The sequence below is a fragment of the Tasmannia lanceolata genome, unplaced genomic scaffold, assembly GCF_043159265.1.
Source record: "Tasmannia lanceolata isolate RefF3 unplaced genomic scaffold, GAP_Taslan_0.1 ptg000008l, whole genome shotgun sequence".
Classification (NCBI taxonomy): domain Eukaryota; kingdom Viridiplantae; phylum Streptophyta; class Magnoliopsida; order Canellales; family Winteraceae; genus Tasmannia; species Tasmannia lanceolata.
This window is the reverse complement of record NW_027518685.1, coordinates 9,606,410-9,674,940: the sequence shown is the minus strand read 5'-3', so window position 1 is coordinate 9,674,940 and position 68,531 is coordinate 9,606,410. Positions and strand designations below refer to the sequence as shown.

Here is a 68,531-nt window from a genome sequence, read left to right as displayed (position 1 = left end):
GATGTAGTGGAGCCCACCATTTTATGCCCATGCATTGCATGGGTGGGACCCACCAATTTATGACCAACCATAGCGTGGGTCGGGCCCACCATAATTATTTATCATAAATTGTATGTTGTAGAACACATGTTTTGATGTGGTGGGTCCTCCATTTTCTACCCATGCATGAGATGAGTGGGACCTACCATTTCACACATCATATTTTTATGGTTGGCCCACTCAGGGTTTGAAGAGTAGGACCCACAACCTCTAGCCAAACCCATGCAAAAAAGCAGGGGCACTATTTTACATCCCATGCATGGTGATGTGCTCACTGTTTACCCATCATGTTTTCATGGGGTTGGCTTCACCATCTAACACGGCATGCAGGCCCACCATTTTGCCCCACATATTTTGGACGGGCCATTTTGCACCTCATGAACTCATACACAGCATGGGTCCACCATTTTATGCCTATGTTTTGATGGAGTGAGGCCACCATTTTACACCCATGCATAGCATGGGCCATGAATGCTAGTAGAATTTACGGCCCAGGCTACATGCATGGGTATAAATGGTGGCCCCACCACATCAAAACATGGGTTGCAAAACAGCAGGCTCCAACTTAGAACAGGAAAAAGCATATTGCGTAGAAATACCTTCACATAAGTTTAATATATGTTTCCGTGTTTCGAAATAGAAAATAACATTAGTTACAACAGTGGACAGAAAATGTAGAGCTGTTACTACTACAAAAAAGTAACTTAATACAATGCAGATGCCAAATCGATCGGCGTCTGCATTATGGTAGAAGACGGCTCCTCCAAAGTTTCATTGCATCCATTGCATTGCTCAAATAGAACAGAGCCCTGTGGCCACTTATTTGTAATTATTGAGGAATTTTTCCAATAAAAAGATAAAATACTCACCCATAATGAGGATAAATGACATGAAGAAGAGGATGAGGTCTGTACAGGGTTCCAATCCATGCATGCCCTCCTTGAAGAATCAAGAGCACAGCAAGTTACGCTTGAAAAATTCAGTACCGAAATCGGCAAAATTGAAAAAGGTATATAGAGAAAGAGAGAGATAGGGCTCACGACTCCATATTCTTCAAATCTTTGGTTGTTCTTAGATGATCAAGGCCTAAAAAATGTCTCCAAACTCTTCAAAATATCTTCTCATTTTTTCGTGGGCTTTTTCCACATCAAATCCCCCAACGAAGACTTTGGTGGTGCTAGTGCTGGTCGGTGATGAGACTTTAAATAGTCAAACCAAGAATGGGTTCTTCTCATCCAGACCCAAACCCCTTCCCTCTCTCTTCATCATACTCTTATACCTACCGTAGAAAGATAATGGAAATACAGAGAGATGAAATGGATTTTTTTTCTTACTTTTTTGCGTTTAACCCTAAATATGGTTATGAAGGAGAAGAAAGGGGTCATCAATAGCGTTCCCATCCTTCTCATTAAAATTAAAGGACCATTAAAACCCAAAATATGAAGCTTTAATGCATTGGAAAGGAAAAAAAATCTAAAACGTGAGATTTAGTTAGGTTCTGTTCACTTGCGTTCCGTGGAAAACAAATCCCTGAAAAATAGCCTCTTTTTTCCTTGACAAGATAGAATTCTGGTGTTCACTTGCTTTCTAGGGAAAATAGAATTACACATGTGGAATTTCTGCAATAAGTCAAAAAATGACATGGAAAAGCCCATTTTTCTCCCCTTTAGGGATTTCATTTCCAACCAAAAACACATGGATTTCGTTTCCCTGGAAAACTAGAGTAAAAAGAAGGGCAAGCAGTTTCCCTGGAAACCAGTCCAGAAACAGTCCAGGAAAACCTTTTCCCGCATAGATTCCCTGGATTTCTTTTCCTAATGCCACGTCAGATTCCCTGGAAATATTTTCTTTTCCTTTCCCAGGAAAACAAGTGAACAGAGCCTAGCGGAAAACGGAAAGTCGTGTGGAGAATTAGTAGGAGTTATTTAATGCTAGTAAATCACTTCCTTAAATCTTTTTTTCTCTCTCTCTCTCTTAATGTCACACGAACAAAGAAGGGCATGAAATCTGGGAGTAATAGGAAACAATTTCGTCCATATGTTTCATGATTAATAAGCTCCTTAAATCACTCCTAAAACGTCTCCCACGCACACAATCTCTCCTTTCGTGGGAAAGGGGGACGAATAAGGATTTGAGAAGGAGACACATTTGTTTCCTCAAACCCAAATTCAGGTTGCTAGAGGGCGGCAAACATTAATAGCCAAATTCAACTTTGATTCTGTAGAGGCTAGTTTACGGCAAAACAGATTTTGAAGGAGAAAATTGTTGGCAAGTGCCATGTTGTTGGGCGGCAAAATCAAATTTTAGGGTAGAAAATAATTTCTAAAAAAAAGTTTTCTTGTTTTTTTGGAAAAGGCGAATGACATTTTGAAATCCTATAGGCTTAGTATAGATTGTGAGCTTGAAGCTTATATAGCTTATATGAGCTTGAGGGCCCAAACACATGGGTCCCACATTTTTTGTGGTGATCCAAATCATTCATTTGCAAGGCCCCATCATAGATAGGATGTGTACCAAAAATCAGCTCCTTTGGATCATCCTAACCCCTCCAAAAGCGGAGGGAAAAAATGAGCAGATTTGTGGCAAACGGTGTCTGTCCATTTTGCCCTCCACTTTTGGATGGGCTAGGATGACCCTATGGAGCTGATTTTTTGTACACACCCTATCTATGTAAGGGCCTTTCAAATGAATGCTTCGGATCATCCTAACAATGTGGGCCCATGTGTGTTTGGGCCCTTAAGCTCATATAAGCTATATGAGCTTCAAGCTCACAATCATTTTCCTCATAGTTAATAGCAATAAACAAGATCTCAAAAGAATGCTTAATTGAATTTCTGAAATAACATATCAAGAAGCTTGCATAAGAAAAAATCACTATTAGCAATTAATAGCCATTATTAAAGCAAGAGACTACAGATACTTAGTAATCATCTTACCCTTAACCCTTAAGAGGTATAACTTGAGAGATAAAAAAATTATAAGCAAAACATCAATCCTAAGAATAGTCTCTCATCAATTCTGACTTTCTGAGGTGGCTGCCTAGCATATTCTAATCAGGTTTACAAGAATAAACAAACGTTACCAAAGAAGTGTTAAAAGTAAAGGGGAAAAAAAACTCTCACCACATATCCTTCGTAAAGATTTAAAACTAAAACAAATATAATAAGTAAAGAAATTATTAAAGAAACCATGTACGATTCTCTGTGAGCTCAATAAGCCGAGGCTCCACCAACACATCTTTCCACCGAGGCTTTTTCCTATCTGGCCAAGGAACATAATCCAGTTCTTCATGAGGATAAAAAATGTCACCATTCAGCCCATGTTTGCTCGTCCCACAAAGCTTTGTCCTGTAATTTACCTCCTCTCCCCATTCATCCACCCCTCTCTCTTTCCTTAGATGTTCTAAATAATCCCTTTTCACATGGATTTGTAAATTTGCTCTGTCCCCTTCGGAAAGCTTGTAATTACTGCTACTCTTGTTACGAGGATTGAAAGTCTCCACCCTCTGCCGCTGGAAATCGAATAAATATAAAAGCTCATCTTTATCTCTATATTTAAGAGATGCAATGCCTTTGAATTCGGGATGAGGGCTAAGAGTGTGTGTCTCCCAATCTCTATGTCCATGACGACGACACACGTTGATCTCTAGAGTATTACTAGTAGGAGTAATATGAAGACTAACGACAAAATTAAAACAATGCGATCTTTAGAAGTAGGAGGGGAGGAGAAGGTGGCGACATGATTGGAAAGTTTGAAACCATGGATCTCTGGTAAGAGAATTTTCGAGGGAGAAAAAATATTGAAGAAGAAGAGACGGGCGTCTAGGTGGATGAGCAACCATCCTTCTTCAGAGCCAATGCAATCTGCGCCTTTTAACTCTGGGATTTGTATGACGTAACTCTCGCGTGACTCTACGTCCTCTAGAAAACAATAATCGGTCTTGCCCTAGCACAAGATCCATGGGTAGAAGGATGATTGGGGAAGTGAATAAAGAATTGAAGGAAGAAGCTAAGAGACATAGTTTCGACACGAATTGGATTAGATTCAATCAAGCAGCAACGATCAACGCTCTGATTACATTTGGAATTGGAAGATCTGTACGTTTCTCAGCTGATACGAGGACCATGAATAGAACCTCTAAAAGATGTTTATATCTTCTAAGAAACCAATGCAATAGAACCTTTAGACGATCTGAATATCTTCTAAGAAACCAATGCAATAGAACCATTAGAACATCTGTACATATTCTAAGAAACAAATGCAATAGAAACCAATGGAATTCATCTCTATATCTTCTATCTGTCGCCTCTCCATTGTTATACTCTGCAGCCATTGATTTTAATTAGTAAAACTCAGACTGATGCGATATTATACATCTATTTATAAGTAAAAGAAAACCTAAAATGTAACTTAATGCCAATCTCAACCATCCATCTAATTAAAGTTTAGCATCATGTGAGTTTACTAAAATAACTTAAGAACAATCGGTCATAACTTAGTCAAAATTCCAATTAGGCTCCCTTCATACGTAATAGAAAAAACCTTTGCAATGATAGGGACGAATATAGAATTTTAATAATAAGAAACTTGTTTCCACTATATCTTACGCCCTGAATTAATTCGATAGGTTTCTCTTCTTGATATGTGTTTCTGCCTTAATTTTTGGGATTTTCTCCTTAATCGATAGGTTTAGTTAGATGTATTTCCGTAAAGTGCCCCTTAAATTTAGAGATTTTTGCTCTCTAAATTTCTAAATTAATGATCTCTCTCTTTTGTGAATTTCGAAATTAATGCTCTCTCCTACATTTTTAGGATTTTTTTCAAGTCAGTTTGTAACGGATCTCTCTCCCCTTAATTCGCTACCGTTAAGTCCCATAATTTTCAAAAGCTATTGTGGGCCCACTTCATAGGATGATCCAAACTCTTCATTTGTTGGGCCACAATGTAAATAGGCACCCAATAAATCATCATCCTGTGCCCACTTCATAGGATGATCCAAACCGTTCATTTGTTGGCCCAGAACGTAAATAGGATGCACCCTATAAATAATTTCCATAGGATGATCTTAACCTCCAATCTACAATGAGATTGCCCTTTATAGAAACCTCTATAGATCCGAGAGTTAGGATCAGCCTATGGAGATGATTTTCGGGGTACAGCCTATTTACATCATAGGCTGTACTATTTACATCATAGGCTGTACCCAAGCATCATTTCCAAGGGCTCTACCCAACTTACATCATAGTAGATACCAATGCATGCATTATTCCTTTTAAAGCTACTGTTGTAGCCATATACGACAGATATAAAGAATTGTGTATTTGTGGGCTTGAAGGTGACCATAGGATATAGTGAAGAAGACATATTTTTCCATTAGATTAACATGAAAATTAATAAATCCACCTTTCCCACTTTTACATGTAATGCCCCTTTTGGATTTCAATATTCATATTATTTTCTCCATTTGAGAAGTATTGAGGGATTTTAGTCTTAAAAAATAAAAACACATGGGCACATGAAGGCCATGCCCCTCGCATTATATAATCTTAACTAAGAAGATAATAGTCTAATTGCATTACTCTTCAATGTCAGACAAATTAGTTCATGTTGGCTATATTTGACACTTCCTAGATTTCTATCACTTTGATCTGCTTGTAAGAATCATATGTATGTTTCGAACATCCGTCCTATCACATTGCTTACGATCTTGCTATTGTTGGACTTCAAGATATTGTTTATGATGATTCGCTCACAGATTCCCTGTCATTAACATGAGGGTCTTGTCCGATGTGAGTGGATTTTGATACATGACCCATCTATAGCAAAGGACTAATTGAAATGGGTTGGATTGTTGAACAAGTAGGCCCATTTGTTCTTCTATCAAATCATTATTTTCCCTCAAAATATTATGTGCATTCATCATATAAGAACCCCTCACTTAAAGTAGCTTTCTTCTCACGATGGAGAGCTTGGAGTAAATACGAGTCTTCACAGTTCACACTACCTACAAAACATCTTTAATGCACAAAACAAAACAAAAAACGGGCATCAGGAATCATGAAGAGGACCCCTTTGAATGCACCTTTCCTCTAGAAATTTAATATGGTTTACAGGCTTCCGTCCATACTTGAGTGCATAGTTACAAAGTTGAGATTTGGAATAAACAGGTCAGAAAAAACAGTACACAACTTAAGCTTTCCTCATCCATCTGATTTTTTACCTCTTTGCTGTATTTTTTGGGATTTGTTCGGGACCTTCGCAGGTCTGAAATGCCTTCTGCAAAGATGTTTTGCGAAGGTCTGAGGTCTAGAAAAGGAGGGCTGCTGTTGGATCAAATATCGAGGGTGGTACTGTTTTGACGGCCGCGCACCATATAAAAACTCTTGTTTGCATACACCAAACAGGGGATGGCTAGGATCGGATGAGGTCCAGAAAAGGATTAAGGCTTGGGGTATAAAGAGAGATGTAAAGGCTTGATAGATCTTGCATTCGGCAAACAACATAAACTCAAGAATAGAAGAAGAAACTAGGAGTTCTAAATTCTACTTGAAAGGAATAAGAGGAATTCCGAGAAAACTCACTTTTATTAATATTCAAAACTCAGCGATCGATGTTCAATTACATGATGGATATTCATAGAGTTGAATGGGTATCTCCTAATCCTACTCAAACTCAACAAGAATAAAAACCAAAACACCTTAACTTTCCTAGCCCACATAGATAGTTTCCTAAAACTTTTCAAATTACAAAAACTTCTCTAAAAGTTCTTAAATATTAGCTAATAAAATTCGGAGAATTTACATGGTGGCGACTGTTAAAATCACAAGGGCAGAGTGGCAAAACCCTGCCTTTGATTTTTCATCTAAGTGGGAAGTCAAAAAAGGTAGTTTAACTTAGATGAAAAATCATATAAAAACTCATAAAATTCTTCCGAGCCACTCGATCAATTAAAGTTTCCAACCAATAAGAAAGTCTAATTAAAATTAAAGCTAAATTGACTAAATATTGGATCCTTGCGAAACAAAGGTCCTTGATTTCAACATCGCCCGTTATCTTGATGATCTTGAATTGATTGGCCTTGGCAAAATGGCGCGATCATTGATTTGATGTTTTGGCCTATGAACGGTGTAGATGCACCTGCATCAGTTAAAAACCCTACTAAGCAACAAGTTAATTCGACTAGAATTGACTCAAAACAATGGAACCAAGTTAACTCGGAGAATGAAGACCTGTGATGGAATGGTGCATCTACCAACCTTTGGGTCTGGCTTTATATGATACATGTCAAAGTCATTGAGAAAGATCCCAGAAAAAAACAAATTGATTACATGGCTCTAACTTTTCCTTTGCTCTCATCACGGACATGTTAGTAGAAAGCAACCCCACTTGGCTCTAGTGGGGGTGTATTGGGTTCCACATATTTCGTTTCTTTCTTTCTTCACTTGGAACAAATGTCGTAAAACCCTCCATTTATTTTTAGGAAATGATATATTCGCCCCTTTTTCTTCACAGTAACACCCCTTCTGGTGTAAATAAGTAGTCATAAATACATTGGATGGGGGTGGCCCAGGAAAGAAGGTGGTGAAAATATCACTTCCCTTTACCTTTTTTAAGTTTTTTTACAATAGGGGTGGGTGGCCCGGAGAAGAGAAGGGGGCAAAAATATCACTTCCCTTTACCTTTTTTTAAAGTTTTTTTTTCCTTTCGTGAGAATATGTTGGAAGATCTATCAAAGGAACATTGAGGTGGCATCCATGATAAAAAAAAAAATACGGAAAAAAGAGAAGGAAAAAGAAAGAAAGAAAAAGTGGGTGATTGACAATGTGGATTAGCTTATCTTTTTAATTAAGTAATGGGATATTAGCAGCGCACCAATTTTTTTCCGCTGAAGCATGAATTTACATTTTGACTCGATATTCTAGTGTGGAGCCTTAATATTTACTCTTTTACTATTTAACCATTGCAAATAGAGTGATATTCCACCCTTTTGAGATGGACCCTAGCAAATCCCAAAATAAGAAAGGAAAAAAGGGCCGTTTGGATAGCTCATGCATTTGTATTTTGATTTGGAATTGAGTTTTGGATACAAACTACATCAATCATCTTCATGATCATGTTTCAAGAGAGAGAGAAAGAGAGGGAGGGAGGGAGTGCGACAGCAGCAACGGTGAAGGATGTTGCCACAAATATTGATTTTCAAATAATGTCTGTCTCGCAGAACATATTTGAAAATCAAAATTTTTTGCATTGTTGTAGCTGATTTGGAAATTTAAGGATCTGATCCAGTTGAAAATATCAACTAAATCAAAATCAAAATCTTGTGGGTATCTAAACGTGGCCTAGGGATTTGTTAGGGAATTTCCCGGAAAGGCATTTCGCAGAGAAATGAATAAGACAAAATCTGCTAGGGAATCTAGCAGAGATGTAATATCTCCCAATCTCCATAAGCAAGTGCATTTGTGAGGAAGCCCAATTACAGAGTAATAAAAAACGAGTCTGTACCTGTTTGTTTTGATAATGGCACCTCATGGAGTGACATTGGTAAAACGAGTGGTGTGCTCCTTTCCTGCTCAACACCTTTTACTTTCTTTTCTCCCCAACGACTTCTCATTTCTCCTTCCTTAAAACCCTAAAAACCGACAGAAAACATTTTCAGTTCGATAGCTCTTTTTACTGACCAAAAGGAAAATTGGCGGGAAAAAGCTTCCGTTCTACACCACCTTCTGGAATTCCTGATTCTTCTCTCTCTGTAAGTTCTCTTATTTTCTTTGAAGTTCTTTCGTCTTGATGTGTAAATTGAGGCTAAATTTCACTAGTTTTTATGCTTGTGTGTACTGTTCTTGGTAGAAAATTGACTATTTATGTGTTCACTTTCGTCTTTTCATTTTGGGTTTTTTTTTGGGGTGGAAATTCTTCAGAAATTTTGTTCGCAGATGAAATAGAGGAATGCAGGATTTGTTTTACTTCTTGTAAATTTTGGTCAATTTTTGCGATTTCAATATTGATTAAATTTTTGTTTTGGTAATTGCGCTATCGATTTTGTGGCGAACTGAAATAGAGTTAGCTCGATTTGCTGGGTCAAACAAAGTAAATCATCAGTAGTTTTATTCGTTTTTATTGTGTTACAATTGATTATTTCTGTTCGAGTTTGTTTTTCTATTGATTTGTATTCTGGGTTGAAATTCTTGAATTTTTATATGTTTTGATTGTTATTTCTCTTTTCCTTTTTATTTTGGTATTGCGTTATCGGTTTTGTGGCGAACTGAAATAAAATCCACTCGATTTGGTAAGATATTAGTAGTTTTATTCATTTTATGTTGGTACAATTGATGATTTATTTTCGCGTTTATTTTTTTTATTGATTTGTTTTTAGGTTGGAATTCTTGAATTTTTCCATGTTTTGATTGACCTTCCTCCTTTTCGTTGTTATTTTGCATCTGTTGGATTTTCATTTAGCTTTTAACTTTTATTGTTGTTATTGGGTTATAGATTTTACGTCGAATCAGTGGAAGCTTGATCCGATCCGTTTATAGTATTTGAGATCCGATTGGTGTGTTTTCAGTTGGTGGGATGATTCTAGTTTTTTGATTGTTTTTGGAGCTATTGGAAATAACAATGGAGATTTCTGAGGTTTCTGATGCCAAGGCTAGTTCAGTTGGCGATGGATCGATGCAATCAAGCAGTAGTTTTAAAGGGAGTGAGAATCTTGGCAATGACTCATCTCACTATGAGACTTTCCTCGTTGAAGAGATGGATTCGTACCTTGCTGATATCGACACCCGTCTGATTGTTTCGAGGATGGTAAACGACTCTGTCGTCAAGGGTATAGTGAATGCTGTCTCTGAAGAGGCTGCTGAGAAAATTTCTTCAAAAGAAACGGAGGTGGCATTGTTGAACGGAAAATTACGGTGTTATGAGTCTGATGAATTTAGAGACAAAGATTGTGGGTCATCATCGGCAACATCAATTGAACTTGAAAAAATGAATCTTGACGTGATACTAGATTCAGGCGGCCAATGGAATCATATTGAGGAGCATTTGACTAATCTAAAAATAGCGGCAGAAGGGCAATCTCGGAGGCTTAAGGAAGAAATTGAGGAAATAAGGGGCTTTAGTTCAGTTAGCAAAATGAATATGGGTGCTATTCAACAAGGAAAGATAGCAGAGAAATGTGTGGAGACTGAAGAAAGCATTGATACTTTGAAAGACATAATAAGATCGGTCAACAAAGAGATTGATAGTATCGTTTTATTTTCAAAGGCATCACTTTATGAATGGAAATGGGAGCAGGAGTTTCAAGAAGAAGTCAAGAATATTGTGTTTCAGAGTTACACTAGAAGCATCCAAAAGGAATTTGAAGCAAAGTTGCTGAAACAAGGAGTCCGTGCTCTTGGTAGCCAAAATAAGAAGGTTAGTGAACTTTCAAGTTTACGCCAAGAACTAGATGTGATTTCCAGGTCTTTATTCAGTCCTGAAATGGGAAAGTTGCAGTCCCATGGATCTCATGAACTTACCGATGAATGGACTAATGGTGAAAGGAAAGACCGAATTCACCGGAAGGTTCCAAGCACGGCCCTTCGGGACGAAAATAGTATTGCTGCGACTGCGAAATCTGATTTATCTGAAAACAAAACGGATCGGGTCACGGAGTCTCAACTGAAGCGCATGGCAAAGGATGAGTTAATTAGTTATTTTAAGAGTGAAATGACTAATTTGAAGAGAAACCACGAGTTGACCGTGCAAGAATTAACTGAAGATTATTTCAGCCTCAAGCGAGAATTCCTCAAAGAAAAGGGTTCTTCCCACTTGAGAAAAGATAGGGACCTTGATGCATTGAGGAAAAAAATCCCAGAGGTCATTATAAAATTGGATGATATCCTTGTAGAGAATGAGAAATTGCCTGCTATATGTGATGATTACGAGAATATCTGCAGTTTGAATGATAGAGTCGAAAATCTGCTTTCAGAAAATCAATGTCTAAGAGGCTTGCTCGCAGATAAAACAAAGGCTGTCAAGCATCTCTCTTCTCAGGTTTCAGATGCAGCCGATAAAATGTCGAACCATTCTTCTGTAGAGGTGAATCTATTAAAGCAGATAAAAAAGCTTAAGTGTGATATGGAAGATGCGAACATAAAAGTTTTCATTAGGGAAAAGATATATATATAAGTATACTGAAGGAGTCAATTGGCAAATTTGAATGCGACCTAGAAGATTTGGACATTGAAAAAATCATCATGAATGAGATGCGTGCAACTATTTTCAAAGAAGCTATTAAGGATTCCCAGGCTGCCATCAATCACATGGTAATGAAGTATCATGAGGAAAAGGAAAGGAGAATTTACCTTGAAACAACACTTTCTGAAAATGAGAAGACCTTGCTTTTAGAAATCGAGGAAAAAGAGCAGTTGAAAGAAGAAATAGTGTCACTATCAGAGACAATGAAGGAGAAGGTGACGTCGGCATCAGGAGCAGAGTCTAGATTGATAAAACAGAGGGAACATTTTGAACTTGGCTGGCAAGAACTTAATAGGCTTAAAGACAAGGCAAGCCAGCAAGAGAGATTGATTTCTGAAAATAACAAGGAGTCAGAATCGTTAAAGAGTAGATTGGACGAGGCTTTGGAACAAATTGGTCTATACACGGTAGAAATAAGCAAACTAGATCAGAAACTAAAAATATCATTGGATGTTTCAAAGGAAGCAGAGAGAGAAATAAGCACACTTCATGGCATTATCAAAGAGAAACAGGATACAATATCAACAGCTATAGCGAGTGATAAAAAGCAAAGGAAGAAGATGGCATCAATTATGGTTTCTCTTCAAGAATTATACAAAGCAATGGCAGATTTTGAATGCAGAGTAGCAGAAAATATTGTACAAAATAATTCCAGGTACCTGTGTCCGTAATTTTTACATGGTTCTTTTTTTCTTTATTCGGCTATAGTTTTGTGTTATGAATTCCAGACACAAATTATGGTCTCATACTTTATTTGTCATCAAGAAATGTCAAGCACACATGGGTCACCTAAACAGACCAAATTCTGTCAACAGGGAATTTTTTTACATGGTTTTCCTTGGAGACTCCTTGACAATTACCTTAGCATATTTATATCATTGGGCACTCAGTGTCTGTCCTTTTTTCAGGGCGGCATGTGTAACAAGATACTTGGCCATGAGTTAATGTTATAATTGTATCTAAAACAGCCTTTTCCAACTCATCCTACAGGCAGTATTAACTATTAAGTGTATTTTTATGTGTTTTGAGGGGTCAGTAAACTGTGATTAAGCCCATGGCATCAGCATTGTGGATCCCAGCGGTTTACTTAACACTGACGGACCATAACTACCAAATTTTATCAAATAAATGAAGGGTTCCATTGCAAAGCCAATGATGACTTGGAGAGATATAGAGTTCAATTCAGGGTGTGAAAAATCTGTGAATGGTTAATAAGATATTTGGCAAGGAAAGCTGTGGACTTGAACTACATATCTTTGGTAGCTTATAGTCTTATACAGACTATTCATTTTTTATTTTTTTTTCATTATTTCTTGAACCATGCCATTTGTTCTCGATTTTCAAGATCTAAAATTGGAGGGCTTTACTTACTGAACCTGCACCCTATGTTACCATACACTTGAAAACTCTTTCCATACCCATGCAAGGCTCCTTGGTATTGTAGAAGAGTCTAACTAAATATGCTACCAATGGTTTGAAGCTTTCGGAGTAACCGGTTGTTTCACATTTTACACTAAAGGGGTGTCCCGGGGAAGAGAAGGGGGCTACTCTTCCCAAAGACGAACGGAAGTTTACAACATTTGTTACAAGTGGAGAAAGAAAGAAACGAATTATGCGGGCCCACCACACACCCACTAGAGCCGAGTGAGGTTGCTTTCTAATGATATGTTGGGGGGATCCTAGGCATTTTCCACGATGGGAGCAATGGTATAGAATAAAGTGAGTTTGTCCCATTATCAGAACATGGTCGTGCCAACATGAGTAGCCTTAATAAAACTTGCCTTATTAATAAGAAAAAAAAAAAAGTGTTGCTAAAAGTCATCGAGAACACATTGATATAATGATCCTCAGGCCTTAATCCCTCAAGTCTCGTTTTAGGGTTCCATTAAGAAAAGCTAAACCGTTGATTTTTGTAGCCATCATTTATCTTAGACATGGATGTCCATTTGTGATGGGATTACGATCATGTGAGTCACCTCATGATGTTATACAATATCAACGGTCTTAATTTCAAATGCACTTCCAATTTGAGGGCCGGATGCCCGGGGATTTGAACTCGCGTTAATGGGAGCATATGAAGACCTGGCAAACGGGTGGGTCGAGCCGGGTCAACCCGAGGGTGATGCGGGTGCGGATCCACGGGTCGGGTGAGGAAATGACCCGCATTTTTGCGGGTCAAAATTTAGGTGACCCGCGCGGCCCGCGGGTGGGCCGGGTCAACCCGTGGGTCACCCGCAAATATGGGGATTGTAATAATTCTCCTGATTTGACCGCATCTGTTTTTTTCGTAATTGTCATAACTTTCTATATTCTATTGGTATTTTTTTTGTAATTTTACAACTCTATAACCATTTCTAGGTAATTTTTCATTTAAAACTTTATAACTTTAGCTATTTTACTTTTTTTGTGTAATAATTACTTTTTTTTGTTTGCTAGCAACATTTGCCATGTGCGCATCTTTGCACACGATGGCCACATGCCGAGAAGTTGCCATAGGAGAAGTTTGGTAGCAAATTCTTATAAAATAAAAGATAGAAGGAAATGTTATCAACACTACTGTTTTCTTATGAGTGCACTCTCACTTTATTAGAAGTATGGTATGGCCCACACCATAGGATGATCCAAACCATCCATTAGATGGGCCATAGCCTAAATAGGTTATGCTCCATAAATCATTTCCATAGGATGATCCTAACCCTCCAATCTGAATGTTAGAGGGTTGATCCTAACCCTCTATATAGATCGGAGGGTTAGAATCAACCAATGGAAATAATTTTGGGGCATAACCTATTTAGGCTATGACCCATCTAATGGACGGTTTGGATAATCCTATGGTGCGGGCCATACCGTACTTTTTATAAAGTCAGGAGTTCCCTCATAAAAAATAGTAGTGCTGATAACATTATCAAAAAAAAATTAAAAAATACCGTAAAAATGCGGGTGAACGCGGGTTTACCTGACCCGACCCATGTTTTTGCGGGTTGGGTCACCCGCGGGTTAGTTTTGACGGGTCACTAAAACTTAGACCTGTGTCCGCAAATTTGCGGGTGGTGGACCCGCGGGCACGGGTCGCTTTTGCCAGGTCTAAGCATATCCATGCAAGCTATATCAATATATCATCCATGAAGAAACTTCATCTTTAGGAAAAGACAAACAAAAGGGGTGGAAATGCTTAGAAAGGGGTGGAGATATCATCTATTGTTCCCAAAAAAAGTTTAGAGGCTGCTACGCATGAGCTGCACGTGTGACATTTAGAAAGGAGTGGAGATATCATCTATAGTTCCCAAAAAAAAGTTTAGAGGCTGCTACGCATGAGCTGCACGTGTGACATGGCCTCCCGCCTCACTTCATCTCTTCGCGGTTTCCCCGTTGAAGTTAATGGAAACGGCTTCGTCCATAAAATAAATATTTTTGGTATTTTGAACCTGAAAAACGAAAAAAAATAAAATAAAATATTCGTGTAAAAATAATCAAATACTTAAAAACCTTAAGCATGGTGCCTGTTGCACCTAACTAGGGAGGAGTGCAAATATCAATACAAGGGTTACAAATATTAAGCATTAATTTATTTTTCAAGTGGAATTATTCAATGCTCACAACAATAAAAAAAGGAAGTATCTTTGGAGCATGGTCCATTCACAGTGGGGTCCACTATAAAATCATTTAAAATTAAGGAAGATAATTACCCAGTTAAATTTCTTTCTTTGCAATAGCTGTGAAGGATCTTCTCGGATAAAATCTGGTCTTTTCCTTCATGTGATTGATCCAGATCGAACCATTGCCAATTTTCTCTTAATTGAACACAAGCCACGACCATCTCCGATAATCGAGCATTTGGAATTCCGGCGACAACAACGCCGGAAACACCAGGGTGTTGTGAAATTACAGCCTCCACCTGACCCATCAAATCCCAACTTGTAAGAATCCTACTAATAAATGTCATGTGCCACATTTGACTTGTGCGTGTAATCCGGACTGTTAATTCAGTGGACTAATATTATTTCTTTTTCTGAAGATGAATGTATTTTTCCAAAAATGAAGTCATTTTCTCAAGAAAATACAAACTGTGGGGTGTTATGTAGCAACCAATTACTCTAAAAGTATGGGTGCAACTAAATCACGGGTTGGGTTGTGTTTGAGTCGGGTTCTGGTTGACCTGACCCGCATCAAAACCCAACATTCTTTCTATTTTTTTACAAATTTTCTCTTCTGTTTTTTTTTAGAACAAAAAAACCTTAAGGGGAAAGATAACACCATAATAAGGTCAACCCGGCCTAAATTGGGAAATCGAGTCGGGTTCGAGTTGAGGTATTAATTTTATGGGTTGGGTCAGTTTAGCCTTCATAGGGTTGAGAGTCGGGCCGGATCGAGTTAGCCTTCATTGGGTTGAGAGATGGTCGGGTTCGGGTTGACAGTTTAGAGTTTTGGGTTGGGTTTGGGTTGGCTTCAACCGACCTGAGTTGCACCCCAAATAGAGTTGGTCTTATTTAAATTTATACTTCCCTCAGGTGTGGCCATACACGTAGCAGATGTCGCCCCTCTTTTGGGTTGGCCATATGCATGAATTTTTAATATAATGGAATTGTTGGGTATCGAAAACAGGACATGCTGTGAAGCAATGGCTCTGATGCCATGTGAAAACAATCTACTACTCCAAAAGCTTAAAGCTATCAGTGTTGGTGTTATTTAATCATGTATACTTCCAACAGGTGAAAAATGTTGGAAAGAGGTGTGGAAATATCATTTCTCATTTTGAAAATTTCAAACTTTTACCTCTTGAGGGTAGATGTTCTCTCCTCCGCTCTTTATTCGATCCTTTTTGCGTCCAATTAGCCATAAATCCCCATACTCATCAATCCACCCTATGTCACCTGTGTCAAGCCATCCAATCTCGCCGGAATCTGACAGCATTGCCGGAATCCGATCCCAATATCTGACCATTACATGGGGGCCCCTAGTTAAAATCCTCCCGGCGGTCGGAGTATCATTGGGGTTCCCACCAGTTATCTGTATTTCAACGTGTGGGGCCGGTTTTCCCACGCGGACACCCCCTAGCTGATTAATTGATTTAGAATCGACGGTGGTGTTTTTCCAGTAGAAGTTGCCGGAGTTCTGACGAGATGGGTCGGTAAGGGTCACGAATGTTAATGAAGAGCATGCCTCTGTCATTCCTTTTGATACCATTGGAAAAAATGGAAGAAAAATAGAGGTAAGCACAAAGTGACATGATTGAAATATTTTCACTTTTTTTGGGGGCTGTTGGCAAAAAAAAAAAAGTCTTCATTTCCAAGAAAAGACAAACAACAAGGACATGTTTGGCTATCATGAATTATTTTTCATTATAAATCGGTGTCTCCAAGCGGAGATGAGGGTTAAGTGGGACAAATATAGGAGACAAAATACTGAAAACTAGTGTCTCCAAGTAGTTGAAGTGGCTAAAAATCTGGAAACAAAAAATTCTACTCGAAATCCGATCGACTGTTTCCTGATTTTTTGCCACTCCTCATCACCGGGGGGACACTAGTTTTCGTTATTGTGTTTCTGGATTTGTAGCCACTTCACCATCATCTCTGCCTCATGAAAAACAATTCATGGTAGCCAAACGTGCCCTAAGGGGTTTGAAATGACAAACAAAAGAGGATGGAAATGCTGGAAATGGGGCTGTAAGTATAAGTTTCTAGTTAAAATTTTATTAAGGCCATAGTTGGCAACCATAAAAACAGGGAGATTTATAGTCCGGGCATTTTAAAGAGCTCATGAGATACTTTAAGGTGCTGTTTGGATTGCAAGGAAAATATATCTCATGGAAAAAAATTTCAAGAGGAAAATTAATTATAATATGATTATAATTAATTAATTTAGAGCAATATAAAGAAGACATGAAGAGAAGAAAATGATAGAAAACAAACCATAAGCTGAAAGAAGCCTAGCATTAGGGAAAATACGGGTTGCACCCTTAAGAAGGTCATTTGAGAGCCCACCACCTCCATTTAGAACCTTCGTCACGCTCTCTCCCCCTCTCCATGTCCCTTGTTTCCTGCTTAACAATTTTCCAACATCAATGATAAAAGGAAAAAATGCAGAAAACCATGTAAGCATGAATTGTAGCTCGATTTTTTTTTTTTTTAATATCGACCATATGTAAGCTGGCCAGATTGATTTTTGTACATGTGGGGCCTGATCTTTCTTATGTCATGTGGGTGCATGGGCCCATTTTGTTGTATCTCAGTGTTTAAGACACGAAATTAAATGACTGGTTACCTGAGAAAGGAAATCATGTCTGCCATCATGGTAGGGACGGTGATTAGAGAAGTTACCCGGTGTTGCTTTATAGCTTCGAAAACGGATTTTGGCTCAAACTTAGGAATTAGAACATGGCAAGCTCCTACCATTAGCATAGCTATGCCAGAAGAAATTCCACCAATGTGGCACAAAGGAGCTGTGTGGAGATATACCTGAAAAAACCGACAATTTTTTTTATAGTTACATAGTTGGAAAAAAAAAATTTGTAGATTTTTCCACAAATTAACATTGTAACTAGTTCTTAATTGTTCACACTTTAAAAAAAAGATTATTACAACACTGTGTGAAGGAATATGATGTAAGCATAATTTCGTAAGGGAAAATGTCATAAAAATTTGGGAAATATTTTGTACGTAAGAGCTCAGAAAAATATGCATGAACGATTGAGTAAGAAAACAACAAAAAGATTGGAATTGTTCATGTGATTTCAATTTTCACTATGTTGCATTGGGGTGAAAATAAGCATCTAATCAGAAGCCGACACGTGCTGCACGGACTCAAACGCACCAATGTTAAATGGGTAATTTCGCAGCTCATACAAGAGCCCTACAAACACTAAACCTTAAGGCTACGGCAACAGAAAGCCGCCACCAGAGATTAACTTGGAAATCCTGCTTTCCAGGAAAGTCAATCAATTAGGAAAGAGCCCCAAGGAGGAAACTTTCATCATATTCGAGAACTCTGAGGAGCTAAAGCTCTAAGTTACGAATGCTGAAACTATTCATAATGTTCACCACGTATTTGTTGCCGGTGCTAACTTAAGTATCAGAGAGCCTCCCCGGAGTCCAAACTCTGAGTGGTTTTCTAAAGGTTTTTTCGTGCGCGCAGGTTGCTGATCTTCCCCTCTATAGCTGTCTCAGCCTCAATCCAGATTTCAGCGGCAACACACTACAATGCCCTTTTCAACAAATTTTAATTTCTCACGATATTTACAAATAATATATTGGAAATTGTTGAATTATTCGTAAAATTTGCATTTAATTTGATAAAATGTGAGAAGTTAGAATTGATGGGGATTTAAGGTTTAAAATGTGGGATAAAAAATTCAAAAATTTTTGAATGATTTTTCAGTTATTCGGAGAATTTTGTAACTAAGCTTATGATTATGTGATTTATTTGCCCTGATTCGAATTGTGCTTGTGCTCTTCAAAAGTGATAGGATCCGACGTCCTGGATCTTTGCGTGGTAGATTAAAATTCCATGCTCGGCAAAAATAAAATAAATAACTTTTTTTAGATAAAAGGATATTTTCATTTCACTTTATTAGTTTATAGGAAAGCGTACATCATCCTCACCATAACCGACTACGGCAATTTTTGCAAGGGACTGAACAATTAGAGCTGTGTGGCTAATGGCTACTCCCTTTGGCCTTCCAGTGGTTCCTAGATGCAGGAAACATTTCAAGTCATATTAGCTAAGCACAAGTTATGTGTTACATTGTAGTGATTAGTGAATATGAAAAACTTTTTGAAAAATGTAACACTTTTGTTTGGTTTTTTTGAATTTTTCATCCCCATGAAAAATTCATCTAAAGTCATACTAACATCCATGTTATATAGCATGTTTAGTCTCAAATTCTGATAATTTTTGGGCACAACTATGATTCCTTACTAAGAAATGATATTTCTGTAGGGGAAAGCAACTATCAGTGGGGTGCAATTACCAAAACAAGGGGGATTTAAATGGTCTAAAAAGGATTGAATATTACCAGATGTGAAGCATATGAGTGCAATTTCTTCCGGTGCTTGAAGGAAATCGAATGTTAGAGGCCCCTCTGATGGCTTTCTAATGCTCTCTGAAGTAGTCACCACTGGTAAAAAGAACGTCCAAATAGAAAAAAAAGTTATAAAATCAACAACAAAATAAATAAAAGGCCAGCCATCAGAATTTAGAAAAAGAGAAATGATTGAATGGGTCCCACCATTATCAATCCTGGACCATCGACTGAGTTGGGCCCACCTTAGATTTAGATTAAACACCGCCTTTCATCAGGTGATACAAGATTTCAATCAAGCCCTTCCCTAGAGACAGAAAAAGAAAGAAAGGTGGGTCCCACCTTTGATATATCTTAACTGTCCACTTGATAGATTTTTCTATGGATCCCCCAGCTATGATCCAGAGAAGCACGCCAAAGAACAGAATTTTGGATGTTAGGATTGCATGATTTGCAAAATTTTGGGCCAGATGAGATCCAAAGCAAGGACAATCAAGTGGACGGTTCAGATTGATCAAATGTGGGACCCCCTTTGCCATAATGAATGTGCCTCATTGTATCACAACCAGACCTTGCCTCACTGTAACATTCCTCAAGGGGCAACAGTTCAAATTCAACCACAAAAAAAAAAGAAAAAAATAGATAAGTTGATGATTATGGTCAATCCAAGGTGGGACCCACGGGAGTGAATGGTCCAGATCGATGATGGCCCATATCCAGTGAATAGTGGGATGGGCGTCGCACTATATTATAATGTGTACATTTTGCATGAACTCTTACAAAATTTGGTGGTGCCGAGGCCTAAAGAAGGATCTCCGAGGAAAACGCAAGTCTTGAGTGTGGCGGAAAGCTTGTGATGTTGCAACTTCAAAGACCACAGCTTAAAACTCTCATCATCCACCACCAGCATTACTGGCCCCACAAGCTCCATTGCAGATCTCGCTTCTTCAAAGCTCTACACGTCGGAAAACAAGCTATTTGTAACACTTATAGTGGGTCCCATCTTGCTTCCAGCAATAGCAGCATGCTTGTTTTGTTACACCATCATATTGGCAAATGGGACCACTATAATGGTGAACTAAATCCAATAATTGAATGGATTGGGCAATCCTAGCCATCAAAACAATGGGTCCCACCGTCCATCGTTTTATTTTCATTGAGGGTCATGTCCATGGTGGAGCCCACTGAATTTTTTTCATAGGGAAATTGGTGGCAAGGATTGGGAAATCCCAAAAAAAGCTGGCTTTCCCCTAGTACTTACGTTAACAGGTGATCATCTAAAACATTCAAAGGAATGACCCTGAAGTACATATGCCATGACTTAAAAATCCTTTTTCATAGGATGATCCTAACCCTCCGATCTATGGAGTTTCAAAATGGACGGCATCGGTATTAGAAATCTCGAAATTGGCGGGCTAGGATCATCCTATGGAGATGATTTTTAAGGCGTGAGCTGGGGCCCAACTTTTGATGGTTTAGATCACCCATTATTTTGGGTCCACTAATTGTTTTGCATTCTTATATAATGGATGCTCAGCTGCCAAAAGTACAAGTGGGGACCATGCATCAATGTACAGATACAAGTGGTCCCCACTTGTTCATTTATCCAAACTATTTATTTCTACACTTTGGATGGACCATGCATGTAGGGCTGCAACTCGGGTCGGGCGGGTTGGGTTTTGGAGAACCCAACCCTACCTGAGAAATATCTCGGGTCGGGTTGGGTTTTTTTATGTTGACGCAATTTTTTAAGGAAAATTCTTGTTTGGCAAGGCAACTCAACTCATAGAAGCAAAAATTACACTCACATTACACTGGAATCAAACAATATTGTAATTACAATCAAACAATGCTGAATCAAACACTTGAATCAACTCAACTCATAGAAGTAGAAATTACACTCACATATAATAACAGTGGATGCGTGGGTTTTCACTTTTAACTTTTAACTAACAATAGAAAAAAATGTACATACTATAACTTATGTAACTCGGGTCGGGTCGGGCCCCTTCAAACCCGGCTCGACCCGAAACCCATGAAACCTGAACCCAACCCAGGCTATCTTCGGGTCGGGTCGATGCGGGTCGGGTAAAACCCGGTCGAGTTGCAGCCCTACATGCATGAAAATTCACTAACATTGGACGGTGAAAAAAATAAAGAACAGGGGAAAAAAATCAATTTACCCAGCGATAATTGAGGGGAGCTGCGATTGCTCCAACATATGTGATTGCCAATAGCCATTCCAAATACCACTCGCTGAAAGAAATAAAAATTTACAAAAAGGTTAATTAGGACTATATAACGTTAAGGCTCTGTTTGTTTAAGGATATGACAACCGATCGTGAGTGCCAAGCCGATTATTGGACTCAAAATTAGTAAATTACATTTAAATTTGAGTCCAATAATGGGTTTGGCAGTCATAATCGGGTGTCATAATCCTAAATGAACAGCGGCCTTAATATCCACGTAAGAATGAAGGGAAACACCTTTGCATTGTGATTTTCACAAACATCCAACTAAGGCCCTGTTCGTTTTAGATTACTACAACCGATTGATTGTCCAAAACCGATTATTGGACTCAAAATTGCATTTGATTTTGAATCCAATAATAGGTTTTGGCCAGACAATCGGTTGTCATAATCTAAAACAAAAAGGGCCACATGGTATGAGTGGCGGTAGTCAACCAATTCCCGTGTGTTATATAAATCACATTCTCATTAAAATAGTTTTCTGATGTCTTACGACGTCACCAAATGCACCTCAATGCCAGCATATAAAGACGATTTTACCCCTAAAACTGAAGAAAAATTTCAGGAAATACTAAACGATGACTGATGATTTTAACGTCTGCCTAGTGGCGCAGGATAGAAAACAGACCTGTTCAAGGCAGCGATGGCCACCACGTGTCCCCTCTCAACGCCGAGATCCAACAGCCCTCGAGCGAGGCTCAGTACTCCGTTGACAAATTGGTCGCCGGACTTCCGCCGGTTCCCACATATTGTGAACGGAAAACGTCGCCGGAGTTTCAAAATCCGGCTCAGGCACTGGCATATGTGGCCTTGGGCCAAGGCCATGAAAAGGGCACTAAAACAATAGCTTTTTCTTAAGAAGGAGCCATGAAAAGAGCACTAAAACAATAGCTTTTTGGCAAAAAGGACGACCACTGATTTTTCTCACTTTCATGGATTTTGTTGGGAAATGATAGGGTAAGAGATCAGACGTTATCTGTTCAGACTGGTTTTCAGCCTCGCATTTTACAATCGGATTATATAAAAGCTTCCATGTGGAATTTTCAAGAGAGGATTATTTTGACTGTTAATTAAGAAATGAAAGTCAACTCGAGAAGTTGAACTATCAGGTGGCTAGGATTGTTGGATAGCTGGGGCCCTCTAGCTAGGATCACTGAAAAACAGGGCCCACTTCCAATTGCTTAAACTTGAAGAATTACATCGTGTCCGGCCGTATTTTTCTTACACTCAAAATCCATATTGTAAACTGTTAAATGAACGGCTCAGGAGATCCAAAAATAAGATGACCGAAAATTCTATTAATAGTAAGGTCAGAGGACAACGTCGTCCCCTTGCCTTCCCCCTCACCTCATCTGAGAATTTTATTTGTGTAACATGTAAGTACTACCTTGTGGGAAACTCTGATGGGCAGCCCAATTTGAAATAGATCAATCCGATTCTGATCGACCGATAAGAGATTTGAATAGATCATGAATTAGACATAGGAGGAACCATGGTTTTAAATTTTGGTTTCCATATGCATTTTGGCTCTCACAGAAACCCAAATTTGGAAAATTTCAGCTAAAATCCCGTATAACATTAAAAAACAATATTTTATTTAATACCGAAGTTCGGTAAAAAAATTGGGGAAATACTATATAATTAAAATTTTTGAGATTTTTGGGTTGAATTTTGTTAAATTTCAAATGAAATATTAAGAAAATGAAATTACGTCGGCCGAAATCTGGTACCATTTCGGGTATTGGCAATTTTCGGTTTGCTGACTGAAATCGGTTGAAATTTAAAAGCATGGGTGGAACCGATACGCAAATTGAGAGAGAGAGAGAGAGCTGTTCACTGAAACCCAAGAATTTTGTGTTATATATTATAAAATATAGTATATTACTAATAAATAATAATGTATTTGGCATTGTAAATTATATTATATTATAATAACATATTTTGAAGGGAGAAATCAAATTTTTGAGACTTGTGCAAGTTCCCTCCATTAATTTGAAGGGAAAAATCAAAGTCTTGAAAGTTGTGCAAAGTTCCCTCCATCTTTTTCATTTAGAATCTTTTCAAATGCTTTGGTGGGAATTATTTGAAATTTGGTGTATCCCACATGGAGATTTAGGATTCAAACTCTTTCACTCCTTCATCTATAAATAGGAGATAGTTTCACTCATCTCATTCAAGTTCTTTGGAGCTCTTTCTCTTTGAGAGAGCACCATGAAAGAACTTCAAGTAATAATAATTATATATATATATAGAGGAAAGTGTTGGTAAGCTTAAGCTCACCAAACTTATGGTGAGCTTAAGCGCCCAATCACATGGTTCCCACATTTTCTGTGGTGATCCAAACCATTCATTTGCAAGGCCCTATCATAGATAAGGTGTGTACCAAAAATCAGCTCCATAGGATCATCCTAACACATCCATTTGTGGAGGTCAAAATGGACAGACATTATTTGTTTACAAATCTGTCCATTTTTGTCCTCCACAAATGGAGTGGTTAGGATGATCCTATGGAGCTGATTTTTGGTACACACCCTATCTATGATAGGGCCTTGCAAATGAATGGTTTGGATCACCACAGAAAATGTGGGACCCATGTGATTGGGGCACTTAAGCTCACCAACACTTTCCTCATATGTATATATAATACTAGTAAAAAACCCCGTGCGCTGCACGGGCCGACAAAGAACTGTACGGACCACGTCATAGGTTGATCCAAACCGTCCATGTGATAGAACACAACATAAATAGGTTATGCCCCAAAAATCATTTCCATAGGCTGATCCTAGCCCTCCAATCTATAGATGTTTCCATAATTCCTCTTAAATCGGATAGTTAAGATCACCCTATAGATTTTTATTAAAAAACCATAAAGGAGGGGGGTAAGATTGAAATTATATGGCTTTAATGGGTGCCTTTGTTAAAAGCATAAAAGGAGGGGGTAGGATTGAAATTATATGATTTAATGGGTGCCTTTGTTAAAAGCATAAAGGAGGGGATAGGATTGAAATTATATGAGTTGAATGGATGTATTTGTTAAAAAAAGTCAAAAAATGTGATGTGTAATTCTCATGTAATTTTCAAAAAAAACAAAAAACTCTTGTGATGTGTAATTCTCATGTAATTTTCAAAAAAATAAAAAAACTCTCTTCTTTTCATCTCAGCTTATTGTAGTAGATGTAGTAGATAGATATACACAGAAGAAGAAGAATTGTCAAATATTTCTGAATCAAGCACGATGTTTCTGAAAATTTCTTTTGAATCACGTGCAGATTGTGCTTGGAGTTTCGAATCACGTCCAGAATCAGCAGGAATAAATGTCGAATCATCGACTAGCGGGACACCGAGTAAAACTGCAGTAGGATCTGCAAGCCTATTTCATTTATTATCTCTTTTTATCTAAATTTCATAAAAAGGACACTAAGAAAAGAAATTCTTACCAACTACTCCATCCTTCATGTCCTAACAAGTCTAAAAAAAATAATTAAAACATTAGAAATAAATTAAAATTAAATTATTAAATTAAAATTAAAATAATAAATTTAAAAAAAAAACAGTAATTGTCACTTTCATTCTCATCGCAAATTTAAATAATCTTTGTGATTTTCGATCATCTTTTGGTTTTGTTGGGGGTTTTATACTTCTTGTCCCAATTTTTTCTAGATTTGGTGATGGGATTTTCAGCATAGATCTCGTGTTTCTTTGTTCTTTTGTAGAACTCAATTTTTATGATGAATACTTTTTTATTCTTACTATTATTTCTATGTTGTTTTCTGAAATTATTTGTATTTATCTCTTTTTGGGGTAATATAGATTGATTTGATTTAGTTAAATTGCTTTTTTTAGTGTGTTTTATGGTTTTTACTTTCACTTCTTAGAAATAGGTGGAACAATGGTTTTAAATTTCGGTTTCGGTATGCGTTTTGGCCATCACCGAAACCGAAATTTCAAAATTTCGGTCAAAATTTTGGGAAAATATCATATAATTAAAATTTTGAGATTTTTCAATTTCGTTAAATTTTGGACGGAATATTAAAAAGGGAAATGATAAATGCGCCCCTTTTCATCAACAAGGACACCCAGCAGCAGAGTATCAATGACTGTAGAGGGGCTGATGCACTTCACGTCAGAAGTATTCAACGGATTTGACTGCCACGTACAACTGCATTTCATCACCAGGGACACCGAGTAACAGAGTATCACTGACTGCAGAGGGGCTGATGTATTTCACATCAGAAGTATAAGTAATCAACCGATTTGATTGCCACGTACACTGCAATTGGGTGTCCCGAGTGATGAGAAGGGGCGCATTTATCATTTCCCTATTAAAAAACAAAATCCCGTGGGCTGTAATCTGGTACCATTTCGGGTATTGGCAATTTCAGTTTCGGTGCTGACTGAAATCCGAAATTATGGTCGAAATTTAAAACCATGGGCGGAACCCATAAGCAAATTGAGAGAGAGAGAGATGTTGCTGTAGAGAGAGAAATGTTGATGTTTACAGGTTTGCTATTTGCTAGGCAATTTTGCTAAAAGCCATTTTGAGGTTCAGTTTTGCAGTAGAGACCAGCTTATATGAAATAAATTAATAAGACAAAATCTGCGACAAGGTGGCTGTTCTCTGCTGCAAAAACCGAGCTTGGAAATGGCTTTCGGCTTTCCATAAAATTACCTAGCAAATCCATTGGAGTGTGACATCACGCCTCACTAAGCATGATTACATCCCACAAGCCTCCTTTTACTATTCAGGGGCACCTTATTCCAGTGTACTTATGAGTTATGAGTCTTATGACTACTCTTTTCACACAGGAAGGGACGAATGTCAGGGCTGCATGATCGACATGATTCTTAGGGCATAAGAGATCCAAAATAAGGCCTATAAGATGGAGCATTTAGATCAGTCAGAGGATTTTGGCAGATGGTATTACAATGAAGTCGCGCCCTATGGGCCCTACTAAAGCATTACAAATAATGAGAGAGAGAGTGGTGGATACCAAAACAAAGGGGTTGAAGTATTGGTTCCCATCATTTTCTCTCCTCACCTCACATGCAAAAAAGGGAAGATTCCAGAACACTTTCTTTCCGAGATCGATTTCACGGAAACTGTTCTATAGAACAGAAGAGGAAAAAAAAAAAAAAAAAAAGGAAATTAAAGGCGAATTATACAGCGGTCGACTAAAGAGTACGATTTCGAGCTCTCTCTTATATAACTGCAAATGTAGAAAATTTCTTCTCTGATAAGCTGATTTTTTTTTTTACATATCTTCAGAAAAGGTTCTTCTCCCTAGGAAAAAAAATCGAGGTCTTTGATTGATTTGGAAAGAGATTTGAGAGCTGCGGCTTCACTTCTACTGTGTGGAAGACGAATTTTGAGAAGCTACAGATCTAGAAAAGAAGCAGAGACGATAATAATCTTGTCGGTCGCACTTCTAATTGATTTCTTTAAGGAGAATTCCAGATCTGATGAATTCAATGCCGCTTAAGCTCTAGAGATTACAGTAAGGCTAAGAATTTTTTCGAGATTAAATTTATTTTGGAAGCATATATAGTTGCAGAAAAATTGTAGTTTAGAAGAAGAATTTCCAAGCAAAGGCGAAAAAAAATCTCCTTCGCTGTAGATCCTTCAGGAGAAATCACAGTTGGCAAGACATCTTTTAGAAAGCAGGTCCTGAAATAAAGGGAAAGGAATCAAATCGCGTTTTTACTGTACCAGCGAAAAGAGTTACGAGAGATCAGAGTGTAGAAAAGCACTTCTCTGTTTCTTTTTTTTAACACAAAAACGCAACATATCACCGTATTTTATTAGATTTGGGATATAGTTAGGTCATTCATCTTCTTTTCTTTACCGAAAACAAAACAGAGATTAAGAGAAGCGCTGATCTCATCGATCGAGCAAAATCCAATAGCAGAAACTGATTTTCTTCACCAGATCTGCAAAAGGAGTGGCAGAACAGAAAATCTGATAGAGAATTCAAATCTTTATAGCCGATCTCTTATTCTCGCTAAAGATGTTCTCCCTCTGGATAAATCACGACCGTACGTTTGTGTTCATCACGCCGATCTTCTATCTTGCTATCGTTCTGTTTTCATTCTTGATCCTCGGATCTGAATCTCGAGACATCCGACCGTCCGATCACGGGTTAGCAAACCAGAAGGCTCCGAGATCGGCTTCACCGGAGATGAGGTCGTTCTTCGAGGGATCGTCTGACGTGGCATTGCCGGTGGCGAGGAATTCGAGCGATCCATTCTGGGGGATCGCCGGTGGTGTAACTCCGGCGAGTTTTAGTCACGTGCGAGATGGTCAGGGACACGAGCGAGAGGTTCTTCTCATTGTTAGCTTGGCTTGTGGGGCCCTTGGACTTGCTTTGCTTGTCGCTGTTGCTGCCGTTTATCTGTTTCGGGCCTACAGGGCTAAATAAGTAAATAATAAAGAGAGAGAGAATTTTATGTAGAGAAAAAAATTATGGATTCTTGTTGAGTGATCTCTATATCATTTTTTATGTTTTTTCTTCATCTCCACCGTGCATTAAATCAACCCACGTTAATTGAAACCGTTCATTTTGGTGGACCCGCCCCTGAATGGACCTTATTGGTGGGTCCTCATACGAGTGGTTTCCATGTGTTAGGGTTGAGAATTGAGATTATGGTTGATCTGTGCACGCCATGGAACTTTTCATTTGAGGCCTTAGAAAAGGGAAATGATAGATTCGCCCCCTATTTTTTTTTACTCGGACAGCCCCCTTAGTGTAAAAGAGTAGTCTTATAGACTAAAGTTGACTGTTCCAAGTGAAAAATGGGCAAATGTGAAATGTATCACTTCATTTTTATGAATTTTAAAAGACTAGGCTATACATTCCCACATCGTCACACCAATGATTTATCTGTATTACAATCTCTTTAATAATAAATCGGAATTGATATCCTCACTCCCTCGTTTTCAATAAAGGCACTCCAGTCCTTTAGTACTTTTTCTGGTCCTTTAAATACGAATTAGGATTTGCTAGGGACCATAGCAGAAGGGATTTGGCAAGCCGGCTGTTGCATGAGGGAGCAGTCACATGGGCTCACTTTTCAAAAGATTTTGTCTTATTCATTTTATTCATCCGATGTGGCTGCTCTCTCATGCAACCGCCAGCCCGCAAAATGCCTTCTGCGATGGTCCCTAGAAGGATGCCCTTATTCAGTTTTCCAGATGCTTGTTGAAAAGGTGGTACCGAAGGTCTCTGAAGTTCCATTATTGAAACAAGAGAATAATTTCCACCAATAAAACAATGACATATTGTCTGATATGTCTAAGTTCATTCCAAAAAATCACTGAATAAATGAAAAGTCGGAGAAAATAATAGCGATTAATGGTTAAAGTCAAGACCTTTTACCAACCAGGCGGCAACCAAGAGATAGATGGTGCCAGAAAATAAAGAGAGGGGTGTCATAATTAAAAGAAGAGACTAGCGTAGGGAGTCACCTCCGACCTAATTTTTTTTTTGGTAAATGATATATTCGCCCCTTTTTCTTCCTCGGGCCAGCCCTTTGTAGGGCAAAAAAGTATACATACGCTCGAAGAAGGGGTAGTCCCGAGGAAGAAAAGGGGGAGAATATATCATTTACCAAATAAAAGGTAGATAAGGTTCTTGGGCTCACATGTCATCATTAGCAAACAAAATCACTTCAACTCGCCATGTGCCGCTCATCAACGAACGACTCACCCACTCCCAAACTATTATACATTTTCAACTTCCTGACTCTCTAATAATTGTAACAAGTAAGAACTAAGTGGGCAACTCATGGATTATCGAGATTTTTCTGAATTGAAGACAAAGATGTGAAGCTGTTACGAGCTTAGATCAGAGAAGAAGAAGAAAAACAGAGTTCTAAGAAGAAGAAGAAGAAGAAGAAGAGATTTCTTGAATTACAGAAAATTGAAGAAAGATAGCTGGTTTCGAGGCACCAGAACCTCCATTACAGAATTTAAGAAGTTTCTACACAATATTCACTACTTGATCCTTTCCCTGCTTTCCTATTTATAGGTATAGTTGTTATGCTCTGTTTTTTTAACTACTTGCCTAACTGCCTAACAGCATTTGTTATTCTCAACTAATCTCTAAGCCTTGCTGGCAATTCTCTCCTTCGATGGCTGACTCTCCTTGCAGGTTCAGTAGCTACTTGGCTCGTGACAGAAGCTTACTAGAATTACCAATTTTTTGAGTGATTACTAAAGGGCGAATGGGCAATCAAAACATCTTAAGTGGCCATTTAATTTTATAATACAGGATCGTAAGATCATGGATTTTACAAGCTAAAACTTGGATTGTGCAAGCTAAAACATGGGGTTAAATAATGGACCCCACTCTACGCATGTACTTTGGGGAGATGGTGGGTCCATTCATGGGTGTAAAATGGCGGGCCACATTATATGCATGGGTTTGGGCATAAATAGGCCGCCCAACCGTATCAAAACATAAGGTGTAAAATGGTAGGCTCCATCCATTGAATGGGGTGGTGTCAAAAAATCCACTGTAGAAAATATTCTAGTAAAAATTTTCTGTAAAAAAGTTTTCCAAAAAAATAAAAAAAAAATCCTGGAAAGAAAATGGATGACAATGGAAAGAAACATGTTTAGTATATATTGTAGATGGGATTTGTTAGCGTCCATCACAAAAGGCATTTTGCAGATGGTATGTCGCATGTCAGACCTAATGATGACAAAATCTGCTGAAAAGTGAGCCTCTGTGGCTGCTCCGACATGCGACACAGATCATCTCGAAATGCTTTTTGCCATGGAAGCGAGCAAATCCCATTATAGATTACAGATAGATAGATAGATTATAGATATGTTTAAGCATACCCAAAGAGGCCCTTTACCATCCAATCAGACCTCTTTGGATAACACTAAATAATATTTGTATGTAAGATCTAAAAATTATTTGCATATAATCTCAGATACAAAGAGTGTTGTAGTTAAATATGATCATTTCCAAATAATAGTAATAATATTTTTTTTGAAGAAATAATTGTTAATAGTAGTTTTTGTTTTTGAAGAAATAATGTTGGTACAACCAAATGCTCTTTTTCAATTCCTATTTCTCTCTTCACCAGAGCCAATTTCCAAAAATGACCAAAAAGTCCCTGTGCACTGCAACACGAGGACAAGATACTAGAGATGAACTCATAAAGAATAGAAATTGCACTCGGAGAGATGTGTGTTGTCACTGACCCCTTATGATTTTTTTTTTTTTACACTAGATGATAAGGCTAAACAGAGACCATGATCTATTTACAGTGAAGGCTTTAATCCATTTCCATTTTTTCTTCCAAAAGAAGAACAGAAAAGATCCCTTCGAATTCCTCATCTACCATCAGGTTGATTTTCGCCACTGTTTCTTGCCTTTCTTGGGATGTAACTTGAAAGGGCTCCAACACTTTCGGCGTTTTGAGGAGGTTTCAGTGAAGAGACCAGAGGCCAAGGCCTGTTGAAGCCACACATCAAACTCTTCTTCATCATCCTCCGTCATCTCGGCATCAAAATCCCATGGAAATCTAGTTGGATTGGATTTCTGGGCAGACTTCTCCAAGCTGACCATGTTTACGTGGAAGCTTGGGCGGTGGGTATTCGGCCTACAACTCATTCCCTGCATAATTATCCCAAGTGGAATGAGCAAGAAAGAGCGGGAATGGCAGAAAAGCATGAAGTAAAAAGGTAATTATGGGTGGGAGTCTAGGAAAGATGAAAATCCAAAATGGACACAAGGCCCAAAGTAGAAGATTCATGCAACTAGAGTTACAATCCCAGACACAAATGTCAGAATCTGAAATCAATTGGCAATAGGTTGCCAGTGTAATTATAGAGCCATGTATCCAAGACAATCCTTTTTTTTTTTTCAGAAAGCATGCGATGCAAGGCACATTCGTTGCCATGATCATTCATATAAATTCTTCATTTGTCTTTACCATTTATTACAGGATTTAATTTGTATACTACTTATATAGGTTTGAAGTAAGGGTGTCAATTTTGGCTCCGGCTCGGAAGCTCGGCTCGAGCTCAGCTCGAATCCTTAACGAGCCGAGCCAAACCGGCTGGCCAGGCTCATTAAGCTTAACGAGCCGAGCCCGAGCTAGGCCAGGCTCGACTCGGCTCGGCTCGTTAAGGCTCGTGAAGGATTTAATATACTTAAATATATATTGTATATTAATTTGTATACTAAAAGGGTTGTCCAGGGAGTGAAAGGGGAAGGCAAAATATGTCACTTCTTTTTTGGTACCCCATTTGTTACTTGGACCACCCCCCGTGGTGTAAAAAGAGTAGTCAAATTACACTAGATAGGGCTGTCCAGGGAAGATGAGGGGTGTGAATATATCATTCACCTTAATATAACCCAAGCTCATTAAGGCTCGCGAGCTTGGCCGAGCCGAGCTGAATTTTTGAGCTTAACGAGCCGAGCCGAGCTGGGCCAAGCTCGGCTCGGCTCGGCTCGTTTACACCCCTAGTTTGAAGTATTTCTGTTGGTGATTGATCTGCTATTCCAGAAATAAAAGACGACTACACCGGAGATTTTGACTCAGACTTTATGCAACTTTCATAAGTAGAAAAAATTCCTGTTACAACTGGAAATAGAATAGATGTTATAGATAAGGTAGATGCTATTTATTTTCCGTTTTTTTGTATACCAGCAAAATACTAGCTTTCAGTATAACGGGAAAAGAACAAAGAATATTTCTGTTGAACTTTGCAACTATGGATGAGAGGATGTGGGAATGCTGATACACTAACCTGACAAATGGCCCATTCCGACACATCAAAGATCTTGCTCTCTGCACAAACAAAAGCCTGTGGTATTTCCACCTGAAAGGCATGAAAAAGCTGCTAAATTACTAACAGGGAAACAATTTGATCATTTCTAAGTGCAGCAGCAGACCCAAAGATAAAATTGTATTCAATGTATTTGTAAGAATGAATTGAGAAAATGACTAGCCGACGAGAACCTCACATATTAAGTAAAAAAGATGCCCTCATGTAAATCCTGTAAAAGGAATGCCGTTCTATCTTCTAATGCTACTTGTCGTTAAATCAAGCAATGTAACATCCTATTCAAAGTGGCCCACTCGTAAATTTATGATCTGGACATGCAGGACTGTCTTCTTAGCGTCATTATTCACTAGTGTGAAATTCTTAATACATGCAAGAGAAAAATCAGTGTCACTATGTTGGTTTGGCTTTTGAGATGATCCCATATGATTATTTGAGCAGGCATGGGACTAAGATTGAGAGTGGAAATATGCCGATGCAAAAGAGTAACTTACGAGAACTGGGAGCCACTAGGAAGATTGTGAAAATAAAGCAATATATAGGTACTTACCTAGTTAACTACTCTTCCCAAACCAAATACCTAGTTAATTCTTAAAAAAAGGGGCGGCCGGTGCACGACGCTCCCTCCGCAAAGAGGCTGTTTCCGTGACTCGAACCTGTGACCACCAGGTCACAATGAAGCAACCTTACCTAGTTAACTCTTACCAAACCAAATTTTTAGATTATTAAAATTATGGAAACAAAAGTATGAGATTTGGAATGAAGAACCAAGGGCCGCAATGTGTACAAGATTTGGAAATATGACGATTGCAAAACCATTCCATGCAAGATCCAAACTGCAGTTTTGAAAAGTGAAGAATGGAAAAAATGTGAACCTTAAAACTATGTAACTGGGACAAATTGCTTTCTTAAACAATGCTGTACTATTCAAGCCTTAACTTGTTTCTTTTTTACCTTTTTGGGACAATAGTTCTAAAATTTCTATGCATTTTAATAAATAACACTCTCTACTTCATATTACTGTATGTTTGTGTTGGCATGTCAATGACCTCACGTCTAACCCGATACACGCGCACATCTAAGTAATATGGTTCGGCAAATATGCCATCATTTCACCATGGGAGTGAACACACTTTTCAATCCATTCCCAACTTTAATGAAGCTGTATTGCAGAACTTGCACAACAGGATAAACCATCCCAGAAGAACATGTTAGTCTGCTTCGAATTCAATCCTTGGTACTAATAAAATGCAACTGATATATCTCACTCCAACCCCATACTATGTGCTTCGGAAACTTTCCATATCAAGTGAACTTTGCCTCATTGAGTACAGTAACTTTATAAAACAAAGCTTTGTGCCACTAGAGCATAAATTAAACCTTAAGATAGTGTAAAATGAGTATATCAGATTACAATTTACAAGCCAAAATTTGAAAAAAATAATCATGCACACCCTTTGGGCAAACAAAATACGCTCTTAGCTGCATGCAGTGGGACAAGTAGAAAGAGCAGAGCAGCGGTGGTTCTTCAAATTCAAAAGGTGGGAGAGCGATGGAAATCTTTCTTACAGTCACAGGATAATGTTAAGAATTTTAAACATTGTATACATAATTAAATATGGAAATTAACTTATTTAAGGCTTGCGTTTAGAGAACCTTAACGAGTATCTAGAGATTCAAGACTTACAAGGGATTTGTTTGAGTAAAGGTAGTTTTTACATGGAATAATGGATTCATCATTATGATTTGAAGTATTGGAAATCTGGTATGTATGGGACACCACAATATCCAATAGTATCAGACCACATCATCTGATATGTCTCATTCTCACATCATCCCATAAACTCATAAAGGTAGTTTTTATATGGAATAATGGATTCATCGTTATGTTTTGAAGTATAGGGAATCTGGTATGTATGAGACACCACAATATCCAATAGTATCAGACCACGTCATCTGATATGCCTCATTCTCAGATGAGACGGTCAGCTTTGGGATGAACAGTGTCTCATTCTCAGATGAGACGGTCAGCTTTTGGATGAAGACAATACACAAATTTTTCCATACATTTCAATCAGGAGTTACTTACGTAAGAGGAAGTTTAAGGCAACTGATGGTAGAAACAAGAGGAAGTTTGGAAGCAAGGGTTTAAAAGCAGAAGCAGAAAATTAGGTAAAAAACTCTTGCTTTGAAAGAGTGGGTTGTACTACAGTCAATAAGAAACGAAACGAGTGAAAGAAAGCAATGCACTTGAAATAGAAACATGGTAAAGACAGTGTTCTTTCACCCTGAGGTCGGGGGTTCGATCCCAGCTTACCTATCCAAAAAAAATAAGTGTTCAATTTTCCTGAGGCCTGAAACTCTCTCTAACATTTGGCAATCTTTCAAGTACAGAGCACATCAATTTTACTGATGAGAACTTATTGACCAATTGGCTCAATCTTAAAACCATTACCCTCATGCAACTTAATATTTCAATGGGCTCTTTTACAAGTTCTCTACTAAAGTGTGACGCTGTGATGGTTGCACATTATACTTATAATCTAGATCCTAATGGCAGATAGAAGAACAGTAAAGGTCCCATTTTTGTAGATGAATCCATGGAATGAACTTATCAGAGTGATCATCCTAGTTCCAACATACTATCATACATTGTACTATTAAAACTTAAGAGATCCAAATGATATACATAAAAGGTGAGATCCTCTTAGGCTTAGTAATGGAATACCTTTTGAGGCGTCGCAAAGACCAATGAGCATTTATATTCAACCCATCCATCTCCATCTTTGGCTGGATGGTATTGGCAGCAATCCTGATGGCCAAAAAGACAACGCTATCTTATATCTATATTGATATAGCTCAAATTTTACCTATACGAGAAAACAAGTAGCCTCATCCTAGAATATTTATCATAAAAAAACTTCTTTTAGGTCTCATTCTATAATGTGATAGAACTGCAGATTAGCTTACCTGACACCACCTTGCCTTGGCCTTCGTTCTATGCGTGCATATCCATATATGTGAATTGCCACACTTTGTACACTGGATACGCCTGGACTCTTCAGAACGATAGTCTACCCCATCCTAATCATTAGAAAGGTATAATCAAGCACCCAACCAAAAGGTTTGGTAGAGAAACATCCAATAGGAATACGTGCCAAGGTGTATCATTTTGAAAGATAATAAAATTTGCATGCCTCATATGCATGGTTTTAAATTTCGGTTTCAGCTAAAATTTCAGACTAATCCGAAACCGAAATTTTAGCCGAAATTCCATACAGCTAACGAAATTCCGTTTTTTTTTTTGGGACAAAATTTCGACTGAAATTTTGAAATTCCTTAACGGAATAAAAAATATTATTTTATTACGAATTTTGACGAAATTCCCGAAATTTGGTAAATTTTGGGAATTTCAGCTTCGGTGCGTTTCGGTTTCGGTCGATTTCGGTCGAAATTTAAAACCATGCTCATATGCACACTGAAGTTTAACTAAAACTGGAACAAAATCAGTTCTTTAACAAAAAAAAATAAAAATTGAAGTTAACAAATAGGACTGTAGCAATAAAATACAAGAACAATGTTAACAGAAAAAGTGGAGAACTAACATTATCGATAAGCAATAGAACTTGAAATTTCCATGCAGATCTTCTAGAGAAGATAAGAAATGGAAAAAGCGGGCAGATGCTTGTTGCACAATGAAAATTGTGATTTCTTTGAGTGTATCAATGTAAAATAAGATAGAAGTCTAATGAGGAGTGGGTGGCCTAGTAAGAGCATTTCTTCATTGTAGGACTCACTGAAATAATCCCGGCACTTTTGGGCTAGACATTGCTCTACATGACACTTATTATGCAGTAGGACATTTCCATTATGCAAAGTAAAAGCCATGGGATTGGTTCATTCTTCAGGCCCACTCACTGAATGACAGCCACGAATTTCTTATGTTTCAAATATAAAAAAAAAAGAACATGAGAAAGAAAACATGTCAGGATTCCTCCTCGATAGCCATGTAATATGAATCTCATATTAAAAGGCCAGGCAATCATGCAGTGACTACCAATTTTCCATTTCAAATGACGACTACTGTACATAAAACAAACACACACTAGTTCATTACTTTAGAATGTCAGTTGAGTACACAAAGAACTGCTGAGTCAACATGACAAAGAACCAGGTACAAAAAGAACTCCCAAGTCGTTTTGATCAAGACCCAGGTCCCCGGTTGAGTTATAGGAGGAACTCAGCTTTAGTAAAAACCAAAAGAACTTGGTTGAACACTCAAAAACGTTGATCCAGTGCTAAAAAATCGCAATTGACTATGCAAGATACTTGACCAAGTACCATTAAAAAAAAAAGATACTTGACCAAGTGCTTGAAAAACTCAAGTATGGGTCAAGTTTTTCAAAGTTAAAAAAAAAAAATCATCAAGTAAATTATTGAGTATTGAACAACTCGGGTTCGGTCCAGCAAGTCAATCTAATTTGAGTTTTGAACGACTCGGATCCAATCCAGCCAGTCAATCTACTTTCATGTTTTTTCGCATCAGCAGAAGTAAATCATTACCTGTTGGGAAGTGCCAGGAGACCTCTGACGAACAATCCTAGATTCTTCCTTCCTCAATTGTTCATCATAGCTTCTCTTCTTAGCTGCATCTGAAAGAACCTGAAAATCCATCACTGTTATGACTTGTTGAAAGGTCAATATCATCAACTTACTAAAAGTTATAAAATTATCAATTTCAAGATGGCAATGAAACAACATACAAAAAGTAAGACCATTTAATGGGCAGAGGACTACAAATGTCAATGAACACAAACTTGCCTCATATGCACACTGAAGTTTCTTAAATGATTCACTTGCCATTGGGCTTCCCATATTTTTATCAGGATGCACGAGCACAGCCTACATAGATTTAAAAAAAAAGGACGATGAATACAAGAATACTTACACAGATACTACAAAGTACAAACTCAGTTTGGAAATGAAGAGCATAGCTTTATGTACCATTCAAAAAAAAGATAAAAAAAGAGTATAGCTTTATGCAGATGCACAACAAAAATAAACAAACCTTTTTCCTGTATTCTTTTCTCAATAGTGTAACATCAATGTTCTTGTTTCTGGGATAACCTAGTGCTTCGTAATAATCCAAGCTACTCAATATCCTCTTCATCTCATCCAGTGAACTTGAATCTGCTTTGACTACCTTGCTAGCAGAAGAATCTTTTTGAATGTTCACAACATTTGATGTATCAGGTGTGTTGATGGATGGCTTGCTTGAGGATAACTTTTCAGATTCGCCGGTTGAAGAAGCATATTCACAATTTCTAGATAAGTCCTCAGGTATAGGTTCCGATTCCTTGTGTTCTTCAAAGTGCGTGCCTTCATCCACACCATCGTATCTTTGAAGCAAGTAATTCAAGACATCATTTGAAAGGAAGGCTAGGTTTATTGAGAGAAACACCCCAAGCCATCCGACTCGAACTTTGACACAATAGACAGCATAGGCAGTTGACATGAAGACAACCAGACGTACATGATTTAGGGAGAACAAATAGCCTGCATTTACCATAGTATAGTCTTAAATGATTTCCGGGTTCAGAAAATTCAGAAGTTAAAATGAGCAAAACCAATAGAAGAAGGATGCAGTTCCAGGTATTAAAGATATGCATAGAGAAGGAGGTGATTCCATACCTCCAACTATGAACAATGTGCCTGTTATCCAGAAGTTACCATACATCCACAAAATTAAAATCCCAAACAGTCCAACAAGAAAAAGGCCAGGGGTGTAACCCAAGTAATGAACAACACCTCCAGCAGCTCCCTGAAACAATGACTCCAAGTGTCAGTTACATTTGTTCTCGAATCTCGAGACACTTAATAGAAAGCCAAATTAATAAATATTCCTTCCCTTCTCAATCCAAAAGACACAAATAAATACGTGCAAGTGTTTATAGATCAAATACGCATTCACAATAAAAAATAATTTCAAATAAATAGCTTTTTTTATACAAGTTAGGCACGTAAGGGTCATGAATCAAGTAAAGAGCAAGCATAAAGCACAAAGAGAAAAAAAAATCAGTTCTCAGCACCCCATTCATCTTCCCAATACAATTTCCCCAATCCTTCCTAGAGCTCAACATGTTGCATTTGTTCTGCCTTCCCAAGTACATTCAGTGACTTACCTTCTAGACCTCCAACGTATGATACCCAGACACAAATGCCGATACGTATACGTATACGTGAACACTGGTACAACATGGAATTTTTGTAAAATCAAGGACACGGCACTGGCTAATATAATATTAATAAAAATAAGTTTCTTTGATGCAAAGATATATTACAAAATATAAAACGCTTAAAGGGCTTACCATGCTATGGTTTTTAATGGTCCTGGAATTGTAGATAAGTGATAGTATCACACATTGTCAAGTTTGATGAAGTGATTAGTTAAATAAAAGCTTCTTTCTCACATAGCCATATCCTGATGTATCACATACCTGAATCATGCCATATCCTGGTGACATGGGTACTCTGGGTTTATATAAGTATCCCATTATCAGTTTTTTTATGGTGAAGTCGTACACAGCAACCCAACTCGCTTTTTTTGCCGTTGAAGGATATCTCTTGAAACGTATTGTAGTGTTTCCCAACTCAAGTAGGATACTACAAGTCTCACTGGATGTGAATTTTAATAAGATTCCTATGAGACTCAAAACACCTTATATCACACGGTGTTAAAGAAGACATTATCCATGCCTAAATTCAAGGCAATACTTAACAAATGTACATCAGCAAACAAGCACGAGACAAAGGACCGACATCCCAGGGTGTCTTCTCAGCTTTTAATCTTCGTTTGCTAGCCAAACAAAGCATTTATATGACGTGGCACCCAAAACTCCTACAAAACCTAGAGGAATCACAAGGTAAACCCTGGCAAATGGCTGTCATAAGATGAAATTCAGTTTCCAAACTTGTTTTCTGAAAAATGTGCTTCCTTTCCACCACATTCCCACTTGTCTCCTTGTATTTTCCTACCATGTATCTTGCATTCATGCTGATTCTGTTTTTGGAAGGAATCAACTGAAAGTCAGAAACTCATTCCCTTTCTATGAATGTTTGCCATTTTAAGAAGTGTTTCCTTAAAAATATAGGCATGTCTTCTTCGTCCTAATTCAGTTTGGTTGATTTTCACTCTATTTTTTTACACTCCATTAATGATTCTATGCATAAATTTCCTGCACTTGTTAGATAATCCCCTGTTAAATATCTTCCTATTAAATTTTTATTTTATTTTTCCGAGAGAGAACAAAGTAATACATTACTTAACAAATATACAAAATAGAGAAAATAGGATGAGCTGTTCCAGAAAGCAACGATACAACTTAATCAGTACACACTCTATAAAGACACCACTACTCCAATTACAAGCTCACTTAGGTCAACTCACGCTCTTCTCATTAGTACTTCTTGGGAAATGCTTGACACTCAGTGATACTTTCGTAATAATGTCAAGCATTTCTAGGATATTATGCGCTAACTTCCATGGCTTCAAAAAGCTTGTCTGACCTATGCTACCATTTCTTTCACGTCATCGTCCACCTACAAGTTCCAGTTAGCTCCTCCTAAAACATATGTAGGCCAGTATTGAGTGCTCTTATTTCAGCTTCATTTGAATTTGCTGCCTCAAATTGTACCAGTGTAAGCTTTTCCAACTCCATCCAAGTCATCCTAGTGCTGAATATCATATTGAAAATCTATTCTGCAATAATGTATTTTCTTAAATTATTGTTATGAAGGTATCGTGTCTATGTTCATTTGTGTAAGGCCTAAAATCCGATTTGAAAGCAAAAATCATCCTTATTGGCAATTAACCAAAAGAGTGTGGATCTTTTGACCAAGTTTTTAAATTTCGGTTTCAACCTCCACAGAAATGCAACCATTTCATTTTCAGCTGGAAATTTTAGTGGAAATGCTGTAAGATCATGAAAAGTTATGGAAACATATGCAAACGATAGAATTTTACGATGAAATTTCAGGACTGCTAGAATAAACAGAAATACATACTTAGAAAACATCATATAAGAAAGACAACCATCCATAATGATTTAACAACATCAAACACCTAGTGACATGCGATGTTGCACATGCTGAAAAATTCAATATATACCACATTTCACATGTACTTCATATGAATACATATACATAAAACATATCTTACATTTTACATGCAATTTATAAAATATAAATATGTAACACTTATTGAGATAGTATACCACTAATATTCATACAATTTTGGTTTCGGTATACATATCAGTTTCGATATCGGTTTCGGTGGGGAGGGAAATAGAAACATTTCGGTCGTTTCGTGCCGGTTTCAGTGGAAATTTAAAACTATGCTTTTGACAATAATTTTACCTCATTTGTGGCTGCCAGCAAGACCAAAAGACCATGAGAGGGTTTAATCCTAATGCATACTATAGGGTAAAGTTTCTAAGATATGGTTAAATTGAGAAGTTAAATGAGTGAGTTGTGAAAACCTTCACTAGATAGTATAAAGTGTATTTCAAAGAAACATTGAATCCAAGGTCACGATGATGAATCAATGACTATATACCATTCAAAAAAAAAAACAATAAAATGATGACTATAAGGTTACGAAATGGATGCAAAACATAAATTCTTCCATCGTGCCATGGAAGAAGTATAGATGGAACTTTTCTTTATACCATTATAAATTACTCAAAAGGCATCAGGGTTCTGGACTGCGACTGGCCACCACAACATCCAGATACATTCAGAAGAAGAAAAAATTTCAATAACCACCATTAAAAAAAAATAAAATTCAATAACCATCATTTTGCGCACAGGAATACAGCTTAGAAGATCAACAAACAGCAACCCTAGTGGCATAGCTACCATCATGGAAGACTACTAAAGTTGCAGATGAAGTTGTGATTTGACAATGGAATTCGTGTGTGTATAAGATTGTAAATGATACCAATAAGGACAAAAGAAAACAAGAAGAAACCATGAGTAGAAAAGGAAAACCAAATAGTGTGGACTTACAAAACTTAGGAGGACGTAAATCACGCACGTTATTGATGTCAAACTAAGAAAGCAACTCCACATAATAACAAGCAATGCCGTTGAACCCAGTCTGAACAATGAATTGAAACCCCTTATAACACAATCCCTCCATTGTAACAGTAACAGCAAAAGAAACTTCCCCAATTGTACACTCCATGTGTAAATCATAGGCCAGTGGCGATCGATTAAAAAGACAGTTTTGTCCCTGAAACAGCTCACTGCAGCTCGCGCACCCAACAAAACATGCTTCTGAGACTGGGTCCATTCCCATCCTTGCTTGAACAACCGTATGTTCTCCATGATAAAACCTAAAGCCTCATCGAAAAGCCCTAACTATCTCCAAAAATTAAAATTCACCACTATTCCGAAGGAAGCAAGAACTAAGTGAAAGATCAAGTCACACATCTCTTTACAGTAACCTGCTACTGATTAGCTGCCTCCACGACAAAATTGGAAACCCTAAATTCTCACCTGATTCGAAGCCCTAACTATTTCCACAACGAATTTAGTAATCCGCTGAATCAGGCGACTTCCAAAATCCTAGAAATCTGACTGCAATCTAATAGAAACCATCATCCAGCTAATTACTAAAAATTTCACTGAAAATCACGAAGAAAACAATTGAATTCCCCTCAAATGCCTTAAAACACTAAAATCCTAGCCGAATCCGAATACTATTCCAATCCTGTCAAATTCCAGCGGATTACTTCAGGATGAATTTTTTGAAAAAAGTAACACAATTCCTTCGTAAAAGCACCGACATCCAAAACCCTAGAAATCTCACTGAAATTTAACAAAAACCATACCAATTCAGCTCATTTGATCCTCTTTTTTAACGTGTACTTGCTCTGTTAAAAGCAATCAATGGAAAGCGAAAAAAAAAAGGTACCGACTTGGAAAACCCTAGAAATCTCAGTGAAATCTAACAAAAAAACATACCAATTCAGCTCATTTTTTACCGTACTTGTCTATTGGAAAGTGGAAACCAATCAACCGAAAGCGAAAAAACAGTAACACAATCCCCTCATAAAAGTACCGACTTCAAGAACACTAGAAATCTCACTGGAATCTAACAAAAAACATACCAATTCCGCTTATTCGATCCCGTTTCTTAACGTACTTGCTCTGTTAGAAGCAATAAATCGAAAGCTGTAGTGAAATTTACTTGATTTGTTGCAGCTCATTTCGAAACCCTAGAAATCCAGCTATTCCCAGCACTTTTCCACATCAGAGAAGAAAAAAGAAAAGCAAAAACGATTGTTTGGAGAAACGTCTTTAACGGATTACGACAAGGAAAATCCGAATCCGAATCCGAATCCGAATCCGAGCTCCCTTCAAAACCCTAGAAATCTCGCCAAAGCAGAAAAAAGACGTGAAAAGGTATGCGAGATTTATTGCTTGATTTATTGCTTGTTGCAGACAGAGAGAGAGAGAGATGAGAATTTATTTTTAGGGTTTTTCTGCGTGGAATTTTTTGTTCAGTCGAATGCCTTTTGAGTTTTGACTGACTGTGGAGTAGATTTTTATTACAAAGATAAGTTAGTTAAATAATAAAACAACGATTTTTGTCGTAAATGAAAAACGCAACGTTTTCGGGATAATGATACTGCCACGCCTGTTCCCAGCATTTCCACCTCATCTTCTTCGACAATGACCATTTGCCCTTTATTTAGTTTGTCTTTTTCTCGAAAACGAATAAGACAAACCAAATAGGTGAAAATGTTGAGGAAGGGGCTGGAAATTTCATTTCCGATATTTCATCTGGGAATTGATAAGTTCGCACCCCCTGTAGAATAATTCGCACCCCTCTAACGCGAATTGACGTTAAAAAGCGTTCCTTCAAATATCCTACAGGGGGTGCGAATTTATCATGGCCCAATGATCCTCTTTTATTATAATAAGGAAAGGATTGGCAACCCATCCAACCACCCAATAAATTGTGGGTGTGAGTTGATGAAAATTGTTGGCCCAAAATCATACTAATGGGTCCAATATGATTGGAAGATCCTAACCATTATTCACAAAACTTGATTAGGGAAAAGAAAAGGGGCCGCGAAAAAATCGAGTTTAATACTTTATTAGTTCAAAAAACATGGTAGACGCGAAAAAAATGGATGTAACACGTTTAAGATTTTGTTATTTACATTCAAGGGTGCAACTTGGGTCGGGTCGAGCTTTTGCTAAAAAATGAATAGAAATCAACCCGAACCTGACCTGATTTTAAGGTAAAAGCTCAACCCGAATTCTCAAAAATCGACTCGAGTTGCACCCCTAATTTACAAAATATATATAGTAGGGTAAGTTGCTGAGCTGGTAAAAAAATGCATTTAATACATCTAAAATGTGTTTAGAAATTTTTTTTTTTAAAAAAACGGAGTTTAAATGAAGGATTAAACCGTGAACCTACAAAATGCATTTTTCAAAAAAAAAAAATGTCGTTTGCTGACTATGATCCTAACCATTAGATTTGAAGTTTCGTATGCTAGCATGTGAAAAGTAGGATTTTTATTTTAATGGAATTCTATCTAATCCCCAATTTGTAAATATATTTCAATTAGTTGATAATTTTGATTTTTTCAAGCAACTTTAAGCTTTTCACAAATATTTTTAGTAAATCCCCGAATATTTGGTACTGTTGTGAACAAAGAGGACAATAATATTTTTTGACGAAAATATCCTTTAAGTAGCTCCAAAAGATAGTTTTTGTATTAAAAAACTTTAAACTTTCAAATTAGGGATTTATAAGCAAAAGTACGCTATTTTAAGCCAGATAGAAAAAACCAATTTACCAACCATTCCAGCTTTTTATGGGGATAAACTATACTACAATTGGGGCTCTAATAATTAATGCTCCATAAATTTATAGAGAAAAGTGTTTCTGCGCTGCAGCGCAGGGAGCTTTCCTGGACTTTAGTGGCTTATAGAGCCTCCCATTGGTTCTTATAGCTGGTCCGGTCCACCTTTGCGGGTCCACAAAAAGTGACGAATGGGAGGCTTTATAAGCCACTAAAGCGCAATAACCCTTTCCTTAATTTTATATAGGAGAATGATACATTTGCCCCTTCTGGGACAATCATCTATAGTGTAAAAGAGAAGTCATAGATACACTAGAAGGGGTTGTCCTATGTAAAAACAAGGCGTATATATCACTTCCCAATTAATAATATCTTATATCTTATTTCTCATACTAGGAATCAATATTGTTCCTATGTTGGCAATTTATACTCTTATGTTTAATACTTAATACAAAGATCCACTGAAATAAGCTAGGAAGAGAGTACCTTTTTAGGAAACTTTGTTTAAAGTACATACATGGGAGCAATAATACTACTCAAAGTTCATGTATGTGAACTAAAATAAAGGCTGGCATGACAAGGGGTAGCTAAATCTGTCCAAAGATAAAATAAAGCACGGCTTGCTATCACCATAGTGGGCTGTTCTATGTGGGAATAGCAATGGGATGTTCTCCATGGGGATAGCAAAATGGGATTTATTATATTCTTTGACAAGCTTGTGTTGAGAAAATCCGCCGAGCACATCCGATCCTATTGTGCACAAATTAACGGAAAAGTAAAATAAACATAAACCACAAGATGAACACCGAGATTTATGTGGTTCGGCCAAGATGCCTACATCCACAGGCACGAACACGATCTTCCACTATGACACGATCTTCCACTACAAGGATTAAAATGGATTAAACCAGAACCACAAACTCGCAATCCTTTTCTTGGTTCTCTCAGCTAATACCATATACTGAGAGTAACCCGAGAGAAAACCCTGAGAAGAAAACCCAAGAAAAATCCGAAAAAAAATCCCTCTTCTCTCTCCCTTTCTATTTCCTCTTTCTTCTCTTTTTCTCTCTCCCTTGCCTCTTGCTTTTTCTAGCCCTTGAGGTAGCCGGGCCACCTTATGCACACCACGCTCAATTCGTGTGATAATTTTTGTACTATATGTTTCCCAAAAAGAAACCCAAAAACCCTGGTCTTTCTAATCGCCCTTCCCACTATTCCTATAATTAGGTATTACATTCGGTAACTATAGTTTTGGGAAACAAGGCAACTTTCCCAAGAGCTTGCTATCATTTGTTCACGCCGAGAACAACACCAATGGGTAGGGTATACAGTATATGAGCATGGTAGCCAATCTGAGAGGTTTACTTCAGATAAAAATATTCGAGCAGGTGGTCAATCGCTATAATAACTTATCCTAAGGATTTCTATCCCCGTGAAGAACAACTCCAGTGGGACAACACTATCTTATCCCATCATATTGTATCGTGATCGGATCCATTCATTTGGTAGGCCACTTGTACAATGATCGAGTCCATTCATCCTCACCCTTTGAACATTTGTCCCAACAGATCAAAGTCTCTGATTACACCGGGAATCATAGTCCTCCATGATAAGTACCGGTGGGTCCCAGTTTAAGGAAAAAATGGGCAATCAAAAACTTTTTACAGTAACGAAGAAGTGCTGGCTAGATTAGAATCAAGGTTTTAAACAGCAGAAAAATCTATCCGGTCCGAAATTTTGGATTTCGGTGGGGACCGAAACTGAAATTTCGATTTTATGTCATTTTATTTTATTTTAAAAATTGTTACAAAATTTCATCCGAAATTTCGGAAATTTGGTCCGAAACTTCGGATTTCGGTAGGGTCCGAAATTGGTACCGAAACCAAAATTTAAAACTTTGGTTATAGGTACTAGCATATTTCCAACATTGATAAATTGGCCTATGTCTCACGATAAATTGACATTATCTTTAATTTTTTTGATATATCGGGCAATATATTGGGATATTTAAAGGCCTGGAACATCGAGATTTTTTAGAGAGCAATCTTTTTAAACTGTGGTTAAAATTTTGTTACAAGGGAGTTTAGTAAGCTAGATGATGTAATTAAAATAACAAGGAACGAATAACCAGACAGGTGTCGAATCAAGCATCATGTGATATACCGCCATGCGGATAGAATGACGGAATTATCCCCAAGTCATTGTCGGTTGTGGGCCTTGTGGCCACAGCTTGGGTGTGAATATGTAAAAAGTTCTCGGGTACTTCCGTCTTTAAGATGATTCGTACGGTTCAACACGTGTCAGCTGTTTTGACTCCATGTGCGTGGGTACATTATAAATCTGCTAGTAGAGAATAGAGTCCCACTAAGGGGACAGTAATTTTGAGATCAATCGATTAGGGCGAATATATTTCTAAGGAAGTGATATACAGTTAAAACTTAGAATGCTTTAATCAACAAGAAGAAGAATGGGGTAAAATTCAATTCGTTTGTATTTAAGCTTGTACATTTATTCTAATGGCTAGCAAGTCCGTTTGGATGCCAGAATTATTTTGGTTCTTGGGACTTTTGTGGAACAAAAAACTTCCTGGGAGATTGGTGGGAAAAAAACTCCCTGGAAGTATCCCGGTAAAATAAAAATCCCATGTTTGGTTGACCGGACTATGGTGGGAAAATAAAATCCAAGTAAAATAAAAACCCAGCTTTGTTTGGTTGCTTGAACTGTTGGGAAAAAAAAAGTTCTTCTTTTGGTTATTTTGGTTCCTCGGATTTCGTGCAAGATTATTTTGGTTCCTGGGATTTTTTTTCCAGCTTTGGGTTTCGTGCGGGGTTATTTTGGTTTGTGAGATTCTTTTTTGCCCACTATATAACTAGCAACCAAACGTGGGTTTCCTGCGGAAATTCCCAAGGAAAAGGAGACAAATAAAAGGTACTCCATTTCAGACGAAACATAACTTGGCAATGAAGCAAACAAAAGTGAGGATCACGAGTAGTGGAAGTTTTTTCTTCTCACATGATTCATTTCATTTGCTTTGTGTCCTAATCTTGGAAGCTTTTTGGCAGCACTTTTTGGTAAGAAAGTAATGAAGTGAGGAGTCTCTCACTCAACTAACACATAAAGAAGTGAAGTAGGCAAGTGTTGTTGCCATATCATTAACTTGGGTCACATGGAAACAATTGAAAAAGTGGTCCAAGCACTCACCTTTGTTAGGACCCTATTAAATAAAATGGGGTAACTTTAATAATCCTTCTTATTTCCCGAAGCATATGATTCTGGTGCATAGAAGATATCATTTCCTTCAATAGGACTATGTTTCTTTGGGCGTAAAGATGGGTGTAAAACATATTTTAGGTTGCAAATACAAGACAAAATTTAGGGTGTGAAAGTAATTTTTTTGTTGTAAAAATTGTTTTACGGTAGAAAGACAAGAAGCCTAGATGAAACTATGAAAGCGAAATGACATCGCACGGCCTTGTTTTAATAATGGAAATCTACTGTTTAGTTTACATTTCCCTAAAGGGGGCTCATATGGGATCTATCATATTTTGATAATGGTACTAATTACTCTATTTTCCGCTTTTTGATAATGGTACTAATTACTCTATTTTATGCTTTTTTGAGTTCGCTTTTAATGGCTGTTACAATACTAATTAAAGATGCTATCAACATCCAATTAGAATAGTGTAAGACAAAAAAGTGTAGTGTCACTATCAAAATATGGTAGTGCGGATATCAACCTGCCTTTTCTGATTTGCATGAAAGGATTTTACAATTCTTAAAAAGCTTTTACCAGCAAAACAAATCATATAGGAGATTTATATGAGTTGTGGGCATGCATTTTCCTGAAAATACACACAGAAAAAGGAACAGTGAGACCAGTCAATTTGGATGATCTAAAGATTCAATTGTCCCCGTCGAAGATGTTCGGTGCTCCCAAAATCTTCTCCATAGGATGATCCTAACCCTCCAATATATTTGGTGCAAAATGGATGGCTCGAAATTTAAACGAAAAATGATGATAAGATAACCTCCAGAAATCCAAGGATTAAAATCATCCTATGGAGAAGACCTGGGGAACATGACCTGTCTATGACAGGGCCAACAAATGAATGGTTAAGGTCATCCAAATAAATGGGCTCTACCTCATATATTTCCTCTCTTAATGAAGGGAAGTGATTTTTACGCCCCTTTTCATCACTAGGGACACCCAGCGCCAGTGTACGTGGCAATCAAGGCCACTGATTTCTTCTGACATCAAGTACATTAGCCCTCCTTTAGTCATTGATACACCGGCGCCAATTACTTCCCTTAATGAAGTAGGGATCGTGCTTATAAAATTAAGGGAGTGCGTATATCATTTCCCTATATCACGTCACCTTTCATGAATAATTTGAGTACATTTATCGCATTGAAAAATCATATCGTGGAGTTAGATGTTAGAACAATAGAACTTGTAAGCCTTTTATAAGACATATAAATGTGGTTTTTATTGGTTGGTAGAGTAGATTGAAATAGACCTATACGAATTTACTTTTAGAGGAGGCATGATTGAGATCTTTCTAGAAATTAGGTGTCCTTTGCCCAATTAAATAGAGAAAGTTGATTCTATTAATGGTAAGAAAATTAAAAAATTGTAGTTTAGTTTTAACTCTCAATTATGTTAGGCTAATGATAATCCCACTATCATGTTTTGATAACAAGAGGAAAAGGCTATTTTTTGAATGGTTAAAAGAATTTATGCAAGAAGGTGGAAAAGATACAACCTCAACCAATATGGTCACAATATGAGACAAGAGACAATAAGAAAGAAAAGATGAATAATAAAGCCACACAAACTCAAGGAGGAAGGAAATCAAAAAACTCTAAGCAAGGCCCACCAACTCCCGTACGGGCAGATTAATCTGCCTCATTGTTGGCCGCCCTTCTAATATGACGAAAGAATACCATGCAATTTCCCACACGATCCTAAGTCTCATCCATCTGGTTAATGACGTTTTGCACTGAACAGAATCAAAAGTCTGAATCACCTAAGATTGTTGCCCGTCTTTCTGTTTGTAATACATCCCTTCAGAAAAGGGCCACTATGCGCCCTATAGCCCCTTATTGTTGGCCGCCCTTCTAACATGACGAGAGAATACCATGCAATTTCCCACACGATCCTAAGTATCATCCATCTGGTTAATGACGTTCTGCACTGAACAGAATCAAAAGCCTGAATCACCTTAGATTGTTGCCCGTCTTTCTGTTTGTAATACATCCCTTCAGAAAAGGGCCACTATGCGCCCTATAGCCCCTTATTGTTGGCCGCCCTTCTAACATGACAAAAGAATACCATGGATTTCCCACACGATCCTAAGTCTCATCCATTTGGTTGACGAAGTTCTGCACTGAACAGAATCAAAAGCCCGAATCACCTTAGATTTTGCAAGTATTTGAGACCCAAGTCAAGCTTGAATCACCTTAGATTGTTGGCCGCCCTTCTGTTTGTAATACATCCCTTCAAAAAAGGGCCACTATGCGCCCTATAGCCCCTTACGGTGTAACGTACCGTCCCTCGGGTCCACCCCAATTTTCATTAAAGCAAAGAAAAGAAGTGGGAAAAGCTATATAAACCACTCTCCCACTTTTTTCCAAAGCAATACGAGACTATCTTTTCTTCCCAAAACTACACTTCCTTATAAAAAGCAACTTTTCCAAAGAAAGGTTTTTCTTTTCCAAAACACCTTTAGAAAATATTTTCCAAGACACTATTTTTGAGTCAAAACTAAGATTTTGAAAATCAAAATCTAACCGTCCTCAACCCTCCAAATGATGTCGCTGACTACCAATCAAAACAAGGCAGTGCCAATATCAGTAGCTTTATTTTATGATGGGAACACAATGCAATACTACTGATAATCCGTCAATAGGGTCAGGGCTGCTCAAGATTTAGCTTAGGGTCGATGTTTGGGAATTCAGGCTGAGCTATTACCATAAAATTGGTGTGGTTTGGGTTGATTCCAATTCATTTTTAGTAAAAGCCCAACAAGACCCGAATCAAGTTGCACCCTAGGTTTGAAGGTCCCCATATATCAACCCCCTCTGTTTCTCCAAGATGCTTCCTCCTCCCACCTTACAAAATTGAATCCAATCTCCTGATTGAACGGTTAGGATCAGCCGATTATAAAACTTCTTGTAGATGGTTGTTTATAGGGAAAAGAAAAGGAAAATATCACTTCCCATAGAAACTTATTGAAAGTAAAAATTTCCATGAAAAAAATATTGTAAGCAAAATAAGTAAAAACTTCCAACTTTGAAAAATAACGTGAAAATTTAGTTAACTAAATGCTGAAAACTTCATTTTCCCTGAAAATATTCCTATAAAAAAGCAATTATTAAGCAAACGGTTGGTTGTTGGTTTTTTTTTTTCCCTAGGATTAATGTGGGAGAATATTTAGTGGTCACATCAGCTTTTTCTTGGTGACATCAGCAAAACCCTGTCTTGAAAATGGTAGTCTCTCTTTCTCTCTCTACCATCTCTCTCCACTCATCATAATATCTTTCTCTAATTAATGTTTGTCCCCTCATTTGTCTCCTACCTTTACCCACATAAATCCCAGGAAAAGAAAAAAACCCGGCAACCAAACGGAGAAAACTTTAGATGGTCCCACTGCTCCCACCAATGGGAGTGGGTTGATGTAATTTTGGATATGACACGGAAATGATGGACCCACTCATCCACCCAAACTTTAAACTCGAAATCAATCCGGAAATCCTAACCATTCGATCGATGGAAGCGGGCTCTTTCTAACCGTCTGCTTGAGAGAGCCCTCAGCCAGACAGGAATCCGATTATTGCAGTTTACACTGTAAACTGTCCAAAATGGAGCCTACCAGATGAACGGTGGGGCTTATCTGACCATACAACATGTCAACACGTTCACTGTGGAACATAACCTATCCATCCTGTCTCAGATTAAAAGGCTGTTAGGTTTGAAATCCCACCTAACTTTTGGACACAGACAAAAACATATTACAAAGTGACAAGAAAGCTGCACTCCCTGTGTAAGAAAAGGAAGGAAATGATACATTCACCCTTATGATACTTGGGATAGCCGCCTCTAGTATAAAAAAGAGTAGTCATAATCAAGGTTTTAAATTTCGACTGAAATCTGGTCAATACCGAAATCGACATCACCTGAAACGTTACATTATTTTGATCGAAATTTCATTTTTCTGAAATTTTGGTCCAAAATTAGGGGATTTCACCCAAAAAATTTGGAATTTATTCATTATTTAATATTTTCTGAAATTTCAAACAAAATTTTGAAAATTTCGGCCGAAATTTTGTACGATATAAAATAATACTTTATTTGATTTCATTGGATTTCATCGAAAATTTCAAATTTTCGGTTTTCATTGAATTTCATCCATTTGTCTTTTAGTGGACGTGGCTCGAATGGTTGATGCCCGTTGTTTTTCCCCTAAAACGAAATCCCGTTTTCTTAACAGTGCTCAAGAATTTGAGTATCAATAACTTGCTTAAATGCCTCTAAATTGGTCTTCTTTACTAATAAGGCCACGTTTGGATACCAGCAAGATTTAGACTTGGATTTAGTTGATATTTTGAGCTAGATCAGATCCTTAGAATTTCCAAATCAGTTACAACAGTGTAAAAAATTCCGATTTTCAAATATTTTCTGCGAGACATTATTTGGAAATCAATATTTGTGGCAACTTCCGTCACTATCGCTGCTCCGGTAGCAGCGAGACATCCCTCACTCTCTCTCTTAAAACATGATCATGAAGATGATTGATGTGTTTTGCATCCAAAACTCAAATCCAAATCAAAATACAAATGCATGAGGTATCCAAACGGGCCCTAAAGTTATTTTAAGTAAATCTTCATTCGGATCATGAATAGAAAGATTGGTGTCTATGATTTGCTGAACAATGTTTGCTCCAGTCATCCTTTATTTTAACTTATTAAGGTCGCATTCACCAACCATGGGAAGGGTTGAATCACAGGGAGTTTGCCCAGTTTTCTCACTCTCTTTTGATTGTGAGAGGCTAGTATTTATCTTTACGAAGTTATTAAATATAAAACATCTTGATCACCATTAATTTTCTAAGAAAATGAAAAATAAAAAACAATCTCTCTCTCTCTCTCTCTCTCTCTCTCTCTCTCTCTATATATATATATATATATATATATATATATATATATATATATATATATATATATATATATATATATGAAAAGGAGTGTGCGGTCGAGGGCCCAAACACATGGGTCCCAGGTTTTTTGTGCTGATCAAAACCATTCATTTGTAAGGCCCCATCATAAATAGGGTGTGTACAAAAAATCAGGTCCATTGGATCATCCTAACCCCTCAAAAAGTGGAGGGCAAAAATGGGCAGATTTGTGGCAAACGGTGTCTATCCATTTTTACATCCACAAATGAATGCTTTGGATCCTAACAAAGTGGGCCCACATGAGTTTGGGGCCCTCGACCGCACCTAAGCTTGTTTGGTGCGGTCGACCGCAAAATCTTATTCCTCATATATATATATATATATATATATATATGAGGAAAATGATTGTACGCTCGAGTGCCCAATCACATTTGTGCCCACTTTGTTAGGATGATCCAAAGCATTCATTTGAAAGGCCCTTACATAGATGGGTTGTGTACCAAAAATCAGCTCCTTAGGATCATCCTAACCCATCCATTTGTAGGTCAAAATGGACAAACACTGTTTGTCCACAAATCTGCCCATTTTTGCCCTCCACTTTTGGAGGGGTTAGGACGATTTAATGGAGCTGATTTTTGGTACACACCCTATCTATGATAGGGCCTTGCAAATGAATGCTTTGGATCACCACAAAAAATGTGGAACCCATGTGATTGGGCACTCGTGCGTACCATAAGCTTGGTACGCTCGAGCGTACAATCCTTTTCCTCTCTCTCTCTCTCTATATATATATATATATATATATATATATATATATATATATATATATATATATATATATATGAGAAAAGGGTTCATGAGGTTAACCTCATATAGCTTATATGAGGTGACGCTCACAAAACATAAGGGGCCCACATTGTTAGGATGATCCAAAGCATTCATTTGAAAGGCCTCATCATAGATCGGGTGTGTTTAAAAAATCAGCTCCATTAGATCATCCTAACCCATCCAAAAGTGGAAGGCAAAATTGATAGACACTTATTTTATATTCAGTCTTAGTGCTGGACTGAGCAACTGTAGGTTGTTTGCAAGAGCTTCAAGAGACGAGATTAGGCCTAGGTAAACAAAGGGAAGTGATAAATCTGCCCCTTTTGATTACTCGGGACACCCAACATCAGTGTAAGTGGCAATAAGTCCTGATGGGGTGTGAAAACACCAGCCTTTCACAGGCTGCCACCTGTCCCAGGGTAGGTGAGACCCAGCCTCTCACAGGCTGCCACCTGTCCCAGGGTAGGTGAGACCCAGCCTCTCACAGGCTGCCACCTGTCCCAGGGTAGGTGAGACCCAGCCTCTCACAGGCTGCCACCTGTCCCAGAGTAGGTGAGACCCAGCCTCTCACAGGCTGCCACCTGTTCAGAGTAGGTGAGATCCAGCCTCTCACAGGCCGCCACCTGTCCTGGACACCTGTCCAGGACACCTCAACAGATTTTCCTTATAAATAGGGGACTAAAGCTCAGACTAAGGGGTAATGCTAAAAACCCTCTTCTCCCTAAAAACTCTGACATTTCCCTTCACTCTTGCTCATACTGACTTGAGTGTCGAAGGACCTGTCCGGAGTAAAATCCGGTCTGGTCTTCTGACCTTGTTTGCCTTGTGCAGGACTAAGCACTCACCACAGGACTCATACTCGACCTCCCTCGTCACTCGCTCTCAGTTCTTACGCCACTGCTGTACCTGTTACCGATTTTAGGTCTAACAGATTGGCGCCATCCGTGGGACCAAGAACTAAAAGCTGTTCTTACATATCTCACTTACAAAAATGGCAGGGCGCAAGAGTGCGCGGTTAGCTTCTGCGCAGAACGACCAAGCCACGCTACCTCGCAGGACCCGGAGCGGTCGAATCGCCTCGATGGTAGTGGCAGCATCTGCCGACCAAAGCCTTTCTCGCTCGGAGCATCACAATCCCGTGCCCACCTCGGAGCAAGTCCAAGCCCTCTTCCAGCAGATGACGGCCCTTGTTGGTCAGTACCAACAACTACTTCAAGCACCCCCTCCACCTCCTCCAGAGGCCCCGCGATCTGCCCAAGGAGTCCACAGGGGAGAGTCATCACGTCATGGGGAGGGCAGAACTCATCACTCCGCTAGACAAGTTTATCGCCCCATAGTGAGGCACGCCCAGACAGAACCTCATCACCGCGAAAGATCGCGGTCTCGCTCCACGCAGAGGCGCCGGCCTCACGAAGATCGTTTGCCACCGGCAAAATCTCGGCCTCGTCGTAGGAGTCCGGAAAGTCAGTCCGGTTCTGCGGCAAGCCCATTTGTGGGAAGAATCAGGTCCCCAGACCGCAGAACGGATCCGCTGCTACAGAGAATGGAGGAGATGAACCACCGAATAGAGGAATTGGCGAAGGATCAGAGCCGGCCCGCCTCCAGAGCGTTCTCAAGCAGAACGCCGTTCACTAGTGATGTCCTGAGTGCTCCAGCACCCAGAGGATTTAAAATGCCTGCCGTCCCTCAGTACGACGGCACTACCGATCCCGTGGATCATTTGGAGACATTTAGAACAATGATGCTCCTCCACGGCGCCTCCGACGGCTTCATCTGCAGAGCCTTCCCAACGACGCTCACTGGCGCGGCAAGAGACTGGTACTCCAGGATCAAACCAAACTCCATCAACAATTTCGATGATTTTGGAGAGGATCTGGTCCGCCATTTCATGAGTAGCCGTAGGCCGAAGAAAACGACTGCATCCCTGATGGCCTTGCGACAGGATGATAATGAACCCCTGAAGGTGTTCGTCTGCCGCTTCAACAGGGAGGCACTACAGGTGCCCAATTTAGATCCCTCAGCGGCTATGAACGCACTCCTCACCGGTGCAAGATCTGATGATTTTCGTCGAGCGGTGGCTCGGCAAAATCCGCATTCACTGGCGGATCTCATGGCCGGGGCAGAAGAGTACATAACAGTGGAAGAAACACTGGCAGCTCTTAATTCAAACCGGAGGATAACCTCTGAAGAAAAGAATCTGCCGAAACAGCGTAGGGAGGATAAACCTCCCAGGAAAGAGAAGTCTCCACCCCCTCAGAGAAGAGAAGAGAACTTCACACCTCTCAATACCTCTAGAAAGCACATACTGGCGGCGATCAGTGAGGAGGAGTTTGTGAAGTGGCCGCCTAGAATGATCTCCAAGGGAAACAGAAGAGATCCTTCAAAGTACTGTCGGTTCCACAAGGGCCACGGCCATGACACAGAGGATTGCTGGCAGCTCAAGGGAGAAATTGAGCAGCTGATCAGCCGGGGTTATTTGAAAAAATACATCCAGAATGACGGCCGCACCCAAGAGCGCAAAGGAAAGAGTCCCCAGGGCCGTAGCCCTCGAAGATCACAGCAGCCCCCTCCTCAGGATAAGACTTCTCAGGTCACCGACGCGCAGCCTGAGGCACCCCGATCTCAACCAAGGGGGGTTATCAATACAATCATGGGCGGACCAGCCGCTGGGGGCACCTCCTCTGCTGCTCGAAAAGCATATGCACGGCAAGTTAACGCCGTTCACACAACCAACAAAAAGTCAAGAACGGAGAATGAGATCTCCTTCTCGGACGCAGATCTGGACATCCTTATTTTGCCCCACGACGATGCATTGGTGTTAACCATGCTCGTTGCTAACTGGGAGGTAAAGAAAATTCTTGTGGACAACGGGAGCTCAGCGGATATTCTATACTACCATGCCTTCGAGAAAATGATGATAGGCGACGACCGTCTAAGGCCGGCGAACTCAGATTTGTTCGGCTTCTCCGGAGAGGTCGTAAAAGTGGTAGGACAGATCGAGCTCCCTGTTCTTGTCGGAGATTCACCATGTCAAGCGTTCGCCATGGTTAACTTCTTGGTAGTGAAGGCCACCTCGGTCTATAATGCTATCTTGGGACGGCCTGGCCAGAATCTGATCCGAGCAGTCGCCTCAGCCTACCACCAAAAAATGAAATTCATAACCCCTAATGGCGTGGGGGAAGTTCGCGGAGATCAGCCTCAATCAAGGGAGTGCTATGCAATGGCACTGAAAGGAAAAAACGCAGTGGAATCACTGCCAATCGAACTGCTTGATGTAAGGGACGAACTCAGGGGTACTCAACCCGCTGAGGACCTACTCTCCATCCCACTGTGCCCGGAGGACGGTGAGAAAGTCGCTCTGATCGGTTCCTCCCTTAGTAGTAGCATTCAACATCAACTCACCGAGTTTCTCCAGGGCAGTGCAGATGTCTTTGCATGGGTTCCTGCCGATATGCCCGGCATCGATCCAGAGATCAGCACTCATAGGCTTGGTGTCGATTCAACCTGCAGACCGGTGAAACAGAAAAGGAGACACTTTGCTTTTGAAAGGCGACAGGCAATAAAAGAAGAAGTGGAGAGGCTTCTGAAGGCTGACTTCATTCGCGAGATTCGATATCCGGACTGGCTAGCAAACGTAGTCCTAGTCAAGAAGACTAATGGAAAGTGGAGAACCTGCGTCGATTTTACTGATCTGAATAAGGCTTGTCCCAAGGACAGTTATCCGCTCCCGAAGATCGATCAGCTCATCGACGCCACAGCGGGTCATGAACTGTTGAGCTTCATGGACGCCTTCTCCGGATATAACCAGATCAGGATGTACGAATCGGATATACCAAAGACCTCATTCGTCACAGATCAAGGGACTTATTGCTACCGAGTCATGCCCTTCGGCCTCAAAAACGCCGGAGCTACTTACCAAAGGCTGGTGAACAGACTTTTTCAGAACCAGATCGGCCGAAATATGGAAGTGTATGTGGATGATATGCTGGTCAAAAGTCGAAGTGCACAGGACCACGTGTCTGATCTCAGAGAAACATTTCAGGTCCTCAAGAAGCACAACATGAAACTCAACCCCACCAAGTGCACTTTTGGTGTCAGTTCGGGGAAGTTCTTGGGATTCATGGTGAGTCAGCGAGGGATAGAAGCAAATCCCGAGAAGATCAGAGCTGTGATAGAGCTTACCGCCCCAAGAACCATCAGAGAAGTTCAGCGACTCACGGGAATGATAGCGGCGTTGGGTCGCTTCATCTCCAAATCGGCGGAGAGATGCCTGCCTTTTTTCAGTGCGGTTAAGGGCCTCAAAACTGCGCCCTGGACGGAAGAATGCCAGATTGCCTTCGACGAGCTGAAAAGGTATCTGTCCTCCCCGCCATTATTAACAAAGCCGGAGCCAGGTGAGGAGTTATTTCTATATCTCTCCGTTAGCTCCACGGCACTGGCAGCTGTCCTCGTCCGCGAAGAGCACCGCCAGCAAAAACCAATCTATTATGTCAGCAAGGTTCTTCACGACGCAGAAACAAGGTACCAGCGGGTCGAGAAATTGGCTTACGTGCTGGTAATGGCTGCAAGAAAATTAAGACCGTACTTTCAAGCTCATACTGTAAAGGTCTTGACTGACCAGCCGCTTCGGCAAGTACTCCATCGACCAGATATCTCCGGACGACTTGTGAAATGGGCCGTAGAGCTGAGCGAGTTCGACATCCAGTACGCTCCAAGGCCAGCCATCAAGGCCCAAGTACTGGCAGATTTCGTAGCAGAGTGCACCATCCCCCAGCAAGTCGCCGACCCTGAAACGATACTACTCCCAGTTGCAGAGAAAGCGGTTCCTGACGAATGCTTAGCAGAAACTCAGACAGAAATCTTGCAACCGCCGGCAGAGCAGGACTCCATGACCAGCACACCAACGTGGGAAGTATATGTCGACGGTTCTTCAAATAAAAACGGCTGTGGAGCAGGCCTCATCCTCACTGGGCCTGAGGGGTTCACTGCGGATTATGCTCTGAGATTCGGATTCCGTGCGTCCAACAATGAGGCAGAATATGAAGCCCTCCTTGCCGGAATGAACCTAGCAATTCAGACCGGCGCCCGGAAATTAAAAGCATACTGCGACTCACAGCTGGTAGCAAATCAGATCCAAGGGGTCTACGAAGCACGAGATGAGCGTATGGTTAAGTATCTTGCCAAGGTTCATCAACTCTCCAGCCGGTTTGCCAGTTTTGAGGTCATCAGAGTACCACGAACAGAAAATGCCAAAGCAGATGTACTGTCGAAGCTGGCTGCTTCTGGATACACCACTCTTGGAAGAATATGTATGGAATTCCTACAAAGATCCAGCATCGAAAGAGAAGCCGCAGATATAATGCAGGTGGAGAACGAGCCGTGCTGGATGGATGAGATCATTCATTACTTACGGGACGCGAAACTTCCCGAAGATAAGAAGGAAGCCCGTAAGGTGATACAGAGAGCCGCCCGATTCTCCCTCAGCAGTGACATTTTGTATAAAAGGTCCTACAGTCTCCCGTACCTGAAGTGTCTGGGACCAAGTAATGCCGCGTACGCATTGCAAGAGACTCATGAAGGAATCTGTGGAGAACATCTGGGGGGCAAAGCCCTGGCGATCAAGGTACTCCTCAGAGGATTGTATTGGCCCACCATACGACAAGACGCGCTGAATCTGGTTAAAAAGTGCGAGAGGTGCCAGAAATTCTCCCCCACCATCCACCAGCCTGCTGTGGCGATGGCCCCAATTATCAGTCCACTCCCTTTTGCAGTATGGGGGATGGACATTCTGGGTCCTTTTCCACCGGCTTCCGGAAAGCGCATATTCGTAGTAGTGGCAATCGACTACTTCACCAAGTGGGTGGAGGCAGAACCTCTAGCCCAGATCACTGAGCAGAATATACAGAATTTCTTCTGGAAGGCAGTGGTCTGCAGATTTGGGATTCCCCGTGCCTTAATCACAGATAACGGCAAACAGTTCGACTGCCGGAACTTTCGGAAGTTCTGCTCTGACCTAAAGATTGAACAGAGATTCACTTCGGTTGCTCACCCCCAGACCAATGGGCAAACGGAAGTAACTAATAGGATCTTGCTTCAAGGGATAAAGAAGAGGCTGGATGAAAAAGCTGGCCGATGGGCAGATGAGCTCTACCATGTTCTGTGGGCTTACCGCACCACTCCTCGCACGACGACTGGTGAATCACCATTCAACCTCTCTTTTGGAACCGAAGCCGTGATACCTGTTGATATAGGCACCCCATCTCCCAGAGTCATCAGTTTCCATGAGCAACTGAACAACGACGGACTCCGCGCCAATCTCGATTTACTAGAAGAAATCCGGGAGGAATCTCGAATCCGGGTCGCCGCTTATAAGCAGAAGGTGTCGAATTATCACGACTCCAAAATCCGCCCCAGAGAATTCAGGACAGGGGATCTGGTCCTGAGAAAGGCAGCCGTCTCCCAGCCGACGAAAGTAGGGAAACTTTCCCCAACTTGGGAGGGACCCTATCGAGTGAAGGAAGTTATCCGGCCAAGAAGCTACAAGCTAGAGACACTGGAGGAGCACCTATTACCTCACGCATGGAACTCCAAAAACCTCAGGAAATATTATCAGTAGTCGAATTATCCGGCGTGAAAAGGTGATCTTGTAAATTTGCATATTTGTTGTTATGAATAAATAATCTTCTTGCAAATTCAGTGTCACTTTTATATCTGGAAACCCAGTTCACAAAACTTGGGTACTCATTGGAAACCCAGTTCACAAAACTTGGGTACGCACTGGAAACCCAGTTCTTAAACTTGGGTACGCACTGGAAACCCAGTTCTCAAACTTGGGTACGCACTGGAAACCCAGTTCTTAAACTTGGGTACGCACTGGAAACCCAGTTCTTAAACTTGGGTACGCACTGGAAACCCAGTTCACAAAACTTGGGTACGCACTGGAAACCCAGTTCTCAAACTTGGGTACGCACTGGAAACCCAGTTCTTAAACTTGGGTACGCACTGGAAACCCAGTTCTTAAACTTGGGTACGCACTGGAAACCCAGTTCACAAAACTTGGGTACTCACTGGAAACCCAGTTCACAAAACTTGGGTACTCACTGGAAACCCAGTTCTTAAACTTGGGTACTCACTGGAAACCCAGTTCTTAAACTTGGGTACTCACTGGAAACCCAGTTCACAAAACTTGGGTACTCACTGGAAACTCAGTTCACAAAACTTGGGTACTTGTTAAAAGACCAGTTCGTCACAATTCGACCATCAACGGCCTCATTCACAGGTTATCAAAATTAAAAAGACAAAGTCAAGCAAATCACTCAGTCGAGAAGTATCAGAGACAGACAAATGTGATTTCATTGATCAGAATATGTGGGGCCTCGAGGGCCATTACAAAATTCACTTTAAAAATGCTGGTAAGAGCTGTAGGGTCTCAAGGACCATTACAAAAAGAGGTCAAATCAAAAACAAAAATAAAAATTCTAAGCATCTGGAAGAGAGGTGATGTCAGCAGGAGCATCAGCAGGAGTATCTGGCTCCTCATCAGTAATCTTCGGCCTGGCAGGGAGAGTCATGTTCTGCATCAATAGGTTTGGATTGCAGGCCTGGAGCTCCTGGAGGCAGTCGTAGTATCCAAGACTATAAGCCTCGCTCGACAGGCTGAAAAGTTCAGCCTCCTTTGCCTCTGTGGCCTCTTTCACTGCCTTCTCCTGCCTGTCAGTAGCTCTTCCTCTTTGAGCCTCCATGGCTTCAGCAGCCTTGGCCAGTTTCCTCTTCTCTGCGGTCAGATCCTCTTTTAACAACCTCCTCTCCTCCTCTATTCGCCCGATGCTCGTTTGAAGCTCCTGCACCTCAGCGGCCAACTTTCCGTTCACCTCTTCAGATGCAGTAATGGCTTGGGAGAAACTCTTACTCTTCTCCTTGAGGTCATTATAGTAGAGCAAGATCTGAAGAAAGAAACAGAAAGAAACAGGCATCAGTATGGTGAAAGGAAGAAATGGGCAGAAAGTTAGCAAATCGAAGCACCACTTCCTTACCTGGTAAGCTGAGGACAACACAGCCTCCTCTCCTGTAGCTGGCGGCTCGTAAAGGACCTGTTGCTTGTCCTTCTGCAGCAAACACTTGCTCATGAGCTCTGCTGCTACCCGGCTCTCGCCTAGGGCAGTGTCATCCTTCAGAACGGCCCAATTGGGTCGAAAGACGTGCTCACTAATCCCCGTAGGAGGACGAGCCCCAGAACCGGCTCCGGTAGAAGCACCACCGGACTTAGAAGAGCCACCGCCCTGAGCAAAGGGGCCTATTAGCTTCACCTTAGTCTTGGGCCTCTGGGATGGGGGAGGAGTGCCCTGTGACGGGGCCGGACTCCCCAGTACAGTCGCCTTTCTCTTCTGGCGCTCCTGCTGCGCCTGTTGAGCACCTTCTTGTGCCCGCGGTTGAGCTCCCTGCCTGATTTTCTCGACGGTTGATTGTTTCTTCATCTCTGCAAGACAAATGAGCAGCCAACGGTCAGAAGCAAGTATATAAAAAATAAACAGATTGCATAGACAAGTCTAGCTACATACGTTCTGGAGTCGCGGCACTCACGCCCAGCCCGACCAGAATCGCCTCTTCAGAAAACTCCTTACAACGGATGAGGCCCGATTGCTCGATCTCCTTCCGCATCAAGGCGAATGTTATCCTGTCCTCACCTTCGAGGAGCGGCTTTCGACTCAGTTTTGAGGTATCTGGAGTGTCCCACACTAGAGGGACGGACCAGGGCTCACTGGCCTCCTGATCCACAACATAGAAGAATCTATTCTTCCACGAGTGAATCGACGAAGGAATGCCAGTGATTATCTTCCGTTCAGGGCGCTGGCTAATGTAGATCCAGCCCCCTTCTTTATGCTTCTTCAGGTGTGCACAAGCACGGAACAGTGACAAAGTCACACTCCTCTCTAACCGACCGTGGACGAGGTATAAAAACCCAACTAATAATCTCCATGAGTTCGGAGCTACCTGGGCCGGGGCTAGTCCGTAGTATCGTAGCACCGCTGAGAAAAAGGGGTGCAACGGAAATCGGAGTCCTGCCCTCAGTGACTCCTCATAAATACAGAGATCCTGGCTCTCGTTGCAGGCTCTGTCTCCCTCTATAGCTGCCCTCAGTTCAAATCTCGGGGGCACACAGTATTTATCCCTGATATCTCCCAGCATAGACCTGGTGAGGTAGTTCTCCTCGACTAGAGCTCGCAAGTTGTATTTTGGATCGGCATCCATCCGCGCTCTAGCGATCACCTCCACCGCCCGGCCAGGAAGGAATGTTGTGGACGCTTCATTAACGTCGCTCTCAACACTCCCTCCTGCTTGCGGGAGACTGCCAGTCAAGGGTGGAGTGGCATTCAGATCTAAGAACACTTCATCCCTATCCCCTCCGTCGTCACTATCTACAAGGTCTATCCTATCAGACGGACTAGCCACTACAGGCTCCTGAGGCATCCTAAACTCCGAAATACTGCTAGTGGAGGACCCCGTACCGGACTCGGAATTGGAAGTACTACCAGACATAGTAAAAGGAAGGGCTGAGAGGAATACCGGTGAGTGGAGCTCTTAAAAGATCTTGGAACGCGACTGCGAGCTACGATCTGCGAACTGCGATCTGCAATCTGTGGACTGCGAGCTGCGAACTGAGAAGTGGAAACTCCCAGAGCAAGAAGAGGAAAAAGATGAAAAGTAAAAAGTAAAAAGTGAAGGGGGGTAAACCTCCTTATATAGTTTTTCAGAGGCGGTGGGGCAATAAATGCGATGCACGCATCTCGAGGCCATCCTGATTGCGCCACGTGTCCCCTATTTATGACGGACACATTCTCCCACCATTAATACGATCAAGCACGCGCGTAAACATTCACGTCCCAAAGATGGATCTCCGCACTCCGCACTCCGCACTCCGCACTCGGCATTCAGTCCGGAAAAAACCGTACTGGATATAACGCGTTCTCACAAGACGACAAAAATCAGTCCGGTCCGCACCGAACTGGCCGCTAGAAGACAAAATTCAGTCCGGAAAAAACCGTACTGGATATAACGCGTTCTCACAAAACGACAAAAATCAGTCCGGTCCGCACCGAACTGGCCGCTAGAAGACAAAATTCAGTCCGGAAAAAACCGTACTGGATATAACGCGTTCTCACAAAACGACAAAAATCAGTCCGGTCCGCACCGAACTGGCCGCTAGAAGACAAAATTCAGTCCGGAAAAAATCGTACTGGATATAACGCGTTCTCACAAAACGACAAAAATCAGTCCGGTCCGCACCGAACTGGCCGCTAGAAGACAAAACTCAGTCCGGAAAAAACCGTACTGGGTATAACGCGTTCTATGAAGCATCAGAACCCAGTCCGGTTGAAGCCGTACTCCGGACTCCCAACTCCGGACTCCGAACTGCGAACTCCGGACTGAATATAATGTATTCTGTAATGCGCCAGGAGCCAGTCCGGTTGAAGCCGTACTCCGGACTGCGAACTCCCAACTCCGGACTGCGAACTGCGAACTCCGGACTGAATATAATGTATTCTGTAAAGCGCCAGGAGCCAGTCCGGTTGAAGCCGTACTCCGGACTGCGGACTGCGGACGCCGGACTGCGAACTCCGGACTGGATATAATGTATTCTGTAATGCGCCAGGAGCCAGTCCGGTTGAAGCCGTACTCCGGACTGCGAACTCCGAACTCCGAACTCCGTACTCCGGACTGCGAACTCCGAAATCCGGACTGCGAACTCCGGACTCCGTGCTAAATTCTTCGATTCACCCCCGAACAACGTCTCCCCATCCAGAAAAACGAGTGATCACACTTTCCAAAGTCCTTCAATGACTTGGAAAACTGGGGGGCAACTGATGGGGTGTGAAAACACCAGCCTTTCACAGGCTGCCACCTGTCCCAGGGTAGGTGAGACCCAGCCTCTCACAGGCTGCCACCTGTCCCAGGGTAGGTGAGACCCAGCCTCTCACAGGCTGCCACCTGTCCCAGGGTAGGTGAGACCCAGCCTCTCACAGGCTGCCACCTGTCCCAGAGTAGGTGAGACCCAGCCTCTCACAGGCTGCCACCTGTCCCAGAGTAGGTGAGACCCAGCCTCTCACAGGCTGCCACCTGTTCAGAGTAGGTGAGATCCAGCCTCTCACAGGCCGCCACCTGTCCCAGAGTAGGTGAGACCCAGCCTCTCACAGGCTGCCACCTGTCCCAGAGTAGGTGAGACCCAGCCTCTCACAGGCTGCCACCTGTTCAGAGTAGGTGAGATCCAGCCTCTCACAGGCCGCCACCTGTCCTGGACACCTGTCCAGGACACCTCAACAGATTTTCCTTATAAATAGGGGACTAAAGCTCAGACTAAGGGGTAATGCTAAAAACCCTCTTCTCCCTAAAAACTCTGACATTTCCCTTCACTCTTGCTCATACTGACTTGAGTGTCGAAGGACCTGTCCGGAGTAAAATCCGGTCTGGTCTTCTGACCTTGTTTGCCTTGTGCAGGACTAAGCACTCACCACAGGACTCATACTCGACCTCCCTCGTCACTCGCTCTCAGTTCTTACGCCACTGCTGTACCTGTTACCGATTTTAGGTCTAACAAGTCCCATTGAATCCTTTGATGAGAAGTACATCAGACCCTCTGCAGTCATTGATACACTGCTGCTGATTGTCCCAAGTAATTAAAAGGGGTGGATATTTCACTTCCCTAAACAAAATACCTACTAGTTGATTTTTCAATCATTCGGCAAACTAAGGTGGACTGAATAAGAATAATCTTTTGTTATTTTATAAGCATTCTTCACTAAAATGCATTTGGGATGAGATAGGAATTCTGAAAAGGATTAAGGGTATTATTGGAAGAAATGAGCTTTTAAGGGCATTTTCGGGATATTGAAGAGGAAGGCAATTTCCGGATTTTGGATATTCAGACCAATGGAGTCAACCCTAGTTTCGAAATTTTGTTGATTCTTCATGGATTTGCTTTACCATCTCGAGATATTTTCTTGCCGGGCTCCCCGAAACCTAATTTGGTGCTCATGTTGCTCTGAGGGCTTGGATTACCTCCTTTCTCGTGCTCGAGTAAAAGAATATAAATGTGGGTCCGTCCTGTTTTCGTGCTTTTTTTTTTAATGGGATTCTTATTCTCGAATGCTCCGTTTCTTTTGATGTAAAATTAATATTACGCCCAGTCTTACGTGTTAAACTGGGTGTAAAATAAATTATACACCCATTATTTAAGTGTTAAAAATGGGTATAAAATAAAAAATTTGCCTATATTTTAGTGTTAAAAATGAGCATAAAATTAATTTTACACCCATTTTACGTCGGAAGAAACGAAGTTGAAGTAAAATTTGTCCCATGAGAGACAAAATGAGGGGGTTCATGGGGCGAAATGGGGGAGGTGTTTACACTATGCGAAGGTCATGAATCATGAGCTAAGCATGATTTGGTCCGCTGTAGGATTTTGAATTTTCTTAAGAAGCCACCATCCTTATGTCACGCAGTACATCACAGAGAGGTAATATAAGTTATAATAATACTTTATATTTTTCTATATTTTTGTAATCGGAGTGGGTACGTGAGTAACGTGACTAGTCAAATTTGGGGTATTATATAGAGCCACCCCATCCTCTCTCATTTGTATCGTCCATCCCCACTTTCTCCCTTTTGTTGAAGAAGAAGAAAGAGAGGAAAAGAGAGAATTAAGATGTCGAAATCACCAGAAGATGAACTCCCAACCAAGGCCTTTGGTTGGGCTGCAAAAGATGAGTCTGGTGTACTCTCTCCATTCAAATTTTCTAGAAGGTATTGCTGATTTCTTTTATACTAATTAAGCTTTGTAGTTATTTTTCGGTGATTCTCGGCTGGTCTTTAAATTAGTGTAAAAATTCAGATCAGCCCTTTGATTTCACAGTCAATTGGTTTTGGTGGTGTTTTTAACATAACAATTGCTTTGGGGTTTCGAATGTTGTTCTTTTCGAGTTGGTGGTGATTGGAAAATCGTTTTCATCACAATCTCTCTCTCTCTCTCTCTCTCTCTCTCTCCACGCCCCTTTTGATCAGTTATAAGACACTTGTTGGGACGAGCTTGTGTCACGTGTACGTTATCAGATCAGTTGATCAGGACGGTAATCAAAGGGTGGTTTCATGATGTCTACGAGATCAACGGTCTCGATTGTACATACAAAACCTTTGGCTTTTTGGGAAATGATATATTTTTAGAAAATTCATTTTCCATGTAAAAAACTTAGAAAAAATCACCAACAGAATGGGAAATTTTCAGATTTTATATATATATATTTGCCTGACGTGCCCTTAGCCGTTGGATTCATGACTAATTATTGTTAATCTTGATACTCAACGCTGTTGATCAAACAATGAAGTTTTGAATGTTTAAATGAAGGCAGGCAATTGATTTATTGAATAATTGTGAACCCTTCGATTTCCATCTGCTTATATTGGTGGTGGGCCATTGAATTATTGAATTTTCAATCTAGTCACCACACCTCTCAACTAATTTTTTTGGAGGGCATCCATGTGTCTCAAACTCTCTATGACCTTATGGGTAGGAGTAGGACCCACACAAAAATATCCTACGCAAAGTGCCAGGCAACATATATTTTCTCTACTTATTAAATAAACTGACGTGGGTTACGATGTTTTGCAGGGCTAATGGCGAGAATGACGTGACGTTGAAGATACTGTTTTGCGGGATATGCCACACGGACCTTCATTTCATCAAGAACGACTTTTACATGACCCCATACCCTTGTGTCCCCGGGTATACTCTTCTTTAAACGCCCTCTTCTTTTCCCTTTCTTTTATGTTAAATAAATATCTAACAACCCATCTAAGCCTTTGTTCCAAACGAGTTTAGGACGTCTAATGAATCCTTTAGAAAATTTTCATGAAAAAGGTAAAAGAACATATGATGGGACTGATATAAATATGGTATCGCATCTGCCTGTCAGAGCTGAACATCCCACAATTTCCACAAGGGAGATGATATTTTCACCCCTATTCAGTACGCATTCACCCCTTTTAATGTGATTTGACGTCAAAAAGCATTAAAGTTACCCACTCTTCACATTATAAGGGCAAATGTGTACTGCAAAGGGTGAAAATATCACCTCCCTTTCCAAAATCCAAAACTGATGATAATTTTTCAAGGTGCAACTCAGATTGGGTTGGATCAGGTTGAGCCCAACCCAAGATAGCATTCCCTCAACCCTAATCCAACACAATCCAATCCGAGCCTTTGGTCAAGGATGGTCAACCCTAACCCAGCTTGCCTCTAAATTTCTCAACCTTAACCTAACCTGTCTAACCTGTTTTTTCCAAATCGGGTGAGGTTGGGTTCAAGTTAACCTAGAGCTAAATAGAAAAATACAATAAAAAAATAGTCCTAAGAAATCATGATAAAATTAGAGGACGAAGGTCGGGTTCATGTTGAGTTGCGCAAGACCTCAACCCTAACCCAACCCAAAATTAAATCGCGTTGGCTTTTTACCAACCCGTGCAAAAATCGGGTTGAGCTTTGTGGCTTTTCTGTTTGAAAAGCACTCCTTTACGGCACCTTATCACAATGGGCTGCTTATTTGGCTGTTAGATTACGCCAGAGACCCAGCTTCTGCACCCCCTACAATTTTTCCCCATGTGACTCACCCAAGTTCCCTTCTTGCAGGCACGAGATCACCGGCATAGTGACCGAAGTAGGGTGCAAGGTGAAGAAGTTCAAAGTGGGCGACAAGGCCGGAGTTGGGTGCCTTGTCAATTCATGCCGGGAGTGCGATGACTGCACCCAAGACCTAGAGAACTACTGTCCTAAAATGGTGCAAACCTACAGCTACCCTGATATCGATGGGACAATAACCAAAGGAGGATATTCTGATATACTAGTTGTCGACCAGCACTTTGCGGTGAAATTTCCGGAGAAACTACCCATGGACGGAGGCGCTCCACTATTGTGCGCCGGGATTACTGTGTACAGCCCATTGAAATTCTTCGGGCTAACCAAGCCCGGAACACATCTTGGAGTAGTTGGCCTCGGTGGGCTCGGTCACGTGGCGGTCAAGTTTGCAAAGGCTTTTGGGCTGAAGGTTACAGTGATAAGCACTTCACCTAGCAAGGAGAAGGAGGCAATTGAGAAACTCGGTGCCGACGCGTTCCTGGTCAGCCGTGACCAGGAGAAAATGCAGGTAATTGTGATTAGTTGTTTAAAAAATTTCCGAGTCAGTCATTGACTCGTCCGAGCTGACTCACTTATTCCAGTCCGAGTTACTACTTACTACTGTGACAAATTCACTGGGATTC

General features: G+C 40.1%; 4 protein-coding genes and 1 long non-coding RNA gene across 5 annotated transcripts in view; 3 read left to right on the top strand and 2 right to left on the bottom strand.

Annotated features, from left to right (window-relative positions):
* The first annotated feature begins 8,528 nt into the window (after positions 1-8,528).
* LOC143884281 (WPP domain-associated protein-like) lies at positions 8,529-12,181 on the top strand. The gene is made up of 2 exons (XM_077387755.1): positions 8,529-8,788; positions 9,529-12,181. Exon 2 carries the CDS (start codon positions 9,655-9,657, stop codon positions 11,203-11,205), a length of 1,551 nt encoding a protein of 516 aa, XP_077243870.1. The 5' UTR covers positions 8,529-8,788; positions 9,529-9,654; the 3' UTR covers positions 11,206-12,181.
* Positions 12,182-14,393: 2,212 nt separating this feature from the next.
* Positions 14,394-22,551, bottom strand: AAE14 (acyl-activating enzyme 14). The gene is made up of 10 exons (XM_077387754.1): positions 22,169-22,551; positions 21,475-21,547; positions 20,072-20,246; positions 19,286-19,387; positions 18,862-18,959; positions 17,536-17,729; positions 17,184-17,311; positions 16,048-16,445; positions 14,961-15,169; positions 14,394-14,699 (listed from the first exon to the last, which is right to left on the bottom strand). The coding sequence occupies exons 1-10, from the start codon at positions 22,363-22,365 to the stop codon at positions 14,570-14,572; spliced, it is 1,704 nt and encodes a 567-aa protein (XP_077243869.1). The 5' UTR covers positions 22,366-22,551; the 3' UTR covers positions 14,394-14,569.
* Positions 22,552-26,357: 3,806 nt separating this feature from the next.
* On the top strand, positions 26,358-27,306 carry LOC143882681 (uncharacterized). The gene is made up of 2 exons (XR_013252296.1): positions 26,358-26,719; positions 26,807-27,306. It is a non-coding gene; the product is annotated as an uncharacterized LOC143882681 (long non-coding RNA).
* A 3,386-nt stretch (positions 27,307-30,692) lies between these two features.
* Positions 30,693-42,942, bottom strand: LOC143884279 (Chaperone DnaJ-domain superfamily protein). The gene is made up of 9 exons (XM_077387753.1): positions 41,408-42,942; positions 38,033-38,162; positions 37,410-37,897; positions 37,163-37,243; positions 36,905-37,003; positions 35,312-35,425; positions 35,070-35,153; positions 32,306-32,377; positions 30,693-31,166 (listed from the first exon to the last, which is right to left on the bottom strand). Exons 1-9 carry the CDS (start codon positions 41,726-41,728, stop codon positions 30,894-30,896), a joined length of 1,662 nt encoding a protein of 553 aa, XP_077243868.1. The 5' UTR covers positions 41,729-42,942; the 3' UTR covers positions 30,693-30,893.
* Positions 42,943-65,809: 22,867 nt separating this feature from the next.
* Positions 65,810-68,531, top strand: part of LOC143884278 (8-hydroxygeraniol dehydrogenase-like) — a 4,060-nt gene continuing 1,338 nt past the window's right edge. The window contains exons 1-3 of the mRNA XM_077387752.1: positions 65,810-66,023; positions 66,886-66,999; positions 67,903-68,416. Coding sequence (XP_077243867.1) covers positions 65,926-66,023; positions 66,886-66,999; positions 67,903-68,416 — 726 coding nt within the window. The 5' untranslated portion in view covers positions 65,810-65,925. The remainder of the gene's footprint in view (positions 66,024-66,885; positions 67,000-67,902; positions 68,417-68,531) is intronic.

Coding starts and splice junctions, on each gene's coding strand:
- LOC143884281 (XM_077387755.1), top strand. CDS start 9,655: ATGGAGATTTCTGAGGTTTCTGATGCCAAGGCTAGTTCAGTTGGCGAT.
- LOC143884279 (XM_077387753.1), bottom strand. CDS start 41,728: ATGGAGAACATACGGTTGTTCAAGCAAGGATGGGAATGGACCCAGTCT. Junction 32,378..35,069: donor TCTTTGCGACGCCTCAAAAG/GTATTCCATTAC, acceptor CATGCCTTTCAG/GTGGAAATACCACAGGCTTT. Junction 31,167..32,305: donor CGGAATGGGCCATTTGTCAG/GTTAGTGTATCA, acceptor ATAATTATGCAG/GGAATGAGTTGTAGGCCGAA.
- AAE14 (XM_077387754.1), bottom strand. CDS start 22,365: ATGGCCTTGGCCCAAGGCCACATATGCCAGTGCCTGAGCCGGATTTTG. Junction 17,312..17,535: donor GACATGATTTCCTTTCTCAG/GTAACCAGTCAT, acceptor ATTGTTAAGCAG/GAAACAAGGGACATGGAGAG. Junction 15,170..16,047: donor AGAACATCTACCCTCAAGAG/GTAAAAGTTTGA, acceptor TTGATGGGTCAG/GTGGAGGCTGTAATTTCACA.